General features: G+C 43.5%; 3 protein-coding genes across 3 annotated transcripts; 2 read left to right on the forward strand and 1 right to left on the reverse strand.

Annotated features, from left to right (window-relative positions):
- The first annotated feature begins 35329 nt into the window (after positions 1-35329).
- On the forward strand, positions 35330-40171 carry LOC124662077 (mitochondrial-processing peptidase subunit alpha-like). The gene is made up of 13 exons (XM_047199964.1): positions 35330-35432; positions 36399-36647; positions 36742-37038; positions 37129-37296; positions 37388-37555; positions 37651-37731; positions 37846-37912; positions 38302-38396; positions 38508-38580; positions 38651-38721; positions 38790-38839; positions 39591-39703; positions 39792-40171. The coding sequence occupies exons 1-13, from the start codon at positions 35397-35399 to the stop codon at positions 39842-39844; spliced, it is 1521 nt and encodes a 506-aa protein (XP_047055920.1). The 5' UTR covers positions 35330-35396; the 3' UTR covers positions 39845-40171.
- An 11105-nt stretch (positions 40172-51276) lies between these two features.
- On the forward strand, positions 51277-54767 carry LOC124659382 (ATP-dependent 6-phosphofructokinase 6-like). Its single transcript, XM_047197274.1, has 11 exons — positions 51277-51687; positions 52102-52148; positions 52248-52287; positions 52362-52562; positions 52910-53122; positions 53212-53280; positions 53374-53503; positions 53625-53665; positions 53760-53984; positions 54099-54302; positions 54423-54767. The coding sequence occupies exons 1-11, from the start codon at positions 51454-51456 to the stop codon at positions 54636-54638; spliced, it is 1620 nt and encodes a 539-aa protein (XP_047053230.1). The 5' UTR covers positions 51277-51453; the 3' UTR covers positions 54639-54767.
- Positions 54768-56264: 1497 nt separating this feature from the next.
- Positions 56265-59542, reverse strand: LOC124666714 (serine/threonine-protein kinase Aurora-2-like). Its single transcript, XM_047204043.1, has 9 exons — positions 59474-59542; positions 58786-58896; positions 58019-58165; positions 57826-57921; positions 57647-57742; positions 57467-57563; positions 57246-57363; positions 56793-56865; positions 56265-56666 (listed from the first exon to the last, which is right to left on the reverse strand). The coding sequence occupies exons 1-9, from the start codon at positions 59507-59509 to the stop codon at positions 56565-56567; spliced, it is 876 nt and encodes a 291-aa protein (XP_047059999.1). The 5' UTR covers positions 59510-59542; the 3' UTR covers positions 56265-56564.
- Between the last annotated feature and the right edge of the window lie 9616 nt (positions 59543-69158).

Below are 69158 nucleotides of genomic sequence, written 5' to 3' on the forward strand. Positions count from 1 at the left end.
AAAATCAGGCCCAAGCCTGGCTCGGCTTGACCCGACCAAATACCCACCAAGCCCACCAGGCCGTCGGGCCGTGGGCCAGGCCGCAGTGTAAAATGGTGTTTTCGGGCTACCCAGGCCTGACTGGGCTGCCCATGGCCAGGTATGCTCTTCGAGAATATCTACAATCTACCGGGTAGGGAGCGATCACCGTCCAAAAAAAAATTATGTTCCCACTCTTCCAAATTGTTTAGAGCACCAGTAGGAGGAGGGTGTTGGCAACGACTGAACATAGAAAAGCTAAAATTTTCAGCTCAACCATTTATCCAGCAATTTTGCACTCTGCAAGTCCATCAATACCAATTGAACGAGCCATCTGCAACTTTTTGTGAATGTATTGTCAACGTCATGTACTTTTTTATAACCTTGAGAAGCAATTTGATCCATCATGGATCATATTATCTCATCCACCCATACAAGTAATGACATTGTAAGAAATCGAACCAAAATCCATCTCCAAATTTAGGTGCATAGGAAAAGTTAAAAAGTGTTGCTGACCAATTACCTACCTTCCTGCATACGATTGTTGCATAGATTCTTGGAGTTTTTGTTGGTGTGTGACACCTTGAAAAATGAGGTGCATGTTCAACTCCTACAAGGCGGCCACTTCAGGCCAGGAAGCTCGACACTTCGAAAGGAGTGCGAGCTTGACAATGACATCTTGCTCACCGGAAACCCTACTCGCGGGAGGGATGAGCGACTCATCGGAACCCTAGCTATCGCCACCTCGGTCCAAACGCACAGCTCACGGGAACACTAGTCATCTTCGGGCTTTTGAGGCCATTTCCACAAAAGTAACGAGTTGCACTATGTGCCAGATACACGTGTTAGGATGCAGATTGTACATACACATACCGTTCTGTGACTGGTTGCGGGCAGTGGATGCTTAATTATTCTCCATCTATTAATGAAATATTCAACTTTCCCATTCATCCCTTGCTCTGCTTAAGTTAGCTCAGTGATGCCTGAGTGTTGTTGAAGCACTCGAGAAGTTTCTTGCATTTGTTCCTATGTCCTAATTAAACTTGGTGGCAAATTGTTGTACAAGTAAAAGCAGGAACTGAAATGTTTGCACATATTGTCCTAGGAGGAGTGAACTATTTTGAGCCATTTCATGACACGCTCTGAGGAAATGAGCTATGTGTTCATATGAAGATCCACTCCACCATATTTACTTAACTGAGGATGCCCGAAAAACGACCGAGAATGGTACAAGGTTAATACCCGGCAGATATGGCTTAACATATCATGGTCACATGGAGTAGTGAGTTTGCATATATTGTGCCTTGACTCCTTTGGCTTTCATTTTTAATAGCTTCAAGGTTAATTTATGGACTTTTTGGTTATTAGGTTATTAGCAGAGACATTTATCCCAACTTCTGAATTTCTTTTTATCCCAACTTCTGAATTTATTTTATTAGCTACGTGATTGCCTAAAGCAACCAAATCATTTTTATTTCTATGGTAGTATGGTTGTAAATTGTGTCACTACTTCTCATCCTCACATATATAAACTTCGCATGTGAGCATGAAGAGGAGTGGAACAACTTACAACTGCACTCCCGCAAAAGGAAGATGAGTTGGTTGCTTTACGGAATAGTGTAGCTAATAATTACAAATTTAGAAGTTGAGATAAATGCTTGTGCTAGTCATAACAATAATCAAGAAAATAAAAAACTTAACCCTTTAAGAATTAAGAAAATGACAGCCGAAGGAGTCAAGACACAATATATGGAAACTCACTACATGCGACCGGCATATGTTAAGCCATACACACCAGATGTTGACCTTGTACTATTCTCAGCCAATTTTCCGGCAGCCTCACTTCAGTAAATTCAATGGAGGTGGATCTCCACATGAACACATAGCTCATTTCCCGCAGCGTGTCAAGGCATGGCTCAAAATGGTGCACTCCTCCTACGACAATTTGTGCAAACATTCTCAAGTCCTGCTTTTACACTTCCATCGAGGACATAGGAACAAATACAAGACACTTCTCAAGAGCTTCAACAACACTCGAAAACTGCGGGCATCAGCAAGGGATAACTCACAAATCTGCATGATTTTATTAATATATGGAGGAACCTAAGCCCCACTGCCCGCCAGCGATTGTTGAACATGAAGTGGTGGGTATGTGTATGAATAATCTGCATCCTATCACATGTATTTGCACTTGCAGACTCTAACTTTTGTGGAGTTGGCCTCAAAATCTACATATATTGAGAATTATATGAAGATCATAGCATGCTAAACAAAGTAGCTATCAAGATGGTCGAGAATACAATCAGTGCGATAAGTTCCCCACCAAGACGAAGATGGTGCAAGTTACCCGTGAGAGCGTACATGTGCATGAACTTATAGGAGGTCGACCATCACTAAGGGTCAGAACAGGGAATACACATTCCATATAGAAGAGATTGGTGAATTGTTTATGTTTTACTTCATCTGAAACCTATTGAGCTTCCAAACTCAAAAAGACTGAAATAAACTAACAACTCGACCCAAATTTCGTCCCATACCATCGGATATTGGGTCACACGCTCAAAGATTGTTTTGTGGTAAAGAATATCATTAAAAAAATGATAGATGAAGGTATGATTTATGCATACCTTCTTGAAAGTTTAAAGAAAAAAAGAAGGTTAATACAAACATGGCCACTCTTCATGATGGCATGCACTTGAAGCAACACACTTGGGGTATGAAGGGCGTTGTAGACGTCAACTAGAAAGAGACACTCTTCGAGGAGGAGCATTATATGCCATTAAGTCCGAAAGATAAGAAGACCGAGAGTGACGAGGACCATGACTAATCCAACATCAAGTGAAATAAGAAAATTGCATGTTCCGCGCTCTGGGCTGGGAATATCACAGAGCTTGGCAAATCATTTATAAGGACTACCCTAAGAATTTGATGCTATGACCATTGGTGCTTTTGAGGATGATAGCGACTCTCTTCACTTCCATGAAGGAGAAACACCGGAAGTTGATCAAGTCCACCTTAGACAGGTCGTCGGCTATTCGACCCACATCTTCCACCTAGAAAGGAGCCTAGGAACAATATGTAGTTGTGAATGAAACAACCAACCCTACCTCTAAGGTTTCAATCAAGTACAGTGCAATTGCCCATTCGAAGAAAATTCCAACTATGCTTTCTGTGTATGACTTTTTCTTTTTCTTCTAATTTTGGAAAGGCTTTAGTCATATCATTGTCATTATGGCAAGATTATAGAGTAAGTCTCACAAACTCAAACTAAATTAAATGATGTGCTAAATATCACGTTCACTTGTGAGGACATGCTGCCAGGCTCAAGTAATCACGATATACATCTTCTTATGTTTGGAGAGATGAATGAGTTACCTACAAATCACATTGTGATAAATGGTGGATCGGCCATGAACTTGTTACCTCTGCACACTCTGAAAAGATTGGGATATTCTACCAGAGATTTGAGTATGTCCAATGTGGTTATTCATGGCTTTGATCAATCACATCAAGAAGCCATGGGTACCATATCCTTGATTTTCATGGTACAACCTGATTGTCATGCAATCATGGTCGACTCAACAAAGCATTGTATGGGGTGGTTGTATCAATTACATGGAATATCATGTAAGTGAATCGTTTCTCGAATTTGAAACCCAAGGATGTTGTACACATGGTTTCTTGGCCGGGTTGTTTAATCCATGAATATCTCCATTTGACAAAAACAAATGTCTCATGGAATATCCTATTCTGTTTAGAGTATGGAGAGATAACAAGTTTATTGGCGATCCAACATCAACAATCATGCGATTTTTAGATAAATCATCAAACTAAATGAACTAAGAAAAAGGTTTTTTGTGCTTACTTGAGTCTAGCAGCATGTCCTCCTTAGCGCATCATTCAATTCATTTTTAGTTTGTGAGACTTCCACTTCATAATCTTCTAGGAAGCTATAACCAATGCCTTGCACAAATCTAGAGAAAGAGGTAAACCACCATACACAGAAGGCATATCTTTTTTTCAAATGCAAATTACATCATACTTGACCGGAAAACCAAATATGATCCCGGGTGCATATGCACCCGGTATGTATAAAACATATTTCTAAAATGTAAAAAATTTAGTTTAAAAAATTAGCATGTAGAGGGACATGGTCTATGTGTGCACGTAAAGTTTCACATAAAACCAACAATTTTTGTACCCTGTGTAAAAAGACAAATAATGCCTCAAAAAATAGACTATTTAAGCACCTAAGATTTGTCTTTTTTGCATAAGGCACGAAACATATCGATTTTTGCTGAAACAACTTTGTAAGCATGTAACATGTCAAGGTATACACCAGGAATTTTTATTTGTATTTTTCTAACATTTTAAAATATGTTTAATATGCATTTTAAATAAAGGGTGCATATGCACTCGGGTGTAGAAACACCCTGTCCATACTTGAGCAACAACTTAGAGGTAGGGTTAGTTGTTTCATTCACAACTACATTGTTGTTGTTAGGCTCCTTTCTAGCCATAGGATGTGGGTCGGCTAGCCGGTGACTTGATATATGATGGGCTTGATCAGCTTTTGACCCTTCTTCTTTAGGGAAGTCAATAGATTCACTATCAATCTATCATCCTCTAAAACACCAATGGACATAACATCAAATTCCTGGGAAGTCCTTCTAAACGCTTCACCAAGCTCTTCGATATCCTGGCATGTAGCATGAAACATTAGTTTCTTATTTCACTTGATACTGGACGATGATTCTAGGTCGTCACCCTCGATCTTGGTATCATATAGACTCGATGGCCTCCTATTTTGAGAATGCTACCTTTAAACTGACATCTACAAAACGATCCATATCCTAAGTTTTGTTCAACTCCATGTCATCCTGAAGGGTAGCCATGTTTTGTTGTAGCAACCTTCTTTCCTTTCATTGAACTCTTAAGTATATCTGGACCAAATCTAATTTGAATGATATTATTTATCACAACATACACTAGTAGAAAAACGCTCATCTATACCGGTTCCAGAGGGCCATTTGCACCGGTTTCTCAACTGGTATAAAACATCCGGTACAAAAGCCCCCCCCCCTTTCGTACCGGTTCCTTACGAACCGGTATTAATGGGACCTCCACGTGGGCGCCCAGGAGAGCGCACAGCGAGGGAGCTTTGGTACCGGTTTGTATTACAAACCGGTACCAAAGGTTGCCACCCGCGGCAGGGAATATGCATGAATTCATGTTTTAGGGTTTTTGGAGGGGTTTAGGGGTATCGGTTTGTTTCATATCGCGTCGATGCACCAGAAACGCGTTTGGGTTTAGGTAGTACATGAAGATCAAGATGATGCATAGCAAGTTGGTGCATATAATATAACACACATGTAATTGCATAAGATTGCAAATTAAGTAGCACTATGCATGAAGATCGATCTTCATGCATAGTGGTACTCTCCGAGGCGTACTCTATATATGTCTATTACATGTAGCATAGTGGTACTCTTTGAGTCAACTATATATGTAACATGTACATCTTCATTCATAGTGGAACTCTGCGAATGGTGGTATGACGTCCCGAAGGAAAAATCCCGCCAATTCCTCGCCTATTGCTATGAAGCGGTCCTCGATTGAGAGCTTGTTCCGCTTTCTTGCCAACTATAAAAGAATAAGATACAAATGAATACATGAGCTATGTGTGTGTGTATATATATATATCAAATCACAATCAAACAACTATTACTGAAACTCAGCACAACTTATGATAAGAAAATAAATTTGTGAATATTGTTTTCGTACCTCTTTATTTCTATCATTGTTCATTCTCTCGCTGACAATTCTGTGGATGTACTCGCAAATGTAGTATCCACAGATATCAGTCCCTTGTGGTTGTTGCGGGCATTTCTTCACAAGAATATAATTCAATCAAACAATAGTCAAGTATGATAATTAAAGGTGTGTGGACCTAGGTAGTACTACTTACTTTCGCACGCCATCGCAGCTTCGGTGGCCATTCATGGGACTTATCTTCCTTGATGAAAGTTTCCCATACGCTGCCCGACAAAAGAAAATGCATAAAAGAGTTATCAATTAGTTCATAGCAGGAAATTAACGAAACAAACCGATAAGAATTAAAATTACCTTTTGAGCATTAAATAACAAGACATGTATAGTTCCGATTTTTTGCTTAGTGAGTCAAAGACTTCAACTTCTCCATCGTACATATTGATGACGAGAAGAATAAAGTGAAACCTATGCACATTTAAATATGTAGTGTCATATATATAAGTCATTAGTTAAAATTTTGACATACGGTGAGCAAAATATAATGTGTTATAAGACAGTAAGACTCACTGGAAGTTGTAAGGCCAAATTATTAGCCTTTTGTCACGTTGTCGCTTCAAAAACCTTAGCAAAGTCTCCGGTGTATCCTTGTTATAGAGGGGATCTTCTATGATTTTAACATGCATTGTGTGCGGGTCAATGAACCCAATGTTCGTGATTTCGTCCCTTTTGCATTCGAGCATCTTCGATCTGCATAATATAGCGCACAAAAGATTATAATCTGCAGACAATGAACGGGCTGAGCTAAAGACTTCTCAAATTAAATAAATCACTTACATACAATAGGAACTGATGATAGATTTGTCGAGGGCCCGGAGATTGTATAACTGGAAAACCTCGCTGAAGTCAACGTTCACATAGTATTCCTGGAAGTAGTGCTCTTCCCTAACTTGCACCATGATAGTCTCGATCCCTCCCTTTGAGGTTAAGGTACCACGAATGCAAGTTACGCATACATGTTGGTAGCTTCCTGAGATTTTCGACCAAATTTTTCCCTTGAACAAATTTATATGCTACTTTAGCGATGGCGTAATCGGTTGTATCTTGTCGAGAACTTTGAACGGGCTTCCCGTCAAACACCTTGAGAGGGGCGACCGATTGAACGGGTTGTTGTCCGAGCTGGTAGACTTGGTGTATCCCTTTTATCTCCTTGATACCCGATTGAACGGGTTTTGTCGCCTCGATCATCTTGTCATACGACCTTTCAATAGAACGCCTATAGTCAGATGGCGGCGATGGTACAGGGTCATATAGATTCTCAACGGTACGCACAACTTTCACCGGATCTAGTGTCTTCTCAAAAGGTATCTCTGGCACTTTCGGTGCAAAAAAAAAATTTAGCTCGGCGTCAACGGCTTCCCTGTTTTCCTCGGCAGTTTTTTCCCAAGGTAACTTCTCAATGGGCGGCTGTGGTTTCTTCTTTCTAGATCTCTTCCTAGGCGGCGTACCGTTCCGCTTAACGGGCGCTGTCTTACGTGGAGGATCTCGAGATGGTGGACTCACGCTGGGGTCCCTCTCAGGTAGGTGTGGACTTGACTGCTCACGAGGACTGCTACCAGGAGGAGTCGATGGTATTTGCTGCTCATGTGGTGGAGTCGGTGGCCTTTTCAAAAGGACGATGTACTTCTTCGGCCATAGGGCGAAACCGTGCTTGACATCGGCCAGTGTTCTCTCATCGTCACCTCTAGGAATATCAAGCTCCACTGTTTCAAAACCCGGAACAACTTCATCTACCCCGACACGAACACAACCAGGTGGAATGGGCATATGATGGTGCGTTGCTCCATCTTCACTTGGGTACACATAGCCGACCGCCACCTTAACGGACGCGGTCCTGAATAACATATGTAGCTCACAATCTGTCTTCTCCGTGACATAATCCACGGGGTAGCTTTCTCCACATCCGTCAAGATGCGAGGAACCGACACTGCATCTTCGCTGAGATGGGGCAGCATCGGCCTGTGGATCCTGTAGAAACAGCGGCTGATCAGGTGCCTTCGATTTTTCTCAAGCGCCTCCACCCTATTTAACAATTCCGTTAACGTGTCGGCGTCCTTCTTCTTCTTTCGCGAACGGCTTCTATAAGTGTCGGCGCTTGTCCGGCCACGCTTCCTTCATGGTGAGACACTGGGCGAGCTCGTACCCGTCCAACGTGTTCGGGATTCCCCGGAGCGAGTGTCGGCTCGTCATTCTCTCGATCGGGAATGTACTCTCCCTTTCTGACCTTTTCAATTGCATCTACAAGCTTCGGTACGATTGCCTCAATTTTTTCCTTCCATTTTCCCTTCGCAACGATCAGCCCTGTCTTTGGGTCCAACCCTGCCCCATGCGCGAACAACCAGAACTTGGACCATTTGGGCCAGTCCCATGTCTATGGAGTGATTCCTGCATCCATCAGTTTATTTTCAAACGTTGTCCACTTCGGAATGGCAGTCTTGTAGCCACCTGACCCCAAATGATGCCAAAGTTTCTTCTTTGAAGCATTTTTCTTATTTATGACCGATCGGGACACAAAAGTAGACGATTGCTTATACCTCTTAAGTTCGGGTCAGTGATCTTTTATCTTCACTAGATTATCATCGAATACTGGATCTTCATTCTTATATTTGTCCCATAAATTTTTCTTCCAGGTGCTGGAATTGTATGGCCATCTTCTTCCATGTCCATTCCCTGACTTTATTCTTCGGCCTTCCTTCATGTCTTACGGTAGGCTGAATCGTATCGATGAGATCTGTCCCAAAGAAAAAAAATTCATCGCGTCGTTGACATAACTAGCTTCAGTCCCCGCTTTCTTCGGCTTATTCCACTCTTGAATGTTGATCGGTACATGGTCCCTAACAAGAACTCCGGCTTGATTTTTAAATTTGCGGCAGTACTCTTTGGGATGCTCCAGTTCACCATTAGCCTTAAATGCCGTGAGGGCTAACCTGCCCTCGCCCTTTAACACTCTCGTCGGGCCTCGTTTTGTTTTAACGAACTTGCTCGATGATGTAGAAGGTTAAAAGAAAAAATTATTCGTTAATAAGTGCAATACAAATAAATGAATGCATCTAGGGATGAACATAGACTAATTGATACATAAATATACACCTCGCTAGAGTTTGTTATGGACACTTCGTTGTCTCTTCTAACTTGTTCAGACTCAAGTCCCTCGCCGAAATCATTCAGGAAGTCTTCGAACTCGTTGTCATCTCCATCGGGTTCCGTACCACGGGCACTCTCATAGATCAATTTCTGCACCGCTTCTTCCCCCTCCTCATCTCGGACGAAGGTGCCGTCCGCCATACCTCCATGTCACTACAAAATTAAGAAAGCAATTAAGAAAGCAATTATTTCATTCATCATGGATAACAATTGAAATGAAGAGGAACCCTACTCGGCTTCTTCCCCCTAACCCTAACCCACGGACTCGGCGTTCCTCCACCGACGGAACCCTACTCTCAAGGAACCCTACAGCGGCGTTCCTCCATGGACTCGGTGTTCCTCCACCGACGAAACCCTACTCTCAAGGAACCCTACAGCGGCGTTCCTCCATGGACTCGGTGTTCCTCCACCGACGGAACCCTACTCTCAAGGAACCCTACACCGGCGTTCCTCCATGGACTCGGCGTTCCTCCTCTCGCTCTTCTTTCTCTAAATCTACTACGGCGGTGACCATCGACTCGTGCTCCGTATTAATTATATGTTTTTGTTTCTATTTTTCTTTCTCTAAATCTACTACGGCGGTGCTATTTTTCTTTCTCTAAATCTACTACGGCGGTGACCATCGACTCGTGCTCCGGGGGATAGCCCCAACACCGATGGCATCCACGTCGCGGAGTCCACCGCCATGACCATCGCGAGCTGCCGCATGCTCGCTGCACGTGCTCGCCCGGCGGCCAACCTTGCCGCGCTCGTCGGCCGCGGCCGCCCCTGCCGCGTGCTCGCCGGTGGCGACCGTCCCTACGTACTGGGTGTGCTCGCGGCGAAGCGTGCGCGGTCGTACAACAAGGAGCAGCAGCGGCAGTCGGCGCGGCATTACGTCGAACACGCCGCGGGCGTGCGTGAAGGGAGGCCGCGCTAGCGAGCGTGGTGCGGCAGTCGACGCGCGCGCGGGCTCCTCCCGACGAGGCGCGTGGCGGCTAGGGAGGCGAGGCGAGGGAGGCGAGGCGAGGGAGGGAGAGGAGGCCGGTCCTCACCTCGGTTGCCGACGCGGGGAGAGGTGGAGCGGCGGGCGACGCGGCGACGATGGCGACCCGGCCTGCTGCTGTGCGCGACGGTGGCCTGCTGCTGCGGGCAACGGCGACGGCGGCGGCGCGTGGAGCTTCGGGCGATGGCGACGGCGGCGGCGCGTGGAGCTGCGGGCGACGGCGCGGGCGACGGTGGCGACGCGTCGAGCTTCGGGCCTGTGGTGCGGCGCTGCTGGTGGTTTTTTGGCAGAGTTGCCTCGCGCGCCTAAGTGTTAACACAGTGGAGGGGCCTTTGGCACCGGTTGGTACCACCAACCGGTACGAAAGGTCTTTCGTACCGGTTGGTGGTACCAACCGGTACCAAAGGTTTTTTTTCTTTTTTTTTCTTTTGATGTTTCTTTTGGTTTTCTTTTGCTGTTTCTTTTTCTTTTCTGTTTCTTTTTTTTCTTTTTCTATTTATTTTTCTATTTATTTTCTATTTCTTTTTTTCTTTTCTTCTATGTTTATTTTCTTTTCTTTTATATTTCTATTTCTTTATCTTTATCTTTTCTGTTTCTTTTTTCTATTTCTTTTTTTCTATATCTTTTCTGTTTCTGTTTCTTTTCTATTTCTTTTTTTATTTCTTTTCTATATCTTTTCTATTTCTTTTTTTCTTTACTCCCGCCACGAGGCCGTCCGCGCGGGAAAGTTTCCCGCCACGACGCCGCACGTGGGAGAAAAAAGGCGGGAAAGAAAGGGGCGGGAATAAAATTTTATTACGATTGAACTCGAATTAAAAGTACATAGCTTAACTGAAATTTACGATACATTGCCAGATTTGACTATTGGATTCATTCAATCATACTCGTGCCTAGCCCTATAGTAGTCGCAACTGTAGTCGTCGTACTCGTCGTCATCATCGTCGCTGGCATCGGGGTCGCGGTAGTCGAACCTCGGCGGGAGAGCACGTGTGGGCTGGGACTGAGGGTAGCGCAGGCGGGGGCCACGGTAGGCCATGACGCCCTGGAGAGTCCGGCCGCGCCACCACAGCCGAAGGCCGGCCTCGTTGAAGTTCGAAGGAGGCGGGCCGCCCTCCTCATGCCTGGCAAGCGCCCTCTCACGCCGATTGTCGAAGAAGCTTTCCCAAGTCGGGCTGTAGTCGGGATGCCACTGGGGATTCCTCCGCTGCTCTGGTGTGAGCTCGAATTAGTAGTGGTTCGTGATGGCCATCTCGCGCGCCACACCTAGAGGGACTGGAGGGACCGGTACGCCTCCGGCGCTCGGCAACCGGCCGGTCGGGACGCGGTAGCCCGGCGAGCGAGGGGTAGTTCGAGGCGCAAAGCGCCTCTGCCTCCTGGGGGGTTAGAGATACGATGGAAGCCATGGGAGAGAATGATGAGGTTTGCAGATATGAGTCTAGATGTGATATGTAAATGGAGGCCAAGCCTACATATATATAGTGAAAAAATGGCGGGATGACGGAGGCGGGAAGAAAATAGGCGGGAACGCAATGGCACGGCAAGCCTTTAGTACCGGCTGGTGGGTGAAACCGGTACTAAAGGTGGTTTTTCTGTCATGTAAAAAAACTGTCGGTGGGATAAGGACGCGTGGGTAACCTTTAGTACCGGCTGGTGGGTGCAACCGGTACTAAAGCTGTCGGCAGGATAAGGACGCCCTGCTCGATGAGATAAAGCATGTAGCGCACGACGCCCGTCGGAGGAAGAAGACAATGTAGAAGCGGCGTCGTGCCTATAAAAGGAGCATCGATACGCCATGGCAAGCAGCTCAACAAGCCAACATGGATGGAGAGTTTCATCACCATGGATGGAGGAAAGGGTTGGGAAATCTCCCGTGGCGGAACGTGTCGAAGATGCCCTTGGTGCACACGCCCTATGGCATCTTCGGAACTTCCGCCTCGGAAAAATTTCCCTGCAAGCCCGTGAAAGACTTCATCTCCTCTAACAATGTTGGGGAAAGGGTTGAGAAATCTCCAGTGGCGGTACTTCTCGAATATGCCCTTGGTGCACATGCCCTATATATGGCATATTCGGAAGTTCCGCCTTGGAAAAATTTCCCTGCAAGCCCGTGAAAGCTACTTAACTAGTAAAACAAGCCAACCATCTCCATTGTTAATATCTTACATACGAGTAACATCATTACACAAAAGTGATTTCCATATTGAGATACACAAGTTATGATCCCTATCTAGCTAGTCTTCTGAGTTTTCTTCGTCTGTTTCCCTTTCTTCTGACTGCGACGCAACCATGGACAATCTTCATTATTTAAGATGATGCTTGGGTCAGTTTTTACCTTGAAGGGTGGAATATTTGTCTGTCTTGTCCTCTACTCCCATGATGTTTCTTTTTCCTGAAAGAACTATGTGCCGCTTTGGCTCATCGTATGATGTGTCCTCTTGCCTTTCTTTTCTTTTTTTCGGTTTGCTAGACATGTCCTTCACATAAAAAACCCGAGCCACTTCACTGGCTAGGACGAATGGTTCGGTGTCGTACCCTAGATTCTTGATATCCATTGTAGTCGTTCCGTACTGCGGGTCTACCTGTACCCCGTCTTTCAGGTTGAACCATTTGCACCGGAACAAAGGGACCTTGAAATTAGGTCCATAGTCAAGTTCCCATATCTCCTCTATGTACCCATAATATGTGACCTTGTTCCATTGTCATCTTCTGCATCAAAGCGGACACCACTGTTTTGGTTGGTGCTCTTTTTGTCTTGGGCGAACGTGTAAAATGTGTTCCCATTAATCTCGTACCCTTGAAAAGTCGATATAGTAGAAGATGGTTGCTTGGCCAACAAGTACAGCTGCTCGTCATCAGTGACATTCATGAGACGTGTTTGCAACCAACCGCCGAAAGTCTTCATGTGTTCTTGATGACCCACAAGTATAGGGGATCGCAGCAGTCTTCGCGGGTAGTAAAACCCAATTTATTGATTCGACACAAGGGGAGACAAAGAATACTTGAAAGCCTTAACAGCGGAGTTGTCAATTCAGCCGCACTGGAAACAGACTTGCTCGCAAGAGTTTACCGATAGTAACGGCTTTATAGCAATGAGCAGTAGTGAAATAACAACGAACTGAGTAACGAGACAGCAGTAGTGATTATAGTAAATAGCAGGATTAAAATACTGTAGGCACGGGGACGGATAACGGGCGTTGCATGGATGAAAGAAACTCATGTACCAATCAAGCAGGGCATTTGCAGATAATAATAAAACGGTGTCTAAGTACAAAGCAATCAATAGGCATGTGTTCCAATTATAGTCGTACGTGCTCGCAATGAGAAACTTGCACAACATCTTTTGTCCTACCAGCCGGTGGCAGCCGGGCCTCAAGGGAATCTACTCGGATATTAAGGTACTCCTTTTAATAGAGTACCGGAGCAAAGCATTAACACTCCGTGAACACATGTGATCCTCACATCACTACCATCCCCTCCGGTTGTCCCGATTTCGTCACTTCGGGGCCATTGGTTCCGGACAGCGATATGTGTATACAACTTGCGAGGTAAGACCATAAACAATGAATATCATGATGAAACAATAACATGTTCAGATCTGAGATCATGGCACTCGGGCCCTAGTGACAAGCATTAAGCATAACAAGTTGCAACAATATCATCAAAGTACCAATTACGGACACTAGGCACTATGCCCTAACAATCTTACACTATTACATGACCAATCTCATCCAATCCCTACCATCCCCTTCGGCCTACAGCGGGGGAATTACTCACACATGGATGGGGGAAACATGGCTGGTTGATGAAGAGGCGTCGGTGGTGATGATGGCGATGATCTCCTCCAATTCCCCGTCCCGGCGGAGTGCCAGAACGGAGACTTCTGGCTCCCGAGATGGAGTTTCGCGATGTGGCGGCGTTCTGGAGGGTTTCTGGCGACTTCGACTTCTCCCCGTGCGTTTTTAGGTCGAGGCCGATAAGTAGTCCGAAGGAGGGCGTCGGAGGCCGACCGAGGGGCCACACGCTAGGGCCGCGCGCCCTCCTCCGGGCCGCGCCGCCCTAGGGTGTGGGGCCCTCGGGCCTCCACCCGACTTGCCCTTCCGGCTCCGTGAGTTTTCCGGGAAAATAGGGCCTTCCGTATAAATTCCGAGGTTTTTCCCGAAAGTTGGATTTCTGCACAAAAACGAGACACCGAACGGTTCCGCTGAAAACAGCGTTAGTCCGTGTTAGTTGCATCCAAAATACACAAATTAGAGGCAAAACAATAGCAAAAGTGTTTGGGAAAGTAGATACGTTTTGGACGTATCAACTCCCCCAAGCTTAGCTTATTGCTTGTCCTCAAGCAATTCAGTTAACAACTGAGCGATAAAGGAACTTTCACGAACACATTTGTTCATATGATGTAAATATTCTCATGCTATGGCTAACACTTAGGCAGTTCATAATAAGATACATGCAAATAAGATCATCTAATAGCTATGTCAATCATGGAAAGGTACCAACAATTAATAATAAGCATCATGAATCATGTATATAAGCAGGATTGCAATGTTCATAAAAGAGTATGATAGAGTGGTATCTCGCTTGCCCATATTTGATCGACAAAACATAAATGCTCGGGCACCTCCGAAGTTCATAGAAAGACTAGAAATAGTGATTGTCAAAGATAAAAGCATCAAAATTATACCACAATCAATCATATTTTGAGACAAGCATATTACACTAAGAATGACAAGTTGTGCTCTCAAGAAAGTGCTCAAAGAAAGGATGGAGACACAACATAAAAGTAAAAGATTGACCCTTCGCAGAGGAAGCGAGGGATTAACATGCGCTAGAGCTTTTCATTTGTAAAGCAAGAGTAAAATTATTTTGAGAGGTGTTTGTTGTTGTCAACGAATGGTAATGGGTACACCAACTACCTCGCCAACCGGACTTCCAAGAGCGGCTCCCATGAAGGACGTTATCTCTACCAGCAAGGTAGATCATCCCTCTTCTCTTTTGTTTACACACGTATTTTAGTTTTATTATGGTTGACACTCCCCCCAACCTTTGCTTACACAAGCCATGGCTAACCGAATCCTCGGGTGCCTTCCATCAATCACATACCATGGAGGAGTGTCTATTTGCAAAATTAAGTTGCTTACTGATGAATCAGAGCAAAACATGTGAAGAGAATTATTAGTGAAAGTTAATTAATTGGGGCTGGGAACCCCATTGCCATCTCTTTTTGCAAAATTATTGGATAAGCGGATGTGCCACTAGTCCATATGAAAGTCCGTCAAGAGTAAATGACAAGGTTGAAAGTTAAACACCACATACTTCCTTATGAGCTATGAAACATTAACACAAATTGAGAAGCATTTTGAAGGTTTAAAGGTAGCGCATGAGAATTTACTTGGAATGGTTTGAAATGCCACGCATAGGTATTTATGGTGGACACTCTGGAATAACTTGGTTTTCATGTGTTTGGAAGCAGGAGCAGCGTTCCCGCTCAGTACAAGTGAAGGCTAGCAAAAGACTAGGGAGCGACAAATCAAGAGAGCAGTAACTGTTATAATCATGCTTGCGGCAAAACAAATTAACTGAGGCATAAAAGTGATACCGTAACTCGAAGCAATGTAAATCATTGAGGCTTAATTGACTTTTGTTCAGTCATATGCATGCGTGAGCATGTGCCAAGTTAATTCAAACGAATTATTCAGAGGAGGATACCACAATATCATACCTATCTATGAATAAAACAATGCAAGCAAACATCCATGACATGCTACTCACATTAATAAATTGGAGCTAAACATGAGAGATCATGAACTACTAGACTTTCTTAAATGACATATACCTCACATGAACCAACTAAGCATGCTCACATGGATGAGTATATGTACAAAAATGAAAACAAATAGAGTTCATACCAGCCTCTCACCACAATCAGATTGTCGAATATCGTCATTATTGTCTTTTCACTTGTGTAGCTTGGATAATATGAAATGAAAACCACGCTCCAGCCACCGAAGACCATTGAACTCATAAAGAACTTTACAAACCAAATAATAACAGCAAATATTTTTGGTGTTTTCAAATTTGAGAACAAGAATAAAAGGAAACAAGCAAACAAAGCAAAATCTTTTTGGGTTTTCTTATAGCAAACTAGCAATAGCAAATAAAGTGAAACAAATGCAAGAAACCAAAATAAACAAGTTATGAAGAGAAACAACAGAAATATTTTTTGCCTTTTTGTGTTTTAGGAAAGAAACAAAGCAAGAACAAGAAAATGAAAACTAAAAGAAACACAGAAAAGCAAGATGGCAGAAATCTGCCAAAACTTGATAGCAGTACAGTAATCTATTTTTACAAAAATCTTCCGTTGCTCAGCTCGAAAAGTGTTCAACTAATGAAAGTTAGATAATAACCTGGGGAACATGCACAAAAATTGGCAGCTCAAAATAATGTTCTGGCTGCGCGCACGAATTTTTCTAGTAACAGTCCAGAATCTGTTTTCAGGCAGCACTTCCCCAAATATCATCTCCCTCTCATTAGAAAACCACTCAAAGAAACCAAACAAGTATGTACAAGTATCCAGCAACCATAATATGCAAAGAATGAGTGATGCCGGTATACCTCCCCCCAAGCTTAGGCTTTTGGCCTAAGTGGATATCAACCCCATCGAGGGTCTGGGTTCCATGCCGGTGGATCGTACATGGAGTAGTCATAATAAGGTACCGATGCAGAAGAAAAGCGTGGAGGCTCCTCATGCCCAACTTGTTGATGCGAAGAACTTGCTGCATCTGATGATGAGTCGAGGTGTTCCTCGACCTCCTCCGTGTTGTCTCTTGCACGATGGCCATCTCTCTCTATGTATGCCTTCAGTTCACCTTCCGTGATTGACCAATCCTCCCACCACCCTCCGAGAAACTTCTTCCATGACAAATCATCTTGAAGAGGTCCAAGAACTCTTGCGGCGATCCCTTTATCTTCTCGCATGATCCCCACTGCGGCACTCTGATTGCTGCACAAAAATCATTGAATGGCAAGTTGACGAGTTTTATTATAAATTTTATACTCGAACCATGGGGTTAGATCGTGACCAATTGAATTTAAAATCCTGCACTACCGACATAGTCAGTTTTGCATATTGGCATGGTTCACCATCAACAAAATCATCCAACCCTGCACGAGAGATTAAACTTTGAACATCCTGCAAGATCCCTGCACTTCTCATAAAATCCACGCACGGATAGTAAGTGGGATATACTCCTTCTTCTCGGTGAACTATCATGACCTGTTGCACCTCCAATTCTTGTTGGTTGAGTTGGTGCCTACTCCCTTCCATTTTCTGAAATTTCCAACAAACAATATAAAACTTGATTTGGTGACATATAATTGAGGGAAACTATCATAGGAACTTGCTAGAGTACTAATCATGCATCAAAACTAGTTTCTACCACTTAGAACAAGTATGCAAGCTCACTAAACATGTTACCTACAGCAGCAAAATATTCAAGATATACTTCACCAAACAAAATTCTACTTGGATAATCGAAGGAGTCACATACCGAAGAGCAAATGTGCCAAATTTCAGACAGAAATCTGGGCTGAGCAAAGAGATCGAGAAATCTGGAGTTCTTGAGCAAAAACACGAGTGAGAGGAAGCTGGTGTCGATTTTTTCGGGAGAGAGAAGAGTGTGGGAGGAAGAGATGCTAAAGTGGGGTAAAGGGGGGCCCACACACCAGGGTGGCGCGCCCCCCTTGCTGGCCGCGCCGGCCTGTGGGGTGCCACCCTGGGGTGCCCCACTGGTCATCCCCAGGTGCTCCCAGGTGCCTCGTCGAAAAATAGGACCAACGGTAAAAAAATTGTGAATTTTTGAAAACTTTGAAAAATGCACATTTCTGGGTATTAAGTTTATTATTACTGGCCAGGAAATTTTTTGAAATCTCTAATTAACTAAAGAACTTTGCAAATTAAAAAGTGATACAGCAACTAGAGCAAGTGGAGGAAGAAAGAGATGTTGTTTACCTCCTCTATGCATATAAAAAGTATTTGTTAACAAGGTTGATCAAGTCTTGCCACCAAATAAATTTTACATAGCATAAGAAGAAATAAACCTCAAATCAATCATGTTACCTTGAATTGTATTGATATGGATCCAATCACAAGAGTTTGATATTCTTCTTTAGGCTCATATATTGGACAATCAATAGTTCCCACTTTGATAGTTCTCACATTAGAAATAGTATTTACTCCACACGCTTTTTCAATCCTCTTGGGGAAATAGACGGTGTGCTCCTTATCATCAACATTGAAAGTAACCTTTCCTTTATTGCAATCAATAACAGCCCCTGCGGTGTTAAGAAAAGGTCTCCCAAGAATAATAGACATATTATCATCTTCGAGGCATTTCCAACACAACAAAATCGGTTAATATCAAGCAGTTATTAGTAACTTGAACAGGAACATCCTCACATATACCAACAGGAATAGCGAGTAGATTTATCAGCCATTTGCAAAGATATATCGGTAGGTATCAACTTATCTAAGTAAAGTCTCTTATAAAGAGAAAAAGGCATAACACTAACACCGGCTCCCAAGTCACATAGAGCAGTTTTAACATAATTATTCTTAATAGAACAAGGAATAGTAGGTATACCGGGTCGCCCAACTTCTTTGGAACTTTGCCATTGAAAGAGTAATTAGCAAGCATAGTGGAAATTTCCTCATTGGGGATTTTCCTTTTGTTAGTAACAATATCTTTCATATACTTTGAATAAGGAGGCAATTTAATAGCATCGATCAAAGGGATTTGCAAGAATAAAGGTTTCATCCAATCACAAAATTTATTATAGTGTTCTTCTTCCTTTGATTTTAGTTTCTTAGCAGGAAAAGGCATTTGCTTTTGCACCCAAGGTTCCCTTTCATTACCATGTTTCTTAGCAATAAAATCTTCTTTAGTATACTTTTTATTTTTATCTTGCTTTTCAGGTTCATCTTCAACCTCTTCTTTATCAGAAATATCATTCTTATCATTACCATTATCATTATCATGTTCATTACCACTTTCGGTTTCAGCATCAGAAATAGAAATACTATTAGGATCATTAACAGGTTCAGAGGATTCTACAACATTTTTATGTTTCTTCTTCTTTTTCTTAGAAGGAGCTCTAGGTTCAATGCGTTGAGAATCTTGTTCAATTCTTTTGGGATGCCCTTCGGGATATAGAGGATCCCGGGTAGAGACACCACCTCTAGTTGTTACTTCATAAGCATGTTTCTCCTTAGAATTATTTTGTAATAAGTCATTTTGCACTTTAGTGAGTTGATCAATTTGAGTTTGAACCATTTGAAAATGTTTAACAAGCATCTTAACATCATTGGAGGTTCTCTCCACAATATCATGCAAATTGCTAATAGCTTGAGAATTTTCCATTAGATGATTCTCTACTCTCATATTAAAATTTTCTTGCTTAACAATATAATTATCAAACTCATCTAAGCATTGAGCGGGAGGTTTTGAATACGGAATATCTTCCCTAGTAAAGCGGCCGAAGGGAGTTTACCTCAATCATGGATGAAGGGGGAATTATCTCACATATATCTTCTATGGGAGGTAGATTCTTCACATCTTCAGATTTAATACCTTTCTCCTTGAGAGACTTCTTGGATTTCCTCATATCTTCATCATTCAATTTAATTAAACCCCTCTTCTTCAATATTGGCGTTGGAGTTGGTTCAGGCGTAGTCCAATCATCATGATTCCGGCCTATTTTAGCCAATAATTCTTCAGCTTCGTCTAGAGTTCTTTTCCTGAAAACACAACCAGCACAACTATCCAGGTATGCCCTAGACTCAATGGTTAGTCCACTATAAAATATATCAAGTAGATCATTCTTTTCTAAATCTTGTCCAGGTCGAGCTCTGATAAGAGAACAAAATCTTGCCCAAGCCTCAGGAAATTTCTCTTCATCTCCCTGGTCAAATCTATAAATTCTCTGTAAAGCAATATGTTGAGCACTAGCAGGAAAGTATTTTCGAAAGAAAACATCACGCAAATCAGTTGTATTTTTAATAGAACCAGGAGGCAAATTATTATACCAAGTTTTAGCATCATCCTTTAATGAGAAAAGAAAAATTTTAGCGACAAAGTAAGTACGCATCTTGATATCATCAGAAAACAAACTACTCATAGAAGAAAGTTCAATCATGTGTTCTACGAGCACTTTCTTTTTCAGGTACTACAAAAGGGTGCTTTCTCTACAATAGCTATATGAGATAGATCAAGAGAAAAATCATAATCTTTATCCTTAATGCATATAGGAGATGTGGCAAATTTAGGATCGGGAGATAACTTATGTCTAACGAGTATATTGTGTGAGAAACTTTTTAATTTTACTTGCATCGGCAGGTAGCATTGCATCTATTAATAAGATCATCATTAAGCTCCACATAATCTTCATCGGGATCATCACTAGAATAATCAAGTTCGGGTGAACTAACGGGTGTAGTAGCATCGGGAGTTTCAGCATTTTCAATTTGTCTAGACCTAGCAATTGTAGCATCTAGAAAAGATCCCAATGAACCACTATCATCAAGCACGAGCAGAAGCATCATCAATATTATAAGAATTTTCAGATTCAGCAGAAGTACCGGCATGTGAAGCATGTGGTGGTGAAACAAGTTTATCAATCACGGATGGTGAATCAAGAGCGAGCAGAGGTACTCGGAGTTGTACCTTTTCTTGTAGTGGATGGTAATATGGCGACTTTAGGATCGCGAGATTTACCCATGATGGAGAATTTGCAGCGAACAATATCAATCCAAGTGAACTTTCAAATAAAGCTATGCTCCCGGCAACGGCGCCGGAAAATAGTCTTGATGACCCACAAGTATAGGGGATCGCAGCAGTCTTCGCGGGTAGTAAAACCCAATTTATTGATTCGACACAAGGGGAGACAAAGAATACTTGAAAGCCTTAACGACGGAGTTGTCAATTCAGCTGCAGTCTGGAAACGGACTTGCTCGCAAGAGTTTATCGATAGTAACGCTTTATAGCAGATAGCGATAGTGAAATAACAGCAGCAGAGTAACAGAGACAGCAGTAGTGATTATAGTAAACAACAGGATTAAAATACTGTAGGCACGGGGACGGATAACGGGCGTGAGAAACTCATGTACCAATCAAGCAGGGCATTTGCAGATAATAATAAAACGGTGTCTAAGTACAAAGCAATCAATAGGCATGTGTTCCAATTATAGTCGTACGTGCTCGCAATGAGAAACTTGCACAACATCTTTTGTCCTACCAGCCGGTGGCAGCACGGGCCTCAAGGGAATCTACTTGGATATTAAGGTAATCCTTTTAATAGAGTACCGGAGCAAAGCATTAACACTCCGTGAACACATGTGATCCTCACATCACTACCATCCCCTCCGGTTGTCCCGATTTCGTCACTTCGGGGCCATTGGTTCCGGACGAGCGACATGTGTATACAACTTGCAGGTAAGACCATAAACAATGAATATCATGATGAAACAATAACATGTTCGAGATCTGAGATCATGGCACTCGGGCCCTAGTGACAAGCATTAAGCATAACAAGTTGCAACAATATCATCAAAGTACCAATTACGGACACTAGGCACTATGCCCTAACAATCTTACACTATTACATGACCAATCTCATCCAATCCCTACCATCCCCTTCGGCCTACAGCGGGGGAATTACTCACACATGGATGGGGGAAACATGGCTGGTTGATGAAGAGGCGTCGGTGGTGATGATGGCGATGATCTCCTCCAATTCCCCGTCCCGGCGGAGTGCCAGAACGGAGACTTCTGGCTCCCGAGACGGAGTTTCGCGATGTGGCGGCGTTCTGGAGGGTTTCTGGCGACTTCGACTTCTCCCCGTGCGTTTTTAGGTCGAGGCCGATAAGTAGTCCGAAGGAGGGCGTCGGAGGCCGACCGAGGGGGCCACACGCTAGGGCTGCGCGCCCCCCTCCTGGGCCGCGCCGCCCTAGGGTGTGGGGCCCTCGGGCCTCCACCTGACTTGCCCTTCTGGCTCCGTGAGTTTTCTGGGAAAATAGGGCCTTCTGTATAAATTCCGAGGTTTTTCCCGAAAGTTGGATTTCTGCACAAAAACGAGACACCAGAACAGTTCTGCTGAAAACAACGTTAGTCCGTGTTAGTTGCATCCAAAATACACAAATTAGAGGCAAAACAATAGCAAAAGTGTTCGGGAAAGTAGATACGTTTTGGACGTATCAGTTCTCCATCAATCCAATCTTCACGTTGCTCTGGGTATTTAGAGCGTAAGATATCCTTGTGTTCCTCTTTGTACGGAGCCACCAAGATGGAATTATGTACAACTGTGTAGTGTGCTTGAGTGAAAGAATGTCTGTTCATACACGTTGTTGCTTTCTTTCCTAGCGTGCCTTTTCCACGCGAGTCTCCCCTCATAGCGCGATTCGAGAACACCGATCGGCTTAAGGTCGGGAATAAAGTCAACACAAAACTCAATGACCTCCTATGTTCCATAGCCCTTGGAGATGCTTCCTTCGGCCTAGCACGGTTATGAACGTACTTCTTTAAGACTCCCATGAATCTCTCAAAGGGGAACATGTTGTGTAGAAATACGGGACCGAGAACGCCAATCTCTTCGACCAGGTGAACTAGGAGATGTGTCATAATATTGAAGAAGGATGGTGGGAACACCAACTCGAAGCCGACTAGACATTGGACCACATCCTTCACGTAAATTTTGTAGAGTAAGTGGATTGATCACCTTCGAGAAATTGCATTGAGGAACGCACATAGCTTCACAATGGGTACTCGAACATTTTCCGGCAGAAGCCCCCTCAATGCAACCGGAAGTAATTGTGTCATAATCACGTGGCGGTCATGAGACTTTAGGTTTTGAAACTTTTTCTCCGACATGTTTATTATTCCCTTTATATTCGATGAGAAGCCGGACGGGACCTTGATGCTACTCGGGACTTCAAAAAGATCCCCTTCTTCTCTTTGGTAAGAGCGTAGGCCGGCGGGACCTTGATACTTCTCCGGATTCGGGTTGTTTTCTTCGTGGATACTTTGTTGGTCCTGCCGTGCATCCGGTGTATCTTTTGTCTTCCCATACACGCCCAAGAAGTTTAGCAGGTTCACGCAAAGATTTTTCGTCACGTGCATCACGTCGATTGCAGAGTGAACCTCTAAGAATTTCTAGTAGGATAGCTCCCAAAATATCGACTTCTTCTTCCACATGGGTACGTGTCCGTCAACATCATGCGGAATAGATTGTCCGCCAGGACCCTTTCCAAAGATCACTTTTAAATCCTTGACCATATCATATATAACTTCCCCAGTAGGGCGGGTAGGCTTCATTCGGTTATCTGCCTCACCTCCGAAATGCTTTCCTCTCTTTCTTACGTGATGTTGTTTTGGAAGAAATCGACGATGCCCTAGGTACACATTCTTGTTTCCCAAATATATAGTGTCAGTCTCACCTAAATAGTGTGTGCATGCATTGTATCCCTTGTTTGACTGCCCTGAAATGTTACCAAGAGCAGGCCAATCATTGATGGTTACAAACAACAACGCCCGTAGGTTAAATTCCTTTTGTTCGTGCTCATCCCACACAGGTACACCTTCTTCACGCCACAACTCTAAAAGTTCTTCAACCAATGGCCTCGGGTACACATCAATGTCGTTATCGGGTTGCTTCGGGCCCTGGATGAGCACTGGCATCATAATGAACTTCCGCTTCATGCACAACCAAGGAGGAAGGTTATAGATACATAGAGTCACTGGCCAAGTGCTATGACTGGAGCTCTGCTCCCCGAAAGGATTAAAGCCATCTGTACTTAGACCAAATCTTAAGTTCCTTGCGTCATCTGAAAATGACTTGAACTCTCTGTCGATTTTTCTCCACTGCGACCCGTCAGCGGGGTGTCTCGGGATCACATCTTTCTTACGGTCCTCTTTGTGCCATCGCAACAACTTGGCATGCTCTTTGTTCTGGAACAAACGTTTCAACCGTGGTATTATAGGAGCATACCACATCACCTTCGCAGGAACCCTCTTCCCGGGGTTGGACTCGCCCTCAACATCGCCGGGGTCATCTCGCCCGATCTTATACCTCAATGCACTACATACCGGGCATGCATTCAAATTCTCGTACTCCTTGCGGTAGAGGATGCGGTCATTGATGCATGCATGTATCTTCCGCACCTCTAATCCTAGAGGGCGAGACAACCTTCTTTGCTTCGTACGTACTAGAGGGCAATACGTTCTCCCCTGGAAGCATCTTCTTTATTATTTTCAGCAACTTTTCAAATCCCTTGTCAGAAGTACCATTCTCTCCCTTCCATTGCAGCAATTCCAGCGTGGTACCCAGCTTTTTCTGGCTATTTTCGCAATTTGGGTACAATAGTTTGTTGTGATCCTCTAACATTTTCTCCAACTTCAACCTCTCCTTTTTATTTCCGCAGTTCATCTTCGCATCAAGAATGGCCCGACCCAAATCGTCATCCGGGTCATCAAAAATCGGCTCATCGTCTTCCCCCATTCTACTATCACCGTCTTCAGTGAATAAGGGATAGTTGTCACTATCCTCTTCTTCTTCGTTGTCTTCCAATATAACCCCTCTTTCTCCGTGCTTGGTCCAACAATTATAGCTGGGCATGAAACCGTTCTCCAGCGGGTGGACGTGAATGGTCTTTGAGGTAGAGTAATTCTGCATATTCTTACAGGAACTACATGGACAATAGATGAAACCATTCGACCGCCTGTTTGCCTCAGCCGGAAAATAATGCATGCCATTAATGAAGTCGGGATGGCACCGGTCACCGTACATCCATTGTCGACTCATCTGCATTTTATATGTATATCAAAAATCATTAATTACACAACATCGTGGATATATGAGTGACCAACTTAATTAATATTCAAGTTCATCACATAAAACTAATTTTTTTTAATAAAAAAGAAGAGGCTCACCGAGGTTGTACGGTGCCGGCTAGGGGACGACGCTGGCGATCGACGGCAGTGAGGACGGGGATGATACTAATTAAAACCTACAAAATATACCACAATTTCAGCTCAAATTGATTCTAAAAAAAGTAAAATCCCTAACTTAGTCATTTCATCGAACACCTTGCTAGCACTAGAAAAATAGTACGAGTTAAAACTACCAAAGAAATGTGCTAAATTAGGAACACCGGAAGAGAGGATGATATTGCTAACCCTTGGATAGATGTATGCCCTTAATCTTGTTAAAATGGTGGAGAAAAAATAGAGATTTGTTGGAGTGTGAGAGGTGCAAAGAAATTTTGTGTGAGAGGAAGAAGAGAAAAATGAGAAGAAGCAGCCAGGGACGGGCTGGCGACTGATGATACAGGGGGCACCCTTTGGTACCGGTTCGTGTTACGAACCGGTACCAAAGGTCCAGCCCGGGCCCCACCACGCGTCTGAATTTTGGCCGAAGACCTTTCGTACCGGTTCCTAACACGAACCGGTACGAAAGCCCCTCACGAACCGGTGCCAGAGCTCCTCGCCCGCCTGAGCCCCCAAACCGGTGCAGATGACCTCATTGGTACCAGTTTGTAAGGGAACCGATACCAATGGCTTAGATGGATGCCCCATTTTCCACTAGTGATAGTCTCAAGCATGTGACCTAATATCCAATGGTATGGGACGAAATTTGAACTTATTAGCTTCTTCTGGTCTCTTTGAGTTTGGAAGATCCTAAGTTTCAGCTGAAGTAAACTAGCAAACAAGTTGCCAGTCTCTTCTTCCTATTCCGAATAAGAAAAAGAAAAAAGAGATCTATTTAACAACAAGGATGTGTTCGGGGGTATGATGTCCAAGTCACCTAAAAGGAGGATGTGGGTTGTAGCAAAATCTTCAAGAACTACTTCACTTGATCACCACATGAGTGTGCACCATGATGCATCCTCTAACTCTGTTCCTCCTAGCTTTACAAAGGAAACATATGTCAAGCCTATAAGTCAGCAAAGTTTCGACAAGATTCCATGGCTTAATACTTTAGGAGTGGCATGTGCTTGCAAAGAAGGTGGCTCCGCCAAAGATAATTTTGTCGATACAATCGGTTTCGGCTCCGGCTACTCCAATAGTATGTAACTCAACTTCCCATTTTACATGAACAAAGATAGATGTGTCGCTCTATTTGGTCTTCGCTTCATGTCTAGGCAACTAGCACCACACAATGCAACTCATCATTTAGGGAACTAGACTATGATCTTATATGGAGAAAATATGTCTTAATTGATGTCAACATAGGACAGAATGTATGCAAGAAAACTAATAGATGGGTTTCTTGATTTATATGAAGGTATGGAGGTATGAGTGGCAAGAGTTCCTCATCGATCATGAGGAGAATATTTATTTATCTTTTGTAATAATCATATGTTTCAATCCTTTGTAATGGTGAAATTCTTAATCATGGTTTTTTCTTTTCATAGATATAATTGACCGAGTTCTGATGTAAATATAAGAATTTTGGAACTAAAGTATCCACAATAAAATAGGGCCAAGCCGCAGCCAAACTCTTAGTGCAGGATCAATGCAGAAGCCATACTTTGGGCACACAGGAGCTATAGCCCTTTTTTGACAACCCAAACACACTCAAACCAAGGTTGCATCGTCTAACAAACAAGTACGAATAAATTCTGGAGGTATCGTCCATCCAACCAGATGGTTGAGATCTCCTAGCTTCCTAGCTAAAGGCTACTACCATTGCATATCTTGAAACATGTTCCAAAGAGATTTTACCAAAATCACATGCAGTGCAACAGTTTTACTACATACACGTGGGTGTCCCTGGCTTATCCGAAGGCCACATTTGCTTCAAGATTCGTGTTTGCACATTTACATCTACAACCTGGACATTGTACATCTTCTCCTCCATATAGGAACCAAAGTGCGCATGTACACCTAATTTTCCATGTGGCATTCTCTTCCTCTCCGCATCCACCTCCTCCATCCTCCACCTCACTTGCCCCGCCGCCACTCTCCCTCATCCACCTCCTCCTGTAGCGGCACACCACCGGCAGCCTACTGCACCGATCTGGTATCCCCGACCATGCTGCCATCCCGAGGCCGCCCATCACACTGGCCGCCAGGAGCACGGAGGCCACAAACCTGAGATTCAAAACAGCCTCCAATCCCATGCCCCACACCAGTCTCCTTCAAATCGACGGGGACGTCAAGAAGAGAGGCGGCCGCCGACGAGCACAGCCGGATCTGGATTCATTTTTTTCGATTTTCGTCCTGATTTGCTTCCATGTTTGAAGCTGTCATTATTCTAGCCATGGTCGTTGATAGAATTGGTTGATTTTTTTCTTCCTCTAGCGTTGCATAAGTTCCAAAATTCATGGATGTTTCCGCTCTTTCCATTTTTGTTAACGGATTATTTCCATCCAAACCCAAGCGCCAGATTACATATTTGATTTGCTTCCATGTTTGAAGCTGCCATTTGCTTCCATGTTCTATCAATGAAACAGGATGGAGTTCACAGACGAGATTCCTAGTGCTACCAGATTGCAAACTAATAATGTCTAATACGGTACTAATTGTGCCTTATATACTGTACTAATTGTTCCTAATATATACTCCTAGGTTACAAACTTGTTCCAGATCGAAAGATGAATGCAAAATGTTTGTAAAATTTGTTCCAGATCAGAGGTGTTTTTCTTGCACTAAACAGAAAGATACACTCAAGGGGCTCTTTGCATTGTTGAGAAGTAGTTGCACAGATCTTGATGCAAAAATAGATGTCTAGGATAAGACCGGGACGCCCACATATATGTAGATGGGGATTTTCGCATGCAGTATGATAGTAATCATCTAAGATCGCAGCTGCCACACAATGGCTAGCTTCCTCAATCATCTCCACCACCTCCAAATAGCCTGACATGATGAATAATTTGTTAGAGCCGATAAATTGTGCAAGATCCATAACTTTCTTTAGTGCTTGCGCTTCAGCAGATAGTGCATCGACCACATGCTCAATCTTTGTGTTGCACGCCACCACAATCTGGCCTTTGCTGTCACGAATAACAGCCCCAGTAGTCCCTCTCAAATTATCTTCGTTAAAAGAAGTATCAACATTGACCCTAACATAACTATGGGAGGTTTAATCCAACTTGCTTTCTTTGGTTTTGCTCTAGGCGGATAAGTTGATAAGTTGGATATTAATGACCTCATTGCCACAATTGATCTTTTCTCAGGTTGGATAGGTTCACTATTGATCACATGTCGTCGTTAAAACCATGGATATCAGCGTGTAATTGCGTAGGTTACAACACTAACTAACTCTGGCCCATAATTGGAAACTTTGGTTGATATGTGCACAAAAGGAACTCTAGAACTTCTTGACCAGCACGGTCTATAGCACATGCCTCCAAAATTTTAAGCTCCAAGCTAAGGTTTTTCCAAACTCGCTTTGCTCTTGGACATAGGAACAATGGATGTTTAACACATCTTCAGCACCACTGTTGCGTATTTGACATTGACCACTGACTTTAACATGTCGACTTACAAGTGTGAGTCGGCACGGTAAAGTACTATGCATTATCCTCTACACAAATATTTTAACCTTGGCAAATTCTTTTAGTTTCTAGATTTTCTCCCACATCAGACGAGCTTTCATTGGCCCTAGACCTTGGCCAACATGTAATTTTCTTCCATATTGCATCTCCCATTCAACATGGTATATGCACCGAAACCCCCCGTTCTTCGTGAGATGTCACGCAACAAGATGAGTGATATCATGTTGAGGCAACAATGTAATAGACTTGATTCGGCAAGCATCAATCTTCCAAAAGGTCTGATCAATATGTGCTTCATCGCACTGATTTGTAGCTGAATTTATCAAGTCACTCACCTTAGTGATCACATTCTAGTCTTTATTAGTAAATATTTTTTGGGAGAAACTATGGATTCCTTTCATTCTCCCAAATATCAACAGAATTACATTATTCGACTCGCCATATGTGTCATTTCTTGTGTCTTGTACCTGACATGTAAATACTCCTTATTCCTTTCAATGAAATGGGACACAACCCTTTTGCGTTTTCTCAAAAAGTAAATACTCACTAATTTATTTCTCTCACATACATTCCTTTACTATAAACTGTATTCAGTCTATATCTATGGCATCTACGCCAATTGGCATGCCCTGTTTCCCATCATCGCGTATGTTAGTGATGAATTTTCTAAAGTCAATCTCTCATTTGTTGAGCCCACTGCTGAGGGGTTCCGTAAAACCGCTCAACGATGTGGGTTAGTGACATGCTATTTTGTACTAGTGAGGAGTGCCATCAAATCATGGTAGCAGAGAGGTGAGAGGGAAAGGGCGAGGATGCACATGATTTGAGGAGAATCCAACCTAGTCGCCGCCCAGACATGGATTCGTCATACCAGAAAGAGGTTGTGACACCATCACCAATCGCCAGGGTAGCTGCATAAATGAGGAACACGCTCTTGAAACAACTACCAACAAGTACAAATGCAGAAGATTGAAACTATCCCATTAGGGTCGTACCACCAGCTAACCCAACACAAACACATCGCTTCATCACCACAGAATGGCGTAATTTATGCATGCACTTCAAGAAAAAAACATTAAGTTAAGTTAGCAAAGGCCCACGAGATTGAGTTAGTGTTCATCACACGAGTGACAAGTGTACCTCCAAGCATTTTTTCGATGGGGTGATTTTTGTAGGGGCACTTCCAAGCATTTGGAGTCCCTTCTACTTCATTTTGCATCAGTGGAAAGTCCTTCATGTCAATGGTGCCATAAGGGATTAGAGGACGCTCGCGTAAGTTGGGAAGGCACAAAAAATATTTGCAAATCATTTCATTTACCCCGTCATAGTAATGAACTTCTCCTAGCTTTTTCTTAACAACATGTTTGCACGGCTGGCCTAGTTTCCTCGTAAACTAGGTCAGTTTGTTGTTCTTAATGAACTTCACCCTCTGACGAGGTTTGTTATAAATTAACCAGAAAATGGACATTAAACTAGATTTTGAGCATAAAAGAAAATGCGTAATCACTATGTGAAAAAAGAAGTAAACCTGTGAGTAATGAGGAAGGGACATGTACATACAAGTTCATTTTGTTTTATCTTGCATGCTTGGAATGATGGAAAAGGGTATTTCTTTCCAATGCACAATAATGTGGTTTGCAAATCGCAACAGGGAGAAAAAATATAAGGATGCCATATGAGCTCACATGGGTATATGGAGGAGGCCTTGTGCTCAAATGATGATACTTTTTGGCATTGGAGTCAGTGATGTTGAGGAGGGAGAGAGAGGTAAATCCCAGAACTTGCGTCCCACCCAAGGCAAATGAAGCAGTACCAACACTTGATGGACCCCAACCGCTCAGATATAGACAAGCTCAGTCTAGAGCACATAAAAATAAGCTCGTGCTGCATCGCGTGCCTGACCAGGGGAACAAACTTCTCCTTCAAGCAGGACCCATTTGCTGGATCTCAGACATGGAAAACCATTCGTGAGTCAGTACAGCACGGTTGTCTAATCCGGTCCATTGATCGGATAGAATCAGTAGTACGAACAAGTTTGTCGAAAATGGTCCTGGGTCACTTAAAGATTAGTGCCGCAATGCATCAAATTTATTTTTTCTACAAGTGTTGTAACCTAACATCTACATGACCAAGTAATATTGTGCTCATTATTTTTCTTCATGGCAATGAAATAAAAAAGTTTAATAAGTCTAGACGAAACTCTGTAGAAGTAAAAAAACAAAAACAAAACAAATAAACAGAAAGCATACCTTCATCTTCGACCATGATCAATCCAGAGCGCAGAGCTGGACCTACGGCTTACAGTCTGCATCGGGCAACAGTAGATATCCGTTTCCCATTTCGACACCTTTTCCATGTTGTCACCTCAGCGGTAGATCATGAGGTTGCAAATCACAACTGATGACCCCCTACGCACGCAGCTGGGTCCCAGGTGGAATTGTGCTCATCAGTACTGTTGTAACTTGAGGCTCCCATTGTTGCTGTCATGAGGAAAACATGGCCCCGGTCAGAACAACAGAGCTGGTGCCCTGGACCCAGGTTAGCTCGACCAAGATCGATACGCTTGTCCAGAGTCTCCAGAATCCAAGTGGGCGCGACCACGACGGCGTCAAAGATAGGCATGATGGCGACAAAAATAGCCTAATTAGGTACTTAGGTCCAACGATACACCCTGAGTCCCTGACGCCGGTCACCTTCTGCAGTACGTTCCTACGGCCTCCGGGTCAGCTCAGATCGTCTTCACTTGTGCCATACTCCATCCAAGAAAAAACCTGCCACTCTGTGGTTGCCTACTACTGTCTCCCTCCCTGCCTGCTCCGAGAGAAGAGTCCAACACAATCTTTGCATCTCTGTCGACCAATCTACCTCCCCGAGAGTTGCATTGTGCCTCTCATAGGCAAATCAAACCATTATGACCTGATAACCCATCTCAATGTTGACACGACAGCTTGCCGAGAAAATCCTGGTCATTCTTGATATTTCTGGCAGCCAAGAAAGATTCATCACCATCATCTGGCGTGTTAATTAAATATATGTGTGCTTGTGTGTGCCTCATTGTCAGCACACTGCTATTAGGATTTATAGTAGTAGTAGCAACACCTCATCAGGGTTCATGAATACCATTCTTGACTAATCGACTGTATGATGCGTTGTATATATACATACCACTGAAATTCTGGTTTTGGTCCGCGAGAGTTCTTCGATGAAAGTAGATTTTCTATGTATAGATACACTTGGAGGTTGGGGTTCTGGCCAACCGACAGATCCGTCACAACCTCACAATAATTGCAATGCATTGCTTTGTATACGTGCAAAACCTGAGGCTTAAGTCGCAGCAAACAGTCAAATACTTATAATCCTATTCATTAACTCACTGCGTGTCTAAGTACCAATCAATCACGTGTCAAGAGGTGGGTCAAGTACCTGAAGAAACTTAGAACTCCAGCTTCGTCTGTTCAGTTGAATTCCACTGATGCGGTCGCATTCACAGATATAGTTTGAAACAGATATCTTTCTGAAGAACTGACCGTTCACCTGTAAATGTGGACAATAGTGAAAGTCATAGCCACCTCAAAGTGGGTAAAAGCCATAGCCACTATGTGCAACGTAATCTGTAGTAAAAGTAAAAGTCACTTCATATTATCAATCTCGGCACATTCCATGAAATCAGATAGCCACCAGGCATCAGCCTCACGAATAAAATGTCGCAGTTGTACAGATGATCAAGTGGTTGATCCGTATGCTAATTAAAAAAAACCCAGATAGAGACAGATGAAGAAGGCAGATTATTTCGGGCATTAAGCCTTCATGGCTACCAAGTATCATCTATGATATCAATTACAGTGCATAACATATCCATTTTCAAAGAAATGTGATGGTCATATATGAAAGGGTTCTGTATAACTACGTGGTTTGCACCTGTGTTGCGTCCATGCTCATACACCACAAGTGGTACAGGTCCCCTCCCATGCGCCATGAGGACTTTTAAACATCATCATACGTAACCTTCTCGCACATGCTTCCCTTGATGGTTATTTAAGTATTTGCCTATTTGACAAAAAGTGGTGCAACAATCATTAGCTGATCACACTGCAAGAGCTGCTTTATTGAAAGAAGCGACATTACATGAGGGAATGCATGAGAAGATAGGTAAATAAAAAAAACCGAGGTAGTTTGCCAATACCAGGCATCCTTTTCTTTCAGCAATGCTTATGTGCCAAAAACAGACAAACACAGAATAATAGCTGTTGAGTGGGTGTGTTATCTTATAGGGATGTGCAACTGCTTCGGAATATTGTGTTACTTCCAACTATGTAGATTCTTCCTTCTGTCGCTTAAACATTGACTCCCAATGGTGACAACTATGTTAGGTTTGAGCATATGTACATAAAAGGAAATAAACTGATATCTGTTCGGCACAAATACTCACCGACAAAAAACTGAGCATATGTACATAAATGGAATTGAACTGATATCTGTTCGGCTCAAATACTCACCGACAAAAACACATAAAAGTAGAATGGAAATATTCTAACAATGGGTATTATAGCCTCCAAGTGCAAGAGTATCAATTGGTAAAGTCATTTTACCTCGACAATTCCATTTCAAAAAAAGTTTACATCAGCAATTGAAAGGAGAACTTCATGAGAGAAACATAGGCAACTAAAGACAGAGGTAATATACCACTTCAAGGCAATTTGGTTATTTCTGTCTTGTGCCAAAAAAATCAAAGATTAATAGTTGTTGAGTGGTTGTGTTGTCTACTTGTCTTACAGGCATGTTCAAATGCATAAGAATATTGTGTTACCTACTTCTAGCTGTGTAAACTCTTCTAGTCAAAACAGGGGGAATAGGACATGATGTTTGCTAAAATAACTAAATAGCAACCAATCAAACCTCAACTTTCCGACAATGACACAAATGGAACGAATTTTCGTATCTATGGTCGGCTCGTATGTTCACCAACAAACGGGACAAAATGGTGTCATTTTCAGGACATAAAACACAACAGGATTCTAAAAGTGGAAAATTGCTAATTCTGGATGCAAGAGAATCAATTGTGATGAAGTTGTCTTCAGATACATCGACAATTGAAAGGAGAACTTCATGAGAGAAACATAGGCACTAAAACCAGAGGTAATATACCATTTCAAGGCAGCTTGTTTTTTTCTGTAATTCTTATACCCAAAAAAAATCAAAGAGTAATAGCAGTTGAGTGGTTGCGTTGTCTTACAGGCATGTTCAAATGCTTAAGAATATTGTGTTACTTACTTCTAGCTGTATAAACTATTCAAGGCCAAATAGGGGGAATAGGATATGATGTTTGCCAAAATAACTACTCTGTAAATAGCAACCAATCAAAAACCTCAACTTCCAACAGTGACACAAATGGAACGAATTTTCATATATATGGCCGGCTCGTATGTTCACCAACAAACGGGACAAAATGGTGTCATTTTCAGGACATAAAACACAACAGGATTCTAAAAGTGGAAAATTGCTAATTCTGGATGCAAGGGAATCAGCCGTGACAAAGTTGTCTTCAGATAAGAATCCTCCTCGGTAAGAAATTCTATTGACAATGCACTGACACCAACAAAACTAGCCAAAGGTGCAACATGCCTTACTATAAATAAAATATAAAAAAGATTCCTCACAAAATAATAGTATATGTGAAATAAGCTGACTAGCAGTTTGTAGCAAGCAATATAATAAAAGATCATACAAATGCACTCTGGTAGATCACCAAGTCCCTGGCACCAACAAACAAAATGGGTGGGAACAGTGGCCTGCATCCCTAATATGCTAACGTGATGTGATCAAATATAAGAGCAAACACAGCTGCTGAAAATATCTTGGACAGTACAGAATTCCCCCAATGACCAAGCACCTTCAGACAACTACCCTACACATACACGGAACGCATTTGAAATAAAATCTGGGCCACGCAAAACTCTTTGACCTGTATAGTTGTATCCGCATCCAACAAACCCTGCAGCCCAGCAGGCAGCTTGGACCATTTGACAACCATGTAGACGACAGTAGGAGACATCTTCAGTTCAGACTTCAGAGAATCTGGTAGCTGAACTAGCTGCTACTCTTCCCAAACGGAGAACGGCATTCATCAACCAGTTGGACTACCTACAACCAGCCCAACTCGACTGCACCGGAACAGAGAACAACCACCGAACAATTTCGCCAAACAGGGTTGCGATTTGCAAAGGCAACAGAATCCGCAATATACCAAACGCAACAGGTCAGAACACATGCAATATACCTAATCTGCATTCGGTCAAACAGTTCACCTGCTCGGCGCCAGCCGCGGCGGCGGGCACCACCGGAAAACCCCATTCTCCTCCGCGCGCGGAGCGGTGCAAGGTACTCCCCGGCCAATGGCGCGTGATCGAAGCCAATCGCTTCGCCCAATTTACCACGTCCATCACCGCCGCGCGCGGACGCGTTGTGAGCAGGCCTCCCTTGTCGCCGACGGAGACGCAGAGCGCACGCGGCGGCGGTGATCGCGTCTGGGTGAGCGCGGAGACGGAGAGGCGTTTTTTTTTTCGGATCACGCGGAGCGGCGGTTGGGGATTTGATGCGCGGTGCGATGTCCTGGCCGCGAAATGAGGCTAGGTCAGCCCAACGCTTTGCGCCGGCCCGGCCCAATAAGGACGCCTAAGATGGGCCGGCACGGCCCGTTAAATACTGCCCACGAATTCAGCTCACCCACTGCTATATGCATAACCAGTCTCTCGAATTGTCGCCTTCCACTTGTCCCACGGTCTCCGTCCCCATCTCCGCCTCCGCCGCTCCCTCCGCAGGCGCCGCCGGCGACCACTCCGTCGAGCGAATCCTCCGCAGGCGCCGGACACCATGTACCGAGCCGCCTCCGGCCTCGGCGCCCTCAAGGTCAGCCGCCCCTCGCCCTCAAGGCGTCACCTCCCCTCCCTTCCCTTCCGTTTCGCTAGATCTGATGCCTCCGTGGTGCCCATCCCCCCGCGATGCGCCCGATCCGAACGGCCGCAGCCCATGGCCGCGTCGCGGTTGATACTGACCTAGCCTCCGTGGTTTGGTCACGCGGATTCGATAGGTGGGCGTGTAGTGGAGCCATTCTGGACGCTGCAAGTAGCAATCGTCGCTGTCTGAATGTTTATTTATCCTCGTATGTTGAATTGAGAAACCATGGATTTGAGATGCGACGATGAGTGTTTGTTCAGTTTGTGACGTGGCATGGTTTCATGTAATTATGAGAGGAAGGGTGATCTCTACGGTCGTCTGCAAAGGCATGCGAATTGGCTTATGTTATTAGTGAAACGAGATAGTTCTGATATTGCCAGGTTTCTCGTTGGCTCTGTTTCTTCAGAATTTCACGAGCTCAACAGCTATAACTTTTGTGCTTCACCACGTTAATGACATAGCTTTGTTTTGTCGTTCATCTTTGTGTTCTGCTTCATGAGCTCTTGTTTTGTGTCCAGGCTGCATGTAGTCAAACGTATGATTTCGAAGAGCTTTTCTCGAAATTGGAAATGCTTGTTAAAGTCCCTTTGAACAATTAGTTTTGTATTTATTTAATCAGTATTATCTTAATATAGAGAAATAGAAGTAGTCTTCTGGAACCATCAATGTTTATTTTGAATGCTCATGATGTATTTGCTTCTTGTAATGCTTTACTGTCGCAGCAAGTAGTGTTGGGCTTACTAGTTGGGCCCATGAAATGTTTTAGTCACGGGTAGAGCCATAGCCTTGCATTTAGATAACATCTATACAGGGATGCAGAAAATTTCGTCATTGAGAAGCTCTGCCATGTGATATTTTACTACAATAACGAATAATCAACAAGCTGCTTACAAAATATCTATTGTTTACCACTTGCAGCAGCGTGGGGCGGATGCTCAGATGTTGAATATCGCAATTAGGTCTGCTAGCACAAGTGTTGCACAGCGTTCATCGGGTGGTGGCTTCCTAAGCTGGCTCACAGGCGCACCTTCAAATGCATTACTCCCACCTGACTTTGCACTCCCAGGAGTCACCATTCCTGAGCCGCTACCCGACCATGTGAAGCCTTCTGAGACAAAAATCACAGCACTCTCAAATGGTGTCAAAATTGCATCTGAGACATCTCCGGTATGTGTTCCTTATTTCTTATAATCTAGCTATTTCATGCATGTTCCTCATGGTGGTCGTTTAGTGATACCTATGTTTTGTATCTCTTCTCTAGGGATCGTCGTGTTCCGTTGGAGTTTATGTCAACAGCGGGTCTGTCTATGAAGCACCTGAAACACTTGGTGCCACTCAGCTGTTGAAGAAACTGGCCTTTACTACCACTAGAAACAGGAGCCAGTTGCGTGTTGTGCGTGAAATCTGTGCTATAGGTGGTAATGCCAAAGCATCAGCTAACCGTGAGCTCACGAGCTACAGCTATGGGGCTCTGAAGACTTACATGCCTGAAATGGTTGAAGTTCTTGTTGATTGTGTTCGGAATCCTGCTTTTCTTGACTGGGAAGTAAAGGAAGAGGTATTTCATCTTAATATTATGCCCTTTTGCTCTGTACTGTAGATGGTTGGAATATGTTATTTGCTGAATGCTAACTTATTGCCTTCGTAGATAACAAAACTGAAGGCAGAGCTTGCACAAGCTTCAACTAATCCAGAAAGTTTCCTCTTGGACGCCCTTCATTCTGCTGGCTATTCTGGGGCTTTGGCAAACCCATTGATTGCCTCAGACGCTTCCATTAGCAGATTAAATACAGATGTTCTGGAAGAGTTCCTAGCTGTGAGATTCATCCCACAAATCCTTTTAGTAGTATTGTTGTGTTGGTATTCTTGTTAACATGCTATTTGTATTTCTGTTTCATGGATGCCAGGAGAACTACACCTCCCCTCGAATTGTTCTAGCTGCATCTGGTGTCGACCATGATGAACTTGTATCAATTGCCGAACCTCTCCTCTCTGACATTCCCAATGCAACTGGAACAGTAAAGCCAAAATCTGTCTATGTTGGTGGAGAATATAGACGTGCAGCAGATTCATCCGTATGTTTTATGGTTTTGAGCTACACATTAGTCATTTATGTGATGTCTTTCATCATGTATCTTTGTTCTTACTTTGGTTTCTTCTCGAAAAATAGAACACAGATATTGCTCTGGCTTTTGAGCTTCCTGGTGGATGGTTGAAAGAAAAGGATTATGTTACTGCATCAGTTCTCCAGGTTCATGATAAATATATGCTTTAAGTTGCATTGATAATTTTATTCAACAATCCATTTACTGATTTCATGCAGCATCGTGGTCTAATATAAAAAGAGCTATTCTGTTTTTTACAGACACTTTTGGGTGGTGGTGGTTTGTTTTCTTGGGGAAGACCTGGAAAAGGCTTGCATTCACGCCTAAGTAAGCAGACATATTCTACAGTTTGACACTCAAGCTTTGGTTATATCTGTGGGGAACTCTGCATACTTATGAAAAAATGAGAAACAATGAAACTTATATTGCCAATAGCACATATTATTTAATTATCTGACTGGGTGATAGTTCATATGATTTGCTCTTTGGGCCAGCTATTCTGTAAACTGTAAACCATAGATAATGTAGGTCAGCTAATAGTCAAATCCTTTTTCTGGCAACCATTCTAGGTTATAGCTACTATTATTTGCAGTGTAATGCCAACGGGCTTTAAAAAAAATTCTATTCAGATTCTGATAGCACCACAAACTATCTTGTATCTGTATTAGTAATCACGTTAGTGCCTTAACCGTGGTATACTTGTATGCTTTGTACAGATCATCTTGTAAATGAATTTGACCAAATCAAATCAATCTCTGCTTTCAAGGATGTTCACAGTACCACTGGCATTTTTGGAATTCATACATCAACTGTAAGTATCATTTGCAATTGGATAAGCAAAGCCTGTTATGCATAGTATTTTCATTTTTAGCTACGGAGTATTGTACTTTGACAACTGACAAAAATATAATTTCATAATCAGGCTGCAGCATTTGTTCCTAAAGCTATTGACTTAGCAGCCCGAGAACTCACTTCCCTTGCGACTCCTGGTCAAGGTACCTTAACTCTCCTATATTGACTCATCAGTCATAAGTTGCTTTTGCCTGAAACTTTTTTTTATTACAGTTGACCAGGCCCAGCTAGATCGTGCTAAAGCAGCAGCTAAATCTGCAATCTTGGCAAGCCTGGAATCAAAGGTATGCATGCTCGTGTGATATTTCTGTAACTGTGCCTAATGATCTAGTACTAACAATTCAACTCACAGGCATCAGCAACCGAAGATATGGGGCGCCAAGTTTTGGCATTTGGTGAAAGGTACAGTTGTTGAACATTTATGCTAAACTGCAACATTTGTCATGGTGCCTATGCTTCTATTCCCTGCAAGGCCGGGAATATGCATAAGTTTAAGCAATGCTCGAGATACTCTGCAATTATACCTGGTTCACAGAATATTGACATTTTAATTTATAGCACGTATTGTAACCATATTAGATACCAAGGAGCCCTCTTTACCTTAGATATCACTGTTGGTCAGTACTTGGGTTGTTCTTTAGAAAAATGGGATGCATACTTTTTTTTATATCCGTTTGACAACTGCAAGATATCTGGAGAAAATCAGGTTTTACACATGGCTATTCTCTTTAGCCAACCCTATGATACTAAGAGAAATTATCTAAATTACTGGTAGCAAATAGAAGTAAAATGCATGTTTTGATGTTAACAAGATCTTTAGTGACTTGGTGGGTTAGGAACATCTTTGCCCCCACAATATTGAGTGCTATCTGATGTTTGAAATGTGTAATTGCACTGTGGTAACAGAACATGTGCTGTAATGGTATCATGAACTCACAGCCCCTTTTTGAAGCCAGTAAATTTCCCACGCATAATGAATGGAGAACCTTGCTCATCCAAGTTCGTGTACTTTTTACTGGATGTTGGTGATAAGAAAAATAACTCCACAATTTGGTGTACTATTTCTGCATCAATCTGTATAATGTTTGCCAAGTGTAACATTTGCAGCATGTAGCTTTGCACTGTCTGACACTTGTCATGTAAAACCTTTCAGGAAACCTGTGGAGAACCTTCTGAAGATTGTTGATGGTGTCACTCTGAAAGATGTGTCAACTCTCGCTGAGAAAATCATCTCATCTCCCTTGACAATGGCATCCCATGGAAACGGTGAGCTTCCTCATTTGTTACCAGCCATCTGTACATCAAGTGTTTTGACTGCACTGTTTCTAATTAATAGGTTCCCTTTGTTTTGCAGTTCTCAACGTACCAGCATACGAGACCGTGCGCGGCAAGTTCAGCTCGAAATGAGTAGCCTTCTGGACAAGTTAACTGTTGATATTTTCCTCTGAGATCATTTGCGGTCAATTTTCACAGAAAATAAGAAACATACAATTTTGATCATTAACTCCTACTGTGGGGCGCATTTGGGGTGTTATTCTTTTGCAGAACATGTATCCACTCGAGTTGGTGGTGTAATGTTGTTCCCATAAGTTATGCGCTTGTAAATTTAGTCAAATCATGCATGGTCCTCTTTCGGTGGTAGTCCGGAAGAGTGTACGAAATGTTCCTCCACTTTTTTTTTTTATAAATCGTTGAAACTAGTGTTGGAGAGTGGAAATGAATAAACATTCTGCCTCTGTTCTGGATTTTGACCGACCAGTTTGTCTGTCATGTTTTTCGTGATTGGTTTCCTTAATTTGAGTCGGTCAAGACATGAAGCAACTCAGAAGTCGGAACTCTTCTAGCAGCTGCTGCGTTTTTCTCTTTACTAGCATCCTTGTGGACGTGAAATAATTGCTACGCATCTGGATGCAACTGACCGTGACCTGTGCTGTGCTCACTTGCTTGGCAATCATCTGACCGAGCTATTGAACCTAGACTGGAATTTTTGGAGCCGAAACTTCTAAGATGGTTTCCTCGAGGCGAAGCAACAACAAAAAAAGACAGAGCGTGCTTGACTTGCAGCACGTCAAAGCTGAAATGACACAACTGGAACTTGCAGTTTCCAGATATCCAAAACGTGTGGTTTCCCTGCCTGCCTCCTGGTTTCTCCCAGCCGTCGTTTTTTGACCCCTGAGCTCGCTCGAGGCGGCTGGAAGCTCAGGCCAGCAGCCGGTGGTAGGAACCAACTTGGGAACGAGGCTGGTCGCTGCCGCCTCCTCTGCTGGGCAGCGGTTGGCAGTTGGCCATAGCACATCGGTCATCGGCTTTGACTCCACGTACGGCCGCAAGAGGATGGGAAGCGCCGGCGTTTTTCCGCAGTGCCAACGAACAACAGCCCATCGTGGTTTCGAGATAGGGAATCCGTGGACGTCCCTAGTCAAAGATACTACACGCGGCTCCCAGGCCTACTGATATAATGATAGCCGCACCAGCTTATCTCCATGCATGCTTTGTACTTCCTACATTTTAGATCTCAACTTTTTTCTAAAGTAAATGTATCTATATTAAAATATATCTATATATATATATATATATTTTTTTTACGGGTATATCTATATATATTTGTATCTAGATAAAAGTGAGGCACTTAGTTTAGAACCCATGTAGTAGTACCGAGTGGCACGGTGTGTTTGAAGCTTTTATTGTGTGCTGAAACTTTGCATGCATGTTTGGCTACCTTGCAATCAAGCCGTCGGTTGATTTCACCGTAAGATACTGTTGCACTTAACAGCTCCTCAGACAGATAAAAAAAATTACTACTACTCCCTCCGTTTGGTAATGTAAGACGTTTAAGCAAGCTAGATTAGCTAGCAAAAATGTCTTACATTTATAAACAGAGGGAGCAGTGGCGGAGCTGTAGCAAGAATGCTGGGCGGGCCAGATGCAGAAAAGCCTTCATTTTTCCCCTAAACGAAACCTTTCTTGGGCCGGCCCAGCAAAAATAACAAAGGGTTGTTCAGACTCTGGGCGGGCCATGGCCCAGGTTGGCCCCAACGTAGCTCCGCCCCTGAGAGGGAGTAGATCATATTCTAATGGAACGTCGGAGGACAGACACACACCTAGCAGTTCATACGGCTACTCTCGCAAAACCTGCCTCCTTGATTTCCTCCAAGATACTTCCTCTATTTTAGATTATACTCACTCCTTCTCAAGTTAGGATGTCTATACTACCTCCATTTCAAAGCTTAAGGCTTATATTATTTTAAAAAAATCAAACTATGTCAAGTTTGACTAAGCTTTTACCAAATATCATTAAGATGCAAAATACAAAATTAATATTATTAAATAGATAATGAAATATATTTCCGCATGGTATCTTCAAAATATTATATTTGTTGATAGATTGTTCTAAAAGTTTGGTCAAACTTTACTTGGTTTGAATTTTTTTTAAAAGACTTAAGCTTTGGATGGAGGTAGTAGTTTTCAGTTAAAGTTGAATTTTTTGAAGTTTGAGCAACTATTTACAAAAAAATATCAACATCTAAAACTTTAAAAATATTAATTTAGAATTATAAATGTTGACTTTTTCCTATATACTTGGTCAAACTTTGAGAAGTATGAATTTATCTAAATATTGCAAGCATCCTATTTTGGGATAGAGGGAGTAAAACTAGAAGACCAATTCGCTAACACCAAGAAAATTTATAACTGAGAGAACAATAAATAAAAGAGAGCTTATAATTCCCGACAATTTTAAAAAGCTCTTTGGCCTTATAATCCCGAAAGGAGGAACTATAGTGTGGTGACCATCTTACTACGTACTAGAGGTAGTGGCGGACCTATGTTGGGGTAAAACCGGGCCATGGCCCGCCCAGCCCAAGAAATTTTAGCCTATATGCTTGTTAAATTTAGCCCAATAATAGCCCATTTTACCCATCTAGTGTATTTGCCCGCCCAATATTTTTGGCCTAGTTCCACCGCTGACTAGAGGAACTATGTACTAGAGGCTAAGAGTGTGGTCTGTCGTGACCATCTTACTAATTAGTACTTCCTCCGTTGAATATTAACCGTTGCAGATTTGTCTATATACTCATGTATATAGACGTGTTTTAGATGCAGATACATATATATGAATTTAGATAAATCTGCGACAATGGAGATAGTGATATATGCATGCGGAGGGAGGTGGATATCGTGTTTCAAATTCCTACTCACCTGGTTGCAATAATGAAATCATGCTTTAAGATAAAGAGACCCTTTCATTATCTGAAATATCACTGTTTTTTTTTTGACCTTCTGAAATATCACTGTTGATTATATTTACATTGTATAGGCTTTGCCAGGAACAGACGATAGGTCGGTCAGTTATTTTATGCAACTGAATTTTTTTATATCACTGGAGATCTTACAATTCTAAAATGTATCGAGGAGGTTGCATGCACTTTTGCATCGACTAATCCTACTTTATAACGTACTGCGATGACGCGTTTATATTCCATACAGTAGTCAACAGAAACAAGAATTTGAAGTCGCCCTGAACAAGCGAATTAATTTCGAGTTGGGGATTAAACTAGTTAATGATGTAGCCTGTTTCCAGAGTGAACAAATAATAACGATCTCCATCAGTTTGTATTAGAAAAAAAAGATCCTACGCTCACACCTCGACAAGAAGAAAGGGAAAAAGGGTCATTTGACAGCGCAAACCTTGCGAAATTTAGAAAGTCTGAACATCGTTGCAGAAAGCAGCAAGGATTATTTTACGCCGCATTATGCTATTTTTGCTGACTCCATCTATCTACGAAGGGTGCAATTTACTGTTCAAATAAATTAAGATTGTCTAAGTGCTGTATGTATGGATCGATGTAACTTTCATGTACTGCGTCATCCATTGGTACACACCTTGATCGAACTTTATAGCTTGGATCAAATCTCTAGCCAATGCATATACAGAGATGAAGATGGGAAAGAGATGAAGGTAGGTCACGGACATGGAGAGATACTACTAATGAAAACATGCAACTTTTACAAGTTGGTGTTTGCTCCTTTCGTTTGGTATATTATATTATGATGATCTCCTCTAATTAGATGTGTTATGTGTACCCCTTGAGCTCTCGTTGGAGTCTCAGGTAAGCCAATGAGCAATGGGCAACTTCGACTTTGCCACTGATTAACAACTCATTCTGTGCTCCAATAGAAGGAGCATTTGAATCTTACTTTCTTGATACCATCGGTATCTGTCTCTTTCATGAGCAAAGCAAAGTGAGGAACCAATGGCCACCAAGTTTTTGGAGGCGGATACCCCTCAAAATTATTTTCTCCTCCCGGCCGGACACTTTCAGAATATTTATATGCATGTTTCTTAATTGTATTCACTGATGTTACTTAAGAAAAGTGTTCCCTGATGGTCAACTATGAAAACACCACACATGTTTCGCTCGCATTCGTTGAACGCCTGATGTTTGAGTTAGTAATCCATCAAACCTCGAGCCTTTTCGTCTAAAAGAAGTAATCCATCAAACGACCCAAGTACAAAATGAGCAGATGGTTTGTGGAATATCCAGGAGTAGAAAATGAACATGTGGTTTGCGGAAAATGGGCTAACGAATTTCCCTCTTACGTAAACTGTGCCATATGCTATGCACACATATTTATGGCAGAAAAGAAAAGAAAAAAGGAAATGGCAACATGTGAAAGAAACTAAAACGAGTCCTGATAGTTTTTATTTTTTCTCCGAATGAGTACACGCACCCTTAAGTTCAGGCATAGTTGGCCACCGGCCAACACGCTAAACCGCTAACCCATCCCTACAAAAAGCCTGCCCCGTAGAGATATCGTTAATTGGATCCCAGTATAGTAGTACGGTACTGTGTTGAAAGATCAATCTTTAATAGATTATGCAAAATAGGGCACTCCAAAATAGTTTTGGGGCACCTCTTTTAACTTCTAAGGCATACAATTTTATTTGGGCATACAAGATGTAAAATAGGGCAACTGATGGATTTTAGATGATGTAAACTAAGGCATGTCAACCACTTTAAACTTGCATTTGGACACTTCAAACTTGGATTTCAACAATTCAAACTTTCACGTGAACAGGTACCTAGACCCAGGAAGAGGCGATCTCAAGGAGACTAGGGTTCCTAGCCGCCTCCCGCCAGCGCCGCCGTTCTACCTTGCTTCTGTGGCCTTCGGGCCATGGAGGCGGCGTGGATCTCGGCCCCCGTCGGTGGGAGAGCTCCGTTCCCCTGGTTTTTAGGGTTTTTGTTTGGCTAGGCGGCGTTCAGGTGGTGGCAGCGAAGTCTTCTCCAATAAAGTCTCCCCGGCTTCAGCCCCATCTCGACAGCGACGTCGAGAAGCTTGTGGGAGTGGTGTGGTTCTCGAAGATTTCTTCTAGCTGGAGGATCTCCAGATCTTCATGGAGCTTCATCGGCGGTTAGTCCTTCTTCTTCGTCTCCGAGATGGATGTGGTTTTCTTGACCCGTTCGGCGAGTTCCCGTCCGCAACCAACAACGCCAGGCCATCTTAGGGAGGAGCGGCAGTGGCGGCGAGCCGTCGACACGATCTAGAGGTTGAAGACGATGGGCATCTCAAGAGTTTCATTGTAATTTTCGTTTTTGTTGAGGTGCTTTGTATTGTTCGATATTTCTCTTAATGCCAGAGTTTTATTTGCAAAAAAACAATTCAAACTTTCATTTCAACACTTCTAATCCATTTTGACATTTTGATAATTCAAACTCGACTGCGATGATGCATAGAACTTGACATCGACATTACATAGATCGACTCATACACTTCATATATTTCGACACACACCGACAAACACTAGACCTCGCCACTGGCAAACACTAGATATGTCGACAACGACAGTCTACACACCCAACACTAGATCATCCCAGAAGTTGTCATCATCATCGGATGAGGGCACCAAGCTCATCCCAAAAGTCATCGTCCGAGGAGGAGATGTTGACGATTGTGAGGCCAGCCTCTCCTTGGGATGTCGATGCTCGCTTCTTCTTCTCTGCATCCCTCACAACATAGAACTCCAACACCGCTTGCACGAGCTCTGGGTGCTTAGGATGAAACCTCACCATGGCCGCCTCGTCGGACTAGTGGGTCCAAAGTTGCAAGAATGTGTGGCAATTCTCCCTCTCATGTTCGTGGGTGACCATCCGCACCTCGAGGGCGAGAAAGTCGGACTCCCGCTGACTCTTCACCTCGGGGAAGTTGAGCTCCGACTGTGGCTAGCTGAACCTCCACGTCGTCACATCGCATGAGGGTGCGGCAAGCTCCGGCGACACAAAGGTGTTGATCCACCAACGATGGACGTGAGCCATTATCTTGGCGGCATCGAATGCCGCAGAAGTCCATTGATATCTTGATAGATGTGGCATGGTGTGATTCGTACGAGAATCGCCGCGAATCTTGGGGGGGGGGGGACTTGGTGACGGCAGAAACACATGGAATCAACGGCGGCGTGGGTGGCTGAGAGGAGGCAAGATGCGTTTAAGAATGGTTAGGCGACACGGGGCGGTGTGTGGTAGGGAAAATCTGCAGCACTTGTGAAAAAAATTGCAACACCAAATGCCTATAGGGCATCTGTTGGAGCAGTTTTTTTTTTGTTTTGCCGTAACTGGTGCAAAAGTTAATTTTTAGGACCCCACCTCCTATATTATGCATCATTTGTTGCTCTCACCAACTGTCATCTTTTTTCTTTAACTTGTAACCAGCCGTCATCTTAATATAATCCTTCAAAAACCAACCGCACAAGCTAGCCACAACCAAACATCCGACACTAGTTAGGCACCACAAGAATATCCCATGGAATGTTGCCATGCCTCCTCATGTCGCCGTCTCACCCTCCCAAAACCCACCGGTTTGCAGGCATCCCATGCCGCTGCCCATTGTCGATCAGCTTATCACAAACCGGGTGAGACCGTGAGAAGCTATCACGGCACGGGGGTCTCTGGTTTTGCCTCGAATCCGCTGCCTTTTCCCCATTTTTCCCTAGTGATTGCTATCGATCGTGACCGGAGAAGAAGCTAGCAGCAGAAAGGAAAAGTGGGGAGGACGAGACGCATCATGGGCGTAGACTACCTAGGAAAAAAAGAAGGGGTGGTCGGCCGTGGAACGTGTGGATAACTTTCCGTTCTGTGGAGTCGTCTATGTACGTGGCCGGCCGGTGGCTCCTCTAGCTCGACTTTCCCCGTTCGTGTACTTTAACCTTCGTTTTCACGTCGGATAAAACTTTCTGGTTCATATCTGTCAAAACGCGTCTCAGAAAGAAAAAAATGTCGTCAAAGCAGCCAGGCCGCAGTTACTTTTATTTTGGCGGTTTCATAGCCGCAGTTAGCTTCTTTTGTGTGCGTGAGAGAGATCTTTTGACTTGCGAAAAAACAAGTCCATTACGGGAGAAATTGTCGTGTGCTGGGAGATTTGAAAAGAACGCAACGGTTTTCGCAATGTGGCCATATGGCCGACGCCCAAGAAGGTTGAAAGCGAGTGGCAAACTGGACACTTGACTGTACAAAGTTCTTGAGGTGCATTATCGTTATAAGTAGTATTTGTACTCTCCTTTTTTCGCCGTTTTCTTGTGTCTCATGTCCAAAATTTCTCTTAGTTAGTCAAATGAGGTGAACATCTCGCCACCATTTCAGATGAAAATCATACTTACATTGACAAAGCTAAAAAAAATTATACTTGCTACCTATCATAAAGTTATTCTACAAGTAAGAAAAACTAATTACAATGTGATCATATAACAGTTCATGGACAAGAGTAAATAGTATGTGGTTCATGCGCACATGTTTGTTTTTAGAAGCTACCTTTGCATGGCCCGTCATCGCTTGTCGCACATCATCTTGTACGTCTGTATGAGATCATGCTGCCAAAACACGACCGTGGCAGCAGATCTAATGACGCACGGCGATATATACATGATATTAAACTGCATTTTGAAGTTTTTCTGTTGTTATAATGGTGTAGAGGTGGAATGTTCGAGTCATTCACACCGGCTTAGACATCGGCAGTAGCATTTCGGTAATCCTTTGTTTATAAAGAAATAAACTTAGAAGTACATATAATATCTAAGACAGTTCACATGGCATGCACATGTGTTCGTGGAAATGTGGAATACTAGGTAGTAGTTTCTTTACTCTACTTTAAAGGGGAGAAATTCCGGTGTACCGTTGCATGCGTGGTATACCGCCTAGCTTGGTGCTCAAGTTATAGCCTACAACGTTCAAAGCGATCGAGCACACAGAATGTTAATGCCTTAATTACTAACTTCCTTCACCATATAACCTGGCGTGGATTGGGAAAGGGGCAAACTAGACCCCAATTAGGCAACTACAAATAATAACAACAAAATATCAGCGGCACAACGTATTCATTATGTCTCCTCTAGCAATACGGACTACATATAAGGATTGAAATGAGCGATCCGACACATTAAAAATAATTTGAAACGGACCGATACTAATTTATGGATGCCTAATTCTTGCCAAGCAGACATTTTTGTGGCAAATATAGGAACCATAATCCACAATCGCGAAGATAAGTACTTTTATCTCTTAAAACTTGAAGGTTCCGCCGGTACGCACTGGTGGTGCAGAGAAGGTTGAGGCGCTTATATGTTTGGGGCGTGTACAATGCAGTGTGCTTAGCAAGGTATTCATAAAAATGAACAACCGTTTTGTTCTCTAGAACCAATGTTTGTTTTTATAGCACATGTGTCTAATTAAGTACATGACCAATAAAATAAGAAATTAGTGCTTAAGCAAAGTCCTTCTATTTTTAAAAAGGGGACTTGCAATGCACATGTCTTTAGAAGTGGTGTACTGAAAGAGAAGTTTTTCATGGTCGTGATAGTCGAGATCGAACATTCTATAGTGGTACTCAAAATAAAGGAATGCCACCGATTCTGCTCAGCTCGAACTAAGGGAATGTGACCGATCCAGATTCTTGTCCGCGTCCTAATTTCAGGGTTTAAAGGTTCCAAGATATAGTCTATCCGGTGGCTTGTGAGCTTCTTTTTATCTGACTCTTGAAGTATTTTTTTCAAAAAGGAGGGGCATTTGATGTACACACCATTGTGTTGCAAAGTTTGGAAGTGACCTGACTAGCTTAGCAAGGAAGGCCATCTACTTGGTTGCGGTGCATTTAGCTAATTGTGCCTTTGTGTTGAGCTTGTTATAGTTTTACCGGCTACTTCCCATGACCACAAATACAAGGCATGTTTGGCTTTTTCAAAACTTAAATCCATATTAGTATAAAATTTCATGCCATATAGTTCCAAACATACTTGTAATCGAAGTACTAAAATCTAAACTATACACATGCCTATGCAATCTGATATTTTCATGCGAGGATGTAATTTTTTTTCAACAAAACTCTTTTATTCAACCAAGAAAAACACGCCCCTATTTTCTTCTTCACAAAATAATCAAATGAACATCAATGATCCTTTGTTGCAATTCTCCTGAGATGTTGGAGCACAAGAAGTTTGTCTCCTCGGTGTATTTTTTAAAGTGCAAGAAAAATTAATCATGTGGTGTTTCAAACAATGAATATATACACTTGGAGGTTTGTAGTATTATGGGAAATAAACAATATGCAAAAAGCAAGATGCATATTTTGTTTTTTTAAGTTGCATTATGGAGTTGTTGTAGTCAACAAGGCCTGCCTTTGTTGCGAGTCCGTGACGTCAATAGCCACGCTGCTAAGACCCCCACGTGTCATGCACCAGACGGAAGCTACTAACGGCAATAATGTGACCTTGTTTATCTCTCTGGCGCAGCCAACACCAGCCAAAACAAAATAAAAACGGAAAATGAGCAGGAGTGCCATTTTGTTCGCACAAAGCCACATCAAAAGGCCCGTATTAACCGCATAGAACAATCCACTTATTTTTGTTCGTATTCACATGCAAAGTGGGCTGGTCCGAAGGTGTCGAAATCAACGAGCGGATGGCGCAAAGAAAAAGGTGAGAAAGATAAAGAAGTGGTCGGAAATAAACAAGTTTTGTTACGATTTGAAAACACCTTTTGTTTAGAGATTTTCAATCCAAAAAGTAAATAATGTACGAGTTGGATCCCGTGCACCCCACCTGTTTGTTTGATGTCTCTAGGTGTGATGACACGTCACGACGATCCATTTGGGAATGGACCTGGCGTTGGGAGAAATTACACAAGTGATGCCATTTTCATTTGCTAATCCAACCAGCATATGCTTTGCCAGGTCGAGACTGTTCGGTGATGTGGGTCCCAGCGCGGGAGAGACTTTGGCCGGTGGGCACGTGAGCCAATCTTTTCAGGATTTCCAGTTATGCCCTTCTGTTCTGTTGCAAGTGTTGTGGCGTGAGCACGCGGAGTTCTTCTGGTCCCACCGGTCAAATACTAGGAGCGCTACATGGTTCGATCAAGTCCATCGATTTTTAATTCGTTCGACGTGGTAAGTATCATGCTTTGCACGTTAAGCAAATCTCCCTACACACTTTGAAAATTGCAATGTCGATACGTGTATACAATCTGGGCACTAGTGGGTGGCCACGTTTCAGTCATAGAGTGTTTGTGTTCACTTCATCATCTTAAGATCTATCGGATCAGTTTTTAAATTGAATCTCTTGAATATGTTCAGAGAGATAAGATGTGTGTATTCATAGAGCTAGGTACATGTACATATTTTTGAACGTTTGTGTTAAAATTGTTTTTAGCAACAAAATATCTGAGCACTATGCACGAGGTTTGAACGTGATTGTTTTTTTATGTACTTGCTACCCTGTGCAGGAGACCAGCTCTCTCTCCATTCCCTTCCTCTCGTCTCTACCGCCCTCTTGAGAATCGACAAAAGGATCTGGTTCGCTCCCCTCTCCTGGAATCAAGGTGTAGAAAATCGAGAAAAACAAACCATGGTTGGATGGCCGAGTGGTGTTATATGTTTGGACAAACAAGTTTGAGAGAGAAAACGTTTCGTCCCAGACTGTCTCCCAAGGGCGGACTCGGGGCGATTCCTGGAAACCCTAGACTCTAGCGCCCCCTCCTCCCCCTCTGCCGCTATCGTTGCAGGACATCGGGTAAAGCCCGCGCGGTGCTAGTGGCGGCCATGCCCGTATCTGCGCACTTGGAGAGGAGGCACGGGGATCTCCTCGGTCGGCCGTGGTGCTCCCGGGTGGCGGCGGAGGTTGTCCCCTACCGCGTGGTCGGCTGTTCGGCCGCTCCTCGTCCCTAGCTGCCTTCACTCGATACCGTCGGTCTTCGTTACTTGGCCCACGGTGAGACGGCTGTGGTGATGGCAAAGAACGTGGTGGTGCGAGTTGGTGGGCAGCGAGGTTGACGGAGCATCGTGGAGTGTCCGGGATCGTGGTTCTCTAGGGGACGGGAGAAATCCTTGTCGGATGATCGGCCCCGACGTAGTGATTTTTGAAGGGCGCTGGGGCCCCCTTCCCATCCCCCCTCACCGCGTAGCGGGAGAAAACCAATTAATGTGTGCATATGATTTTTGTTTTTGATGTTGTGCTTGTGGTACACCAACATAGCGGTAATTGTGAGAAATTTACCATAACAACATAGACGATTTCATTTCAGTGCACATATTTTTTCCCAGCTGAAAAAGAGCAACTAATAAAGTGACCTAACAGAAGCAGAAAATCGTCTACACCCTAGAGTACGGTACACGCCGCATTAGTTGTCCCGTGGTATAATTCCGCCCGGCGACATTTCTTCTCGCGCAAGACCAGGACGAAATGGCAGACCCGTAAATAGTCCGAAACCCCGCTGCCCCTCGCGGGAACCCCGCGAACCTTCCCACCTCTCTTCTCCCCTCGTGCAGCCGTCCCTCTCTGTCGCCGCCGTCAAAGCTTAACGGCGGCGCGCGATGGCTAATCCCGATATATAAACTCCCCCGCGGCTCCTCTCCCCTCCCGCCACACACCAAGAAGATCGCTCCCAATTCGCGGATAAGCTCTCTTGTTAATCGCGAACCTTTTCTTTACTTTCTGTCCTGCCTCCTCGTGGTTACCGACGGGGTCCCTCCCTGCCATGGAGTCCGTCCGCGTCGCCCCTGCTCCCGCGGCGGCGGCGGCGGCGTTGGCGGAGCAGAAGCTCAAGCTTATTGAGCAGAAGACGGAACCTTTGCCCCCCGCCGCCGCCGCCGCCGCGAAGGCGCCGGCGTCGGCGTGCAAGTGGGCGATGAAGAAGAAGCTGGTGGGCGGCGACGCCGGGTACGTGCTCGAGGACGTGCCCCACCTCACCGACTACCTCCCCGAGCTCCCGGTGCGTGCTCCCTGCTGTCTCGCTTTCGATCGGTTCGTGTTTCCCGGTTGTCAGTTTTCTTGATTTCCCGTCGTGGAGTTGAACTTGAACTTTCAAGTTCTTATACTTTTTGGCGCCGTTTCTGTGGATTTGCCGCTTCTGTTGTTCAGTAATTTAGATCAGGAAATTTGCGAGTTCTAGCTCGGATTCGAGGATGAGCTGATCACACCATGCAGTTCAGTTGCTCCGATGATTTTGAAACATAGGGAAAATCGATCATTTATTCCAGTAATTTCCTTTTTCAAACCTACAGAAATCGATCGATCCCCCGAAAAAAAAACTGAAAATTTCAATTTCGGAAAGAAAGTGCTCTGATTTGTACAGTATCCTTGATGAATCAATTGCTCACCCGTTGCTTCTGTTGCTGATCTGCAGACGTACCCGAATCCCCTGCAGGACAACCCGGCCTACTCGGTCGTCAAGTAAGAATTCTCCACCTTTTCGTGCCAGCAACAGTTGAGTTCCCTTCCAAACACGTATGTTTGCCAAACCTGACCTTTCTTCCACGTGTTCTCCTCCAGGCAGTACTTCGTCAACACGGACGACACCGTCACGCAGAAGGTGAGAATTTTTCTGAACGCGATAACCGTTGCAGGGTATTAGTCTGGTGGCTTAAACTCTGTGGATTGTTGCAGATTGTTGTTCATAAGACTAGTGCGAGGGGCACCCATTTCCGCCGCGCCGGGCCGCGCCAGAGGGTCTACTTCCAGTCCGATGAGGTGAACGCGGCCATCGTCACCTGCGGCGGCCTCTGCCCCGGGCTGAACACGGTCATCCGCGAGCTCGTGTGCGGCCTGTACGACATGTACGGTATCACCAGCGTCGTCGGCATTGAGGTGAGGACTTTCGTGGTGCTCTCGTTTGTTCTGGATGTGTAATTTACAATGTTCAAATTAGTACTTTAGGTAATGCTTTGTTACGATGCTAATGATGCTCGGTTAGTTAATTATAGTGACTGGTTCCGACTGCTTATAGAAATGTACTGTAGTTTTAGATTTATTAGAACAAAAATGTCTGAGAACACAATACTGATCGTGACACCAATAAGCATTTTTCGCCGCCACTAGCAAACAACTTGATGCTGCTCATTAGTTAAGTCTGAAAATAACACTAACATTTGGCATCCGCTATGTTGATTCTGTTTTTTGTTTTTTAAACTTTTTTCTGGATGTGCAATGTGCAGGGTGGATACAAGGGTTTCTATTCACGAAACACCGTCACATTGACACCGAAATCGGTGAATGACATCCATAAGAGAGGGGGAACCATTCTGGGAACTTCAAGGGGAGGGCATGACACTGCCAAAATTGTTGATAGTCTTCAGGATCGTGGTATTAACCAGGTCTACATTATTGGAGGTGATGGTACTCAGCAAGGCGCTTCCGTAATATACGAGGTAACAGGGATTGCTACTTCATGAAGCTCTCAATCAGATGCACAATGCTACGTCTTGTCTCACACACAACTGCTTAAACTTCATTTCAGGAAGTCCGTAGACGGGGCCTCAAATGTGCAGTTGTCGGGGTTCCAAAGACCATAGATAACGATATTGCTGTACTTCCCTCTTTCCAGTGCCCCTGCGTTTGTATACAAGAGTGCTTGTCTTTCACATTTGGTTCTGACTTTGATGATGCATTTTCCACACAGGTGATTGACAAATCTTTTGGATTTGACACTGCTGTGGAGGAGGCTCAAAGAGCCATCAATGCTGCGCATGTCGAAGCTGAAAGTGCAGAGAATGGCATTGGTGTTGTGAAGCTAATGGGTCGCAATAGTGGTATGTCTCTTACCCTATTATTATAGACTTGCAGTTACATCTTCAAGTAGTACCTGCTCCAGCATTTTCTGAAGTAATGTGGTTTTAAGTAAATAATGAGTTTTAAATTCTACTGATGCAGGGTTTATCGCCATGTATGCTACTCTAGCTAGTCGTGATGTGGTACGTTGTTATCATCCTATAAGTTCATCACAATAATCAACGTAACAGTAGTGCTGAGTCTAGACTGACCACTTTGCTCTGCTTGTAATCTCAGGACTGTTGCTTAATCCCAGAGTCACCATTCTACCTCGAAGGAAAAGGAGGCCTCCTTGAGTTCATTCAGAAACGGCTCAAGGACAGTGGTCATATGGTCATTGTGGTTGCCGAGGGTGCTGGCCAAGATCTCATCGCCCAGAGCATGAATTTTGTAGACACTCAGGATGCTTCTGGAAATAAGCTGCTTCTGGATGTTGGCCTTTGGCTATCCCAGAAGATCAAGGTCAGATTTCTGGTCCAGACTTTCATGTCCTTGTCAATGTGGGGACAAACGAGGCTCTTTATGAGACATGATCTTATTCCTCCACTGAGTTGCTTGGTTTTCTTCATCATGCAGGATCATTTCAAGAAGAAGACCAACTTCCCCATAACTCTCAAGTACATCGATCCGACATACATGATCCGTGCGGTCCGATCAAACGCCTCTGACAACGTCTACTGCACTCTGCTTGCACACAGCGCCCTCCATGGCGCCATGGCAGGGTACACTGGCTACACCGTCGCGCCCGTAAACGGCAGACACGCTTACATCCCGTTCTATGTAAGTCCAGGAAACAGTGATCATCAACCTTGCGTTCAGTTGAAGTCTTATAAACCTTATGCTGATACTTGCTAAATAAAACTTGTGCCGATAGCCTGAAACTTTTGGTAACCTATGCAGAGAATCACGGAGAAGCAGAACAAAGTCGTGATCACTGATAGGATGTGGGCGAGGGTTTTGTGCTCCACGAACCAGCCTTGCTTCCTGAGCCACGAGGATGTCGAGAACATGAAGCACGATGACGACGAGCGCCACCACCTCCACAACACGCAGCTCCTCGACGGCTCCCCGGCGAAGTGCTCACCTGAATGTAATGGGTCAGCAGCTGTAGTGTGAGAAGCACAAGATAATTTAGATGGATATATATTGAGCATGTGTGTAATTAGAGCTATCCTTTTTTTAGTTTGCCTTGTAGAGAAACTTCTCCAGAGAATTTATGTATAATACAATAAGGGTTCTCCACCATAGTAATCTCTTGTGGTAGAAGGTCATTTTTGGAGACTTGCTAGAAGGTCAATTTTGGGTGCGTGCTCAGCAGCTCTTTTCGCAGCAGTTAATCCCTGATTCTGTTGTAAATTTACTGAAATGAACACTTTTATCATTTTACCCTACCCAAGGTTAAATTTGTCAAGCAAAGTAACTTTTTCGTTGGATCACACTGTAAAGCTCTTCATCAGATCAAAAAGACAAAGTTGCAAAACTGATCCAATCTGAAAGCACTGGCGATAAGGACGAGTCAGCAACGCAGGCTCAGGCTCGGGGGAACTGAATTCAGTCTTGAATAGGTTAGAGCAAATTCACACCGCGTTGATTAAGATGGAAACGCGTAGTTACAAGGACCTGAGGATCTCCACTTCTGAATTGGAGATTGAGGAAGCCAAGAAGGCGATTGGAGGGGAATCCAAGGGGAGAGGTGAGATGTCGCCGATCATTTCCACTTCCACCTAGACAAAATTGGCCCAAGGGATGGAGACAAAATTTCAGGCAAGTCGTATCAATTATATTTTATTACTTACAGTTAACTGTTTGACAACTCTGTTTTACTTGTGTTACTTCTGCTGTTCTGTTCTGGATGCTACGGTACATCCTACATGGTTGGTGAGCTGGAGATTCTGCCATGGCCTGATTGTCATGGTGGCAAGCAAGTTAGGTTTGTTTTTCTGAACGGAGTTTGAGTTGTTGAGTCGTACAAGTGCTATTTGAGCTATCTGACAAGGATTTTCTCTTGTGAGTCTCACTACGAAAACAAGAAGAACTGTAAGCAGCGAGGATAAAGCAAGATCATTTTCCTCACCCCTATTCTCTCTCATAGACATATCATTATCATTCTTCTTGTAAATTTACTAAACTTAACACTTTTTTTACGGAATAAACTGAACACTTCTAGTGGAGATACTTTGTATCGTTTCGTTGGTGTTGCTCTCGAGAGTTTGAAAAGGGAGAAACACTGATTAAATCAAATCACCTGAGATTGAGCCTTTTTATTCTGAATCTGGGCTATCTGGAAATTTATTTATTTCGATCACCTGAATCACAGTTAGAATGCAGATAACATGCCAGCTGCGTTGATTAGCCTGAAATGAACAAACACATACATGAACTGCAGAAACCTCTTAAAGATATAGACCGGCTTATCCTGCCTAACAAGAGAAATGAGCAGGATACACATTCACAACATACGCTTGACACTACAAGTTAGCTTCAGGATCTTCACCGAGAAAAGTAGAAGCTAGCATCTGCGCTGATTGCCAAATGAACTGCAGAAACCACTTAGACAAAAGACCAGCTGTCCTGTCCAACGAGATACAGAGTAGGATACACATTCACAACACATGCTTGGCACTACTGGTAGGATTTCAAAGAGAACAGCTGAAGCTTGAACGAATGAACATTATCAACATTGATTAGCCTGTAATGAACAAGCGCATAAATAAACTGCAGAAACCTCTTAAATATATAGACTGGCTGTCCTGAACAACAAGAGATACAGAGTAGGATACACATTCACAACAAATTCTTGGCACTACTGCTACAAGTAAGCTAGCTTCAGGATCTTCAAAGAGAAAAGTTGAAGCTTGAATGAATGAACATTATCGATGCAGCTGCGATCGGGAGCAACAGCACAATGCCACGGCTAACAAAAGCCCGCGGCCGGGAGCAACATCACTACACCACGGCTAACAAAAGCCAGATATGACAACAATGAGAAGAATTCAGGGGTGCTCCAGGGGTCCTCCTTGAAGTGATTAGTCGAGCCAAACTCTACCCTCTGTACACGCCTGAAGGGTCGGCGTTTTGGACGATCCAGGGGTGCTCCAGGACCTTATGGAGGGGAAGCCGATGCGCGGAGTTTTTAACAAGCATCTGCAACAAGTCCAGGACAAACCAGTCATGAGATGCTCTCGTCACTTGTCATGAGATGCAACAAGTCCAGGACAAACCACCTCTTACTGCAATCATGATCTGAAAGAAGGCCATGAACTAATTTACCTGTGAAATGAGGTCCTTGGCAGCAGTAGAAACGAATGGTTTCGATGGAAATTTCAGGTCAACTTTCACTATCCTGGATTGTAAAAATAAGGCAGCTTATAAGAAAAGTACAAGGCCCAATGGGAGCTAAGTAGAGTTGCATGGAAGTGACTAGTCTCTCAATCACGACGATTTAAACATGTGACCCAGTCAAAAGAAATCTATTACTGATGATGGATACCAGGAAACCTGAACCTAAAAAAAGCATGCCTAGCCATGCTAATCAATGATCAATGTAACATATGTGTGTTTCATGTAGAAGCACCATACATAGCATTTGCTTAGCAGTAGAAAGCTAAAGCACTTATGACAGAACATGTAGCTCACTTAGAAGAAATTATAAAGTACGAGGAAGCAAGATTCATAAGAACATTGAGTCAAGAAAGTAAAATCATAGCATTCATCATGAGTTACCTTCGATATGTTTCGGAGTGCTCTTTGGCTTCAAAAGGTGGGAGACCATAAAGGAACTCATAACATAGGATGCCCAAGCTCCATATGTCTACATGGTAATCATGTTCCGTCTTCTCCACTGGACAAATTGCAACAAGTTAAGAGGCAAGAAAATGCATATAGGAAAATTCAGGGTATTTGGTTTCTCAATAAATCAGTTTTGGCATGGAAGTATTAAGTACCCATTTCAGGAGGCAGATAATCTAAAGTTCCACACATTGTCCTTCTCCGGTTAAAGGTATGAACAGACCAACCAAAGTCCGCAATCTTCAACTCTCCCTGTCATGAAATCATATGCATATGTAAATACCAGAGAGAGTACTGTTCCAGATCACAAAAAACGAATAGAACAGTGCAAATACCTGTGCTCCAACTAAAAGGTTTTCTGGTTTAATATCTCGATGAATCACATGCTTCCCATGTAGATAGATGAGGGCTCGTGCCAATGATGCTATGTACTGAAAACCAGGGAATCAGTTAGTACTTGGAACAGTGGGTAAAAGGTACATTTACCATGAAACACAATCAAAGAGATGCTTACGGTTGCTGACCGCCTTTCAGAGAAATGCTTGCATCTCTGCAACTCCTTGTAAAGCTCACCTTTCGCAGCATGCTCCAAGATCAGGTACACACGGGTCTGCAAATTCCACATGGCAAAGAACTCACGATAAGAATGAGAGGACAAAATGAGGAAAATAAAGCTTCTCTGTACTGTAGTTGGGCTAATCAGGGACCTGATCATAAAAGTACCCATATAGGCGAAGAATATTGGGGTGCCTAAGGTGACTCTGTATCTCGACCTCACGCCGCAGCTGATGCTCCACCTGAGATTGCTTCAACTGATTCTTGAAAAGAACTTTCAATGCCACAATCTGATTGCTCTGTTTCCATAGGAAGAAAATGCTGTAAGGCTTGAGTATTAACAATTCCAAACGACATTAAAGAGCTACCACATTCAACATGTTTGCTATGATCTAGGTAATCCTGCGATGTTTAAGAGAACATGTAGCCCCATACAATGGAATTGTGCTATGTATGAAAAGTGTTCATGAAACGGGTACCTTACCATGCATGATGTCAGAATTCTACAAAATAGCTAGGCAGCTACAACTAGAAGTCAAAAGTAGGCAACAGATAGCATATATATTAAACTTTTGGCCTCAACATGTATATTACTGTGTGTTTCGTAATTCTAAACCCAAAACGCACACATGTGGACCGATGGCATTAAATGCCATGCTTAGTCGCAGAACAGATAGATCTCAGCTCTAACACCTACAGTAACGATCTAATCAGGTCCAGGCGTCCATCAATGGCGAAACATAAAACCCTTCAATGGAATCATGATTCTGAGTTAACCTGCCTACTACATAGAGAACAAAGGAGTAACATTACAGCACTTGAACAATGAAATTACAACATAATACATGCTACGATTACTGACGGGATAAATGGCATACAGCATATTACTGGCGAGATAAATGGTGTAGAGCATTCTTACTCTCTTTTCCCTGGCCAAGTAAACATGGCCGAACTTGCCCCTCCCGAGTGCTTTCCCGACGTCGAAGTCAGACAGCACCCACCGCTTGTCCTCCTGCGAATGCTGCGTAGCCTACAGGGAGGGAGCCGACAAAAAGACACCATTATTTATAGCTCCATTTCACCGGAAGAGCTTAGTATGCTGGTGCATCTGAAAGTGGGCCAAACGATATAAGACAGCACAAATGCATCTTTTACCATGCAAACCGTAACGGGAAGCTGAGAACCCAAAATGCAATCTTGAACCGAACAAAGAAAAGAGGGCCTGGATCCTTTCTGCGGCTGGCTGACGTCAGCTACCGATCTAACCCTAGCATTAAGGGGAATCGTGCGAGATCAGATCGCCGCTCGATTCGAGCAAGGCCGCGAGTAAACGGCCACCCCCCAAGAACTTCCGGGCGGCGGTCCGTGGCCGAATCCCAAGAATCCGCCGCTACGGACCCAGCACCCCCATGATTTCCCAAAAGAACCGCACAGATTTTTGTCGCCCCTGGGGAAGGGGGAAGGGGGCTCCTAGTCTAGGGTTTGTGTCGCCTCCGGAGTCGCCCCTGCGGAGCGACCCGCTGGAAACGCGCTTTGATTTAGAACCGCACAGATCTGGCAGGGGTTCCCGGAGGAGGGGAGGGATGAGGGTGAGCAAGCAGACGTACCTGCTCCTCGGAGTGCGAATCGGTGGAGATCGCCATTGCCGGCCGGCTGGCTGGCTGTGGAGCGGTGGAGCGCAGGGGAGCGGTGGCCGAGCGGCGAGGCGAGCTTGGAGTTGGGGAATTTCTGGATCGCAGTTTTTGGGTGGGGGTTCAATTAAAGGCTCTGTGGGAGAGGCCTCAACGGTCGGATTATTCTTCCCTGCCTACTGGCCGAATGCGTGCGTGCGACTCACGTGCCAGCCGTTGAAAACTCGAAATGGGCTCAGCAAAAACTTTGAGGCCGCGATGCTGGGCCTTACGGAAGAGCACGCAGGTACAAATGCTCCGTATGTTTCAAAATTTGAGGTGTATTTTAAGTTTTGACCATAGTTTTGAAAATAAATCTGCAATGATATCCTCGTAATAAAAAATCCAATATTTCACTCTCAAGTGCTATTGTGAGTAAATCATTATGTTTTTTTTGTTGTGTCATCATAGTACGCATATAGGAATCCAATAGTATCAATTTAGAGAAGTTAAGCTCTCCATGAATGGTCAACAAAACTCTATACGCAATACTTCCATTGGGAAAACAACCATGTGACTTTAAAAACTCTAGAAGCTCAACACACGTTGTATTTTCTTTTGGGCTGAAATCTTGAAGAAACTTTATGGGCCCGAGTACAGCTGGGTCCCATCTAATAGTTGTGTGCCTTTCTGTCTGCTACGCTACCAGTATGAGTATACCAGTTGCATGCCCGTTTTCAGCACGAGACTACTAATAGCAGCGCGGGCGTTCAGATGGGTGCGCTGCCAATAAGTGTGCCCCTCTAGCGTTTTCCCTACTACTGACGTGGTGATGCTTGTGATCGGCTTGAACGGTGGTGCCATGGTGGCGTCTGGGTTCATGATCGCCGATGTGTCGATGCTTGTGAACGGAGGTGCCATAGTGGTGTATGGCTTCGTGATCGTCGACGTGCTGATGCCTGTGATGGGTGAGGTAATATCACCATGTTACCATATAGATGAGGCTAGGAAAAACATGCGGCCAACCAAATAAAGTGGCACTTGGGTATCAACTAATGCAATCCAGGCTACCAAATAAAGTATCTTTTTAGACTTGGAGCCCGTATGGAATGAGATGTGCATTTTATCTCACTGCGCCAGTAAGACGAAAAACCCACCCAGACTACCAAACAGGTCGACAATAATTATTGCACGATGGTGCCTGGCCACGTGCGCTTTTTTTTTGTTTTTTGTTCTGCGTTCGTACCTAGCCTAAGGCGCTAGTGTTAGAGTATCTCCAGTCGTCTCCCCGACGAGGCCTCCATGACGCTTTTTTTTCATCAGGAAGGATGAAAACGCCCAGTCGCGCCCTCTGCTCCTCGTTTTCGTCCGGATTTGGCATTTCATCCGTCCGGAGAGCCCAGACCATCCCCCCCCCCCGAGGTACGCTGGGACTCTGAACGAGCGAAAAGCGGCGACGGGCCCGCTCTATTGGCGAGAGAATAGATGAACCCCACCACTTTGTCGACGCAAATCGTCCTCCCCTCCAGTTGCTCTATCGCCGCCGACACCACCCCTTGCCAATCCGCCGGCCGGTTGCCTCAACTCCGCCGGAAGCATCCGGTTCCTCTGAGCGAACAAGCTGCACCATATGATAGAGAGGGTCCTCTTGAACAGCCTAACCACCAGGTGTGGGCATCGTGGGCTGCGTTCATCGCTATGCGTCAGGAGATTCGAGACTCCACAATGCATCAACAGCTGCAGGATGATCTGGTGGAGCACATATGAACGCTTCGAGGCAACACCAACTAGTTTCCATTTGATTTGTTTGAAAACTTGTCTTGTTTTATTGAACTGTAACGTTTATTTGTAAAAGTAAGCCAAATGTTGGCAAAACTGGTCAAATTCACCGAATTATGCAGGAAATTTGGCATCCAGGGACGTTTTTCTCTAAAAAACGCCGAACCCCGGGTGTCTACCGGGGAGACGTCAGGAACTTTGGCGCTCCCGGGCCAAACTTTCGTCTAATCCGGCGCTAAATAGCGCCGGATTTCGGCCCGGGGAGCTCCAACGGCTGGAGATGCTCTTAGGTTCATATACCACCGGTGGACCAATCTGGTACGCCAGCGGCAGGCGTGTTAGCGCTAGCGTACCTATGTGCGCCGGCGCTAGCTGGAATAGATCAGCTGGGGGTAGCCTATTTCTTAGTAATGTGATGCGTGCAAGACACACGTCCGTTGGGAACCCCGAGAGGAAGGTGTGATGCGTACAGCAGCAAGTTTTCCCTAAGTAAGAAACCAAGGTTATCGAACCAGTAGGAGTCAAGGAACACGTGAAGGTTGTTGGTGACGGAGTGTAGTGCGGCGCAACACCAGGGATTCCGGCGCCAACGTGGAACATGCACAACACAATCAAAATACTTTGCCCCAACGTAACAGTGAGGTTGTCAATCTCACCGGCTTGCTGTAAACAAAGGATTAATTGTATAGTGTGGAAGATGATGTTTGTTTGCGAAGAACAGTAAAGAACAATTGCAGTAGATTGTATTTCAGATGTAAAGAATGGACCGGGGTCCACAGTTCACTAGTGGTGTCTCTCCCATAAGATAAATAGCATGTTGGGTGAACGAATTACTGTTGGGCAATTGACAAATAAAGAAGGCATAACAATGCACATACATATATCATGATGAGTACTATGAGATTTAATCAGGGCATTACGACAAAGTACATAGACCGCTATCCAGCATGCATCTATGCCTAAAAAGTCCACTTTCAGGTTATCATCCGAACTCCTTCCAGTATTAAGTTGCAAACAACAGACAATTGCATTAAGTATGGTGCGTAATCTAATCAACACAAATATCATTAGACAAAGCATTGATGTTTTATCCCTAGTGGCAACAGCACATCCACAACTTTAGAACTTTCTCTCACTGTCCCAGATTCAATGGAGGCATGAACCCACTATCGAGCATAAATACTCCCTCTTGGAGTTACAAGTATCAACTTGGCCGAGCCTCTACTAGCAACGGAGAGCATGCAAGAACATAAACAACATATATGATAGATTGATAATCAACTTGACAAAGTATTCAATATTCATCGGATCCCAACAAACACAACATGTAGCATTACAAATAGATGATCTTGATCATGATAGACAGCTCACAAGATCTAACATGATAGCACAATGAGGAGAAGACAACCATCTAGCTACTGCTATGGACCCATAGTCCAGGGGTGAACTACTCACACATCGATCCGGAGGTGATCATGGCGATGAAGAGCCCTCCGGGAGATGATTCCCCTCTCCGGCAGGGTGCCGGAGGCGATCTCCTGAATCCCCCAAGATGGGATTGGCGGCGGCGGCGTCTCTGGAAGGTTTTCCGTATCGTGGCTCTCGGTACAGGGGGTTTCGCGACGAAGGCTTTAAGTAGGCGGAAGGGTAGGTTTAGGGGCGACACGAGGGCCCCACACAACAGGGCGGCGCGGGCCCTAGCCTGGCCGCGCGGCCTTGGCGTGGCGGCGCCTCGTCGCCCCACTTCGTAATCCTTTCGGTCTTCTGGAAACTTCGTGGAAAAATAAGACCCCGGGCGTTGATTTCGTCCAATTCGAGAATATTTCCTTTGTAGGATTTCGAAACCAAAAACAGCGAGAAAACAACGAACTCGCTCTTCGGCATCTCGTCAATAGGTTAGTGCTTGGAAAATGCATAATAATGACATATAATGTGTATAAAACATGTGAGTATCATCATAAAAGTAGCATGGAACATAAGAAATTATAGATACGTTTGAGACGTATCAGGCATCCCCAAGCTTAGTTCCTACTCGCCCTCGAGTAGGTAAACGATAACAAGGATAATTTCTGAAGTGACATGCTATCATAATCTTGATCAATACTATTGTAAAGCATATGAGATGAATGCAGCGATTTGAAGCAATGATGAAGACAATGAGAAACAACTGAATCATATAGCAAAGACTTTTCATGAATAATACTTTCAAGACAAGCATCAATAAGACTTGCATAAGAGTTACTCATAAAGCAATAAATTCTTAGTAGAAAGCTTTGAAACAACACAAAGGAAGATATAAGTTTCAGCGGTTGCTTTCAACTTCAACATGTATATCTCATGGATAATTGTCAACACAAAGTAATATAACAAGTGCAATAGGTAGACATGTAAGAATCAATGCACACGAGTTGACACAAGTGTTTGCTTCTAAGATAGAAGGAAGTAGGTAAACCGACTCAACATAAAGTAGAAGAATGGCCCTTCGCGAGAGGAAGCATGGATTACTATTTTTGTGCTAGAGCTTTTCATTTTGAAAACATAGAAACAATTTTGTCAACGGTAGTAATAAATCATATGTGTTATGTATAAGACATCCTATAAGTTGCAAGCCTCATGCATAGTATACCAATAGTGCTCGCACCTTGTCCTAATTAGCTTGGATTAACACGGATTATCATTGCATAGCATATGTTTCAACCAAGTGTCACAAAGGGGTACCTCTATGCCGCCTGTGCAGAGGTCTAAGGAGAAAGTTCGCATTGGATTTCTCGCTTTTGATTATTCTCAACTTAGACATCCATACCGGGACAACATAGACAACAGATAATGGACTCCTCTTTTAATGCTTAAGCATTCAACAACAGATAATATTCTCATAAGAGATTGAGGATTTGTGTCCAAACTGAAACTTCCACCATGATTCATGGCTTTAGTTAGTGGCCCAATGTTCTTCTCTAACAATATGCATACTCAAACCATTTGATCATGAAAATCGCCCTTACTTCAGACAAGACGAACATGCATAGCAACTCACATGATATTCAACAAAGGTAAAAGTTGATGGCGTCCCCAGAAACATGGTTACCGCTGAACAAGCAACTTATTAAGAAATAAGATACATAAGTACATATTCTTCACCACAATAGTTTTTAAGGCTATTTTCCCATGAGCTATGTATTGTAAAGGCAAAGAATAGAATTTTAAAGGTAGCACTCAAGTAATTTACTTTGGAATGGCAGAGAAATACCATGTAGTAGGTAGGTATGGTGGACACAAATGGCATAGTTTTTGGCTCAAGGATTTGGATGCACGAGAAGAATTCCCTCTCAATACAAGGCTAGGCTAGCAAGGTTGTTTGAAGCAAACTCAAGTATAAAGCGGTGCAGCAAAGCTCACATATGAACATATTGTAAGTATTATAAGACTTTACATCGCCTCCTTGTTGTTCAAACACCTTAACCAGAAAATATCTAGACTTAGAGAGACCAATCGTGCAATCCAAATTTTAACAAGCTCTATGTAGTTCTTCATTAATAGGTGCAAAGTACATGATGCAAGAGCTTAAATATGATCTATAAGAGCACAACAATTGCCAAGTATCAAATTATTCAAGACATTATACCAATTACCACATGAAGCATTTTCCGTTTCCAACCATATAACAATGAACGAAGTAGTTCAACCTTCGCAATGAACATTAAGAATAAAGCTAAGAACATATGTGTTCATACGAAACAGCGGAGCGTGTCTCTCTCCCACATAAAGAATGCTAGGATCCGATTTTATTCAAACAAAAACAAAAGCAAACAGACGCTCCAAGTAAAGCACATAAGATGTGACTGAATAAAAATATAGTTTCACTAGAGGTGACCTGATAAGTTGTCGATGAAGAAGGGGATGCCTTGGGCATCCCCAAGCTTAGATGCTTGAGTCTTCTTGAAATATGCAGGGATGAACCACAGGGGCATCCCCAAGCTTAGACTTTTCACTCTTCTTAATCATATTGTATCATCCTCCTCTCTTGACCCTTGAAAACTTCCTCCACACCAAACTCGAAACAAACTCATTAGAGGGTTAGTGCATAATTGAAAATTCATATATTCAGAGGTGACATAATCATCCTTAACACTTCTGGACATTGCACAAAGCTACTGAAAGTTAATGGAACAAACAAATCCATCAAACATAGCAAAACAGGCAATGCGAAATAAAAGGCAGAATCTGTCAAAACGAACAGATCCGTAAAGACGAATTTTTCTGGGGCACTTAACTTGCTCAGATGAAAATGCTCAAATTTAATGAAAGTTGCGTACATATCTGAGGATCACGCACATAAATTGGCAGATTTTTCTAAATTTCCTACAGAAGGGGCTGCTCAATTTCGGGACAGTAAGAAATATGTTTCTGCGCAGTAATCCAAATCTAGTATCAACATTACTATCAAAGACTTTACTTGGCACAACAATGCAATAAAATAAAGATAAGGAGAGGTTGCTACAGTAGTAACAACTTCCAAGACTCATATATAAAACAAAAGTGCAGAAGTAAAATAATGGGTTGTCTCCCATAAGCGCTTTTCTTTAACGCCTTTCAGCTAGGCGCAGAAAGTGTGAATCAAGTATTGTCAAGAGACGAAGCATCAACATCATAATTTTCCTTACAAACACAACTTGTTGCAGAGGGTACCTTAGATGCTCCATTATCTAAATTTCCCATAGTGGTACTAAGGGTTTTATTAGCTTTAGGCTTATAATAATTCTTGGCTTAGGCACCTTAGAGACATACATGAATTTTTGCTCCTTGCCCACATAAGCTTTCTCCTTAAATTTAAGAGAAGAAAAAGTTGAACCCAATGTTCCCATAGCTTCTTCAAGTTTACCAATCCTATGGGTTTGATTATCATGGATAGCACAAGTTTCTAAAATAGCAATTCTTTCATTAATTCCTCCTAGGGATTTATCAAGTTTATCAGTATTATCAAGTAATATTCCCGGTTTAGTATCAACACTTGGAAGATTTTTCTCTATGGCTTCCAACTTTTTCATGACATCCTCAAGAGAGATTTCAATTTTAGTTTCATTAATAGGTGGTATTCCAACTAGGCTCTCAATGATGCAACTAGCTTCTAAAGCAGGAGTACCTAGGAAATTACCCCCGAAAGAGTATCAAGAACATACCTATTCCAGCTAGATATACCAACATAAAAGTTCCTAAGTAGGATAATAGTGGAGTGTTTCTTAGTGCACCTATGATGAGCATCACTAATTCTATACCAAGCATCTTTAAAGCTTTCTCCACCTTGTTGCTTAAACGAACGAACTTCAACTTCAGGATTACTCATTTTTAGCAGTAGTAAATAAAGCAAACTAAATAAAGTAAATGCAAGTAACTAATTTTTTATGTGTTTTTAATATGGAGATCAAGACAGTAAATAAATTAAAACTAGCAACTAATTTTTTTGTATTTTTGATATAGAGAACAAACAAAGCAGTAAATAAAATAAAGTAAAGCAAGACAAAAACAAAGTAAAGAGATTGGAAGTGGGAGACTCCCCTTGCAGCGTGTCTTGATCTCCCCGGCGACGGCGCCAGAAAAAGAGCTTGATGCGTGCAAGACACACGTCCGTTGGGAACCCCAAGAGGAAGGTGTGATGCGTACGGTAGCAAGTTTTCCCTCGTAAGAAACCAAGGTTATCGAACCGGTAGGGAGTCAAGGAACACGTGAAGATTGTTGGTGACGGAGTGTAGTGCGGCGCAACACCAGGGATTCCGGCGCCAACGTGGAACCTGCACAACACAATCAAAGTACTTTGCCCCAACGTAACAGTGAGGTTATCAATCTCACCGGCTTGCTGTAAACAAAGGATTAATTGTATAGTGTGGAAAATGATGTTTGTTTGCGAAGAACAGTAAAGAACAATTGCAGTAGATTGTATTTCGGATGTAAAGAATGGACCGGGGTCCATAGTTCACTAGTGGTGTCTCTCCCATAAGATAAATAGCATGTTGGGTGAACGAATTACGGTTGGGCAATTGACAAATAAAGAAGGCATAACAATGCACATACATATATCATGATGAGTACTATGAGATTTAATCGGGGCATTACGACAAAGTACATAGACCGCTATCCAAGCATGCATCTATGCCTAAAAAGTCCACTTTCAGGTTATCATCCGAACCCCTTCCAGTATTAAGTTGCAAACAACAGACAATTGCATTAAGTATGGTGCGTAATGTAATTAACACAAATATCCTTAGATAAAGCATTGATGTTTTATCCCTAGTGGCAACAGCACATCCACAACCTTAGAACTTTCTCTCACTGTCCCAGATTCAATGGAGGCATGAACCCACTATCGAGCATAAATGCTCCCTCTTGGAGTTACAAGTATCAACTTGGCCAGAGCCTCTACTAGCAACGGAGAGCATGCAAGAACATAAACAACATATATGATAGATTGATAATCAACTTGACATAGTATTTAATATTCATCGGATCCCAACAAACACAACATGTAGCATTACAAATAGATGATCTTGATCATGATAGGCAGCTCACAAGATCTAACATGATAGCACAATGAGGAGAAGACAACCATCTAGCTACTGCTATGGACCCATAGTCCAGGGGTGAACTACTCACACATCGATCCGGAGGCGATCATGGCAATGAAGAGCCCTCCGGGAGATGATTCCCCTCTCCGGCAGGGTGCCGGAGGCGATCTCCTGAATCCCCCGAGATGGGATTGGCGGCGGCTGCGTCTCTGGAAGGTTTTCCGTATCGTGGCTCTCGGTACTGGGGGTTTCGCGACGAAGGCTTTAAGTAGGCGGAAGGGTAGGTTTAGGGGCGACACGAGGGCCCCACACAATAGGGCGGCGTGGGCCCTAGCCTGGCCGCGTGGCCCTGGCATGGCGGCGCCTCGTCGCCCCACTTCGTAATCCTTTCGGTCTTCTGGAAGCTTCGTGGAAAAATAAGACCCTGGGCGTTGATTTCGTCCAATTGCGAGAATATTTCCTTTGTAGGATTTCCGAAACCAAAAACGAGCGAAAGCAAGCGGCTCTTTGGCATCTCGTCAATAGGTTAGTGCCGGAAAATGCATAATAATGACATATAATGTGTATAAAACATGTGAGTATCATCATAAAAGTAGCATGGAACATAAGAAATTATAGATACGTTTGAGACGTATCATAATGCCAGCTACAACATTGATACGTCTCCAACGTATATATAATTTCTTATGTTCCATGCTAGTTTTATGACAATACCTACATGTTTTATTCATACTTTATATCGTTTTGATGCATTTTCCGGAACTAACCTATTAACAAGATGCCGAAGTGCCAGTTCTCGTTTTACGCTATTTTGGTTTCAGAAATCTTACATGGGAAATATTCTCGGAATTGGACGAAATTAATGCCCACGATCTTATATTTCACGGAAGGTTCCAGAGCACCGAAGAGGGGCCAGAGGGGGGCCAAGGGGGACCCACACCATAGGGGGGCGCGGGTCCCACCCTAGTCGCGCCGCCATGTGGTGAGGGAGCCCTGTTGCCCCTCCGAGGCTGCCCTTCCGCCTATAAAGTCTCCTCGACGCGAAAACCCTAAAAAGATAATCCACGATACGAGAAAAGTTACGCAACCGCCGCCATCGCGAAGCCAAGTTCGGGGGACCGAAGTCTCTGTTCCGGCACGCCGCCGGAACGGGGAATTGCCCCCGAAAGCCATCTCCATCGACACCACCGCCATCTTCATCGCCGCTGCTGTCTCCCATGATGAGGAGGGAGTAGTTCTCCCCCGAGGCTAAGGGCTTTACCGGTAGCTATGTGGTTAATCTCTCTCTCCCATGTACTTCAATACAATGATCTCATGAGCTGCCTTACATGATTGAGATCCATATG

This window comes from Lolium rigidum, chromosome 6 (genome assembly GCF_022539505.1).
Source record: "Lolium rigidum isolate FL_2022 chromosome 6, APGP_CSIRO_Lrig_0.1, whole genome shotgun sequence".
In the NCBI taxonomy this organism is placed as follows: Eukaryota; Viridiplantae; Streptophyta; class Magnoliopsida; order Poales; family Poaceae; genus Lolium; species Lolium rigidum.

Coding starts and splice junctions, on each gene's coding strand:
- LOC124662077 (XM_047199964.1), top strand. CDS start 35,397: ATGTACCGAGCCGCCTCCGGCCTCGGCGCCCTCAAG. Junction 37,297..37,387: donor TTCTGGAAGAGTTCCTAGCT/GTGAGATTCATC, acceptor CATGGATGCCAG/GAGAACTACACCTCCCCTCG. Junction 38,397..38,507: donor TTGGAATTCATACATCAACT/GTAAGTATCATT, acceptor TTTCATAATCAG/GCTGCAGCATTTGTTCCTAA.
- LOC124666714 (XM_047204043.1), bottom strand. CDS start 59,509: ATGGCGATCTCCACCGATTCGCACTCCGAGGAGCAG. Junction 58,166..58,785: donor ACTTGGCCAGGGAAAAGAGA/GTAAGAATGCTC, acceptor CTATGGAAACAG/AGCAATCAGATTGTGGCATT. Junction 57,743..57,825: donor CTGAAAGGCGGTCAGCAACC/GTAAGCATCTCT, acceptor CCTGGTTTTCAG/TACATAGCATCATTGGCACG.
- LOC124659382 (XM_047197274.1), top strand. CDS start 51,454: ATGGAGTCCGTCCGCGTCGCCCCTGCTCCCGCGGCGGCGGCGGCGGCG. Junction 52,563..52,909: donor CCAGCGTCGTCGGCATTGAG/GTGAGGACTTTC, acceptor TGCAATGTGCAG/GGTGGATACAAGGGTTTCTA. Junction 53,504..53,624: donor GCTAATGGGTCGCAATAGTG/GTATGTCTCTTA, acceptor CTACTGATGCAG/GGTTTATCGCCATGTATGCT.